The following is a 72,089-nucleotide window of genomic DNA, read 5'->3' as shown; positions in this document are numbered from 1 at the left end:
TGACAGTTGTAAAATATTCCATTAAGTCACTTTTTTCCAAATATGTTTTTATGTACTTTTTTTTTCTAGCTCTATTAAATTTGTCATGTTACATATATCCTCAATGTCTGGTACATAGTTATATCCAATTGTGTGTTATCCAATAGTGTGTTATCCAATAGCATTGCCCTTTACAGTATTGGGTCATCTGCAAATTGAATTATCACAGTCTTAATGTTCTTTTCCAAATCATTCAATAATGATAACAAGAAAAACATTTATATAAATATTTAAAAGGAACTTCAACATATCTTGATAACAATCTTTTCCTTTAGTGTTAATGTTCCTATTTAGTAATTATGGATGGGTCATTTTGAATAATGTTTTAATAACTACCATTGTTATTAGAAACATTTCAAATGAGTTTCCTAACATTTATAGATAAAAATGTATTTCCAATAGACATCTTTAGTGGTGACAATTGTTTATGTGACTGGTTTTCTTTTTCCATTTGCCTCTTCAGCTATCAGCTTTAAAAGATACTTATGTAATCACACACACACACACACACACACACGCACAAACACCAGCTTTGCCACTTAGAAATTTTAGTCATAGATGCCTCAGTATAATTCTACACATGGAAAAAAACAACAAAAATAAAACAATTCAGAGCTGGAAACATTAAAATTGTCAATTGTTGCTGGAAGAAGCACACAGAATTCTTTCACTTTAGAAATGATTGCCTGTTCATGATACCCACTTTAGTTTTTGACCTGTGGTCTTTAGGACTAATTTATGTGAGTTCTTTAAAAATCATTTATTTATTGGTTTGGCACTAAAAATAAATAATACATCAGCATTTCATTTTTATTCTTATACCATGTGGCATACTAAGTGGTGAAACTATGGAGCAGGTTTTGGCTAACTGTTCCATAAACAATAAATAAAAGTATATATAACTGATTGTATATGTACTTTCTATATGACATTAATTTTCCACAAAACTATTCCAAGTGACTTTTAAATTGTTTTTCATTTCAAGGAAATCACTTCCTATCTAGCTTCATTTTTTTTTGCCCAAATACCATGTCTAAACAAGTCTAGAAACATAAATATATACTTTAGCTGGATGAATTAATTTGTCTGTAAGTTCATGGTAGGATAAAAGACAAGTTTTAGAAAAGAATGAGAAGATCTTGTGTATATATTTATGATTTTCTAAGTATAAAGATATATAGTTAAAAGGGTTTATGAAAAACAAACATTACACAGTACATCAGCTTGATCCACTTTTAACTACAGCTTTTCTCTCTCTTTTTTCAAAATAACATCACATCCACCCTTTTTTTTAAATAATGCTGTTTCCACCCTTCTTTCCATACCTGAGTTAATCACCCACTATTTGATTTTTTTTTGGTAACTCATTGGTCTGTGTCTTGCTATCTGTTAGTGAGAGTTAGACAATCTGATAACTAATTTTCAGAGTTATTAAACAGTCCATCACAGGTAGTTGTGTGCATTAACAGGTGCTTTCTGGAGACATTAGCCAAATCTAAAGATATAATTCTAATGATGACAATTTCAGATAGCAAAATAAACCTGAAAGCATGATTTATGATTTTTCATATAGGTAGCTACCTTCTGTATTTGGGCAGAGCAGAGACCCATCTTGTTCTGTTGTTTCCAAGGCCTTTTAAAGACATTTGCCATCTTCAATCATCCATTTAGACTGCAAACAATGATTGGCATAAAACTACCTTTGTCTTCAAAGAAGTGGTTATCCTATGAGTAGGGATAAAAGTGCAAGAACTTTTGTTTAAAAACACTTTAGCAGCAATTAAGTAATAACATGGTTTCCCTTTTTATGGCAGTAGTCTTCAGATTTATCTTTGGTGTAAACAACCAGATACATAAAGATTTTTTTTCAGTTTATAAAGCCAGTTAAGTAATATTCTTACTTTCTAAGTAATATTTCTGGCTAGATTTCAAAAATATTCAATTTTAGGAGAAGTTAATAACTTAATTATATTAGTACACATCAAGATAATTATTTTTGGAGAAAATTATTTATTTATACTAACAAAAACTTTTGTTTATCAGTTATGTATGCTTAAATAGTGTGTTCAAGACAAGATGGGATAAATGCATAGTGATTATAAACATATCTTTTGAGAGTTTTGCTAGAAAAAGGAATAGAGAAATAGAGGGATTTTCAGAGTGGGATAAAAAATAAGTCCATTTTTTTCCAAAATAGAAGATATTACAAGATGCATTAACTTTTTTTTTTAAAGATTTTATTTCTTTATTTGACAGAGATAGAGACAGCCAGCGAGAGAGGGAACACAAGCAGGGGGAGTGGGAGAGGAAGAAGCAGGCTCCTAGCGGAGGAGCCTGATGTGGGGCTCGATACCATAACACCGGGATCACGCCCTGAGCCGAAGGCAGACGCTTAACCGCTTTGCCACCCAGGCGCCCCAAGATGCATTAACTTTTAAGGCACCTTGATATATATAACGTCTTAGCATATCTGGTAAGAATGCTTTTATCACTTACCTAATCTATCACTTCTAGGATACTTTGATGAACTGATTATATTACTGAATAAATATCTAAGTCAAGGAAACCCAAAGAGTTTCAAATAAGTTGAACCCAAAGAGAACCACACTGAGACACATTATAAGTAAAATGTCAAAATTTAAAGACAAAGAATCTTAAAAGTAGCAAGAAAAATAACTTGTTTACAAGGGAAGTTCCATAAGGCTATCAGTAGATTTCTCAGAGAAAAAAAAATGTAGGCTGGAAAGGAGTGACATGACATATCCAAAATGCTGAAAAGAAAACCTTCCAACCAAAAATATTCTACCCATTAAGGTTATCATTCAGAATTGAAAGATTGATAAAGTGTTTTCCAGATAAGCAAAAACTAATGGAGTTAATCACCACTAAACCAGGCTTCTAGGAAGTATTAAAGAGACTTCTTAAAGCTGAAAAAAAAATGGCACAAGTTAATATTTAGAAAATATACAAAAGTGCAAATCACACTAGAAAGAGTAAACATATAGTAAATATAGAAAATAAATCACTTATAAAGCTAGCATGAAGGTGAAAAGACAGAAGTAGTAAAATTAACTAAAACTACAATAATTAATTAAAGGATACATAAAATAAAAGGAGGTAAAATATGACATTAAAAACATTAAATGTGGGAAGGGAGGCAAAAATGTGGAGTTTTAGAATGTGTACAAATTTAATTTGCTATCAACCTAAAAAAGACTATTACACACAGAATGTTATATGTGTATGTCATGGTAACCACAAAGCAAATCTTATAGTAAATACACAAAAGAAAATGAGAAAAGAACCTAAACCTAACACTAAAGAAAGACATCATACAAAAAGGGAAATATGAGAGAGAAAAAGGAACTGAGGGAAACTACAAAAACAGGCAGAAAGCAATCAACAAAATTGTGATAAGTATATACATGTCAGTAGTTATTTTAAATGTAAATTGACCAAATTCTCCAATAAAAATACATAGAGTGATTGAATGTATTAAAAAGAAAAAAGATCTAGATAACTGCATACAAGAGACTAATTTCAAAAAAAAAGGACATACACAGAATGAAATTGAAGGGATGAAAAAGATATTCCATGCAAATTGAAATAAAAAGAAAGCTGGTGTAACTATACTCATATCAGACTAAATAGATTTTAAAACATAAAAAACACTAGAGCATTATATAATGATAAAGAGGTCAATCCAGCGAAAAGATATAACGTATATAAATATATATGCACCAGCATAAGAACACAAAAAATATATAAAGTAAATATTAACAAAACTAAAGGGGAAAATTGACAGCAATGGAATTACAGTAGGGAACTTTAACACCCCACTTACATCAATGGGAAGATCAGACAGAAAGTCAATAACAAAACATTGACACTGAATGATATATTAGTCTGAGAGTCTTAATAAATAGATATATACAAAACAGTCCCTCCAGAAACTTCAGAATAAACATTTTTCTCTAGTACACATGGAACATTCTCTGGCACATATCAAATGTTAGGGCAAAAAATAGTCTACTAAATTCAAGGAAATTGAAATATTATCTAGCTTCTTTTTTTTTTACCATAATGATATAAAACTAGAAGTCAATTACAATAAGAAAACTGGAACAAACACAAATACATGGAGATTAATCACATCCTGCTATCAACTACTGGGTCCTCAAAGAAATCAAAGGGGGAAATAAAAGAATACCTAGAGACAAATGAAAACAGAAAATTGACACAACAAAATCTGTGGTACACAGGAAAAAATGATTCTAAGAAGGAAGTTCAGAGCAATACAAGCCTACCTCAAGAAACAAAAGCATGAAATAGATAATACAACTTTAGACCTAAATGAACTATAAAAACAAATAACAAATGAAGCCCAAAATTATTAGAAAGATGGGAAGCAGATCAGAGTGGAAATAAGTGAAATAGACATTAAAATACAGTAGAAAAGATCAGTGAAACTAAGAATGGATTCTTTGTAAAGATAAACAAAAATGACAAACTTTTAGCTAAACTTGCCAAGAAAAACAAGAGAGGGTGCAAATAACTAATAAAAGAAATGAAAGAAAAGTTATGATCAATACCACAGAAGTACACAGGGCTATAAGAGACTTGTAAAGTATACACCAACAAATAGGACAACACAGAAAAAAATAAGATGAATTCCTAGAAACATACAATCTTCAAAGACTGAATAAAGAAGAAAGAAAATCTGAATAGACTGATTACTATTAAGGAGATTCACTCAATAATCTAAAACCTCACACAAACAAAACTCCATGATGAGATGGCTTCCCTGGTGAATTTTACCAAACATCCAAAAAGGTTTAATATCCATTTTTATTGAATTTTTCTAAAAAAAACTGAAGAAGAGGGAGTGTTCCCAAACTCATTTTTGAAGCAAGCATTACCCTGATACCAAATCCAGAAAAGGATACCACAAAAAAAAAATTACAGGCCAATGTCCCTGATAAACATAGATGTAAAAATTCTCAGCAAAATATGATAAAACTGAATTTAACAATACATTAAGGGATCATAAACAATGACAAAATGGAATTTATTCTAGGAATGTAAGGTTGGTTCAACATCTGCAAATCAATGTGATACACTACATTAACAAAAAGAAGGATAAAAATCATTATATCAATGATGCAGGAAAATTATTTGACAAAATTTAACATTTTTTAATGATAAAAACTCTGGACAAAATGGGTGTGGAGGGAACATGCCTTAACATAATAAAGACCATATATGACAAACCCTCAGTTAATATAATACTCAATGGTGAAAAACTGAAAGCTTTTCCTTAAGATAAAGAACAAGACAAAGATGCTCACTCTCTTTTATTCAACATAGTATTTGAAGTCCTGGCCACAGAAATGAGATAAGGAAAAGGAATAGAAGGCATCCATATGATCACTATTTGCAGATGACATGATTACATATATATATATATATATATATATATATATATATATATATATCTCCAGCCAAAAAATTGCTATAGCTAATAAGTGAGTTCAGTAATTTTGCCAGATGTGTTTCTACACATTAATAAAAATAACAGAAAAGGAACTCAAGGAAAAAAATCCTATTTACAGTTGCATCAAAAAAGAATAAAATACCTAGGAATGAATTTAACCAATGTGTTCAAAGACCTGTAAAATGAAAAGTATAAGACATTGATAAAAGAAATTGATGAAAACACAAATAAACACAAAAATACTCCATTCTCATGGATTAGAAAAATTGATATGGGAAAATGTCCATACTACTCAACCAAATCTACACACATAATGCAATTCCTGTCAAAATTCTCATGGAATTTTCCACAGAACTAGAACAAATAACTCTAAAATTTTTATGGAACCACAAAAGATCCTGAATAGCCAAAGAAACGTTTATGAAGAAGAACAAAGTTGGAGGTATCACATTCATAGATTTCAAACTATACTACAAACTTATAGTAATCAAAATGTTTTTTTATTATCATGAAAACAGACACATAGATCAGTGGAACAAAATAGAGATCCCAGGAATAAATCCAAGCTTATATGTTCAATTAATTTATGAAAAAGTGGGTAAAATATACAATGGGGAAATGATGTTCTCTTCAATGGTATTGGGGAAACTGGACCACTATCTTACACTATATACAAAAATTAACTCAAAATGAATTAAGGGTTTAAATGTAGGACCAGAAACCATAAAATTTCTAGAAGAAAACATAGGCAATAAACTCCTTGACATCTGTCTTAGCAATGTTTTTTTGGCTCTGACTCCATAGACAAGGTTAACAAAAACAAAAATAAACTATTGGGACTACATCAAACTAAAAAGCTTCTTCATAAAGAAGGAAATGATCAACAAAATGAATATGTCATATGACTCATTATTTTAAAGAATCTAATTTAAAAATGGGCAAAGGATCTGAATAGATACTTTTTTCAAGGAAGCCATACAGATGGCCAAAAGGCACCTGAAAGTATGCTCAATATCATTAATCATCAGGGAAATGCAAATTAAGACCACAATGAGATATCACCTTACATCTATCAGAATGGCTCTTATCAAAAAGATAGAAAGCAAGTATTGGTGGGGAACACAAAAAATAGAATCCAATGTCTAATGTATGCGATTCTCAGTGCTATGTAGTGATTGATAGAGGGGTAAGCTATGACTTCTGCTGTTGTGATTGTTAATTTTGAATCAACTTGACATGTCTTGGGAGCCCAGATTAAACATTATTTTTGTGTGTGTCTGTACGGGTTTTACTGGATGAGACGAACATTTGATTTGATAGACTCAGTAAAGAAGATTGCACTTCACAATGCGGGAGGGCATCATCAATCCACTGAAAGCCTGAATAGGGCAAAAATCAAGGGAAGGAGGAATTTGTCCCTTTTTTCTTACCTCACTAGTTGAGCTGGGGCATCTCATCATGTCTACTCCTGCTCTTGGACTGTGCTTTTGGTTCTTCAGGCTTTTGGCCTCAGGCTCAATCAAACCATTGGTGTTCCTGGGTCTTCAGCTCGCAGATGGCAGATAGATCATGAGACATCTCAGTTCCCTTAATCATGTGAATGAATTCTCTAATAAATCTTTGTTTATCTATATATCTATACCTACATCTATTTCCCTATAATTTTTTTTTGGTTCTTAATCTCTGGAGAACCCTAATACAGACTTTGGTACCAACTATGGCCCTAGAGAAACAGAATTTTAAGGATAAGTTTTCTAAATTGGTCTTAGGATTTCTGAAATTGTCTCTTTAATATAATTTTTTTTGAAAATGCTAATATCTCTATTTCCAGTAGTAAAGAGAGTGTTAAAAACCCATAGTGTGAACTCTTTATGGAGACATGCAAAATGTCTTCACTGGATACAACTAACCAACCATCTGTAAGAATTAAAGAGCAAGGTGATTCTGTATCTACTTTTGAACATTTATTTTGAACACTAGCATATATAATAACATTGGTGGTTTTCTCCTAATTTCCCTTGACAAAGTGGTGAAGGTAAAAGATGAGCTCAGGGTTTCAAATCCCCAGCTCAGATACCACATAAATGTCCTAAGAGCTTCTCAGCGTACCCTGAAGGAGACTTTTATCTCTTGTAGCTGCAGGCCTGAAATTGCTGAAAATCAAACATAGAATCTCATACTGCAACTAACTGAATTACATTGCAGTTTGAACTTCCAGTCTCATACAGTGTCTACTGTTAAATTGAGGGCATTGATTAGAAAAGAGTGGGATCTAAGTTGGGATAATGACAAGTGGGCAGATCTATTGAAGTTGAGACATTAAGCTCCTAAACTCTGATGATACTTTTTTACCTGTAGAAGAGTTCTTTCCAATGTCAGTGAGATTGGTCATCTTAACTCAAGCAGAAATGACTTCCCCACTCCCACTGGCAGCAGTATCCCCATCCCAAGGGATATAAGCCTCTTTACCCAAAGTGATATCAACCTTTTCATCTCAAAATGATTAGATTAATGTGGCATTGCATGAAGAAATTGTAATGGCTTTACCTGAGGGAGTTGTCATGCAAGATAATGCTGATTCTCCTTAGGACCCACCTCCACCATCCCTCTTGGTTTCTACAACTATAACTAGACTCAAGTCCCATCAGGCACCTAAAGATAAGATTTCAGCAAGCCCTTCATGTGTGACCCATGAGGAAGTGTGCTACACCCCAAAAGAACTACTTGCAGGTTCTAATGTACAGACAGAAATCTGGGGAACGTGTTTGAGAATAGATACTAAGAATGTAGAATAATGATGAAAAAAAACATAAAGTTGGATCAGGTAGAATTCTTGACATGAGCTTACTAACAAAAGGGTATGCATTTAATTTTGAATCTTGTATAGTTAGATAGGACCCTGATGGAAGCCCACCATGAGCAAACTGGAAATGATAGATATGCTTTGTTTTAATAGAGTAGTTGAGATTCAAAGGCTTTAGGGGATTGGGATGTGGGAAAGGATTTGTCAACTAAGGGTTACTCACCCACACTGGGAGGATCCAGAATACATACCTTTTACCAATACTATGAGAAATAAATTTGTGATCAGAAACATAGGCATCCCTGAAGAGCTCTGGGATCATTTTTTCTAAGGTAGGACAGACTGCACAGTGGGAACTGCAATCACTGAATTGGGAAACCAGAATGCAATGGGAGAGTTCTTGGAGTGACTTCAGCAAAATGGTGCTGTAAGAATTTCTATCCCTTGCCTTTCTCCCCAAAACATTAATTTGAGCAACTGTGTGCATGTAAAAATACATTCACAAGAGTGAAGGTGTAAACTTGAGGGATAAAAACAACTGGATGAAGATGAGAAATAAGAAAAATACACATTGAGGATGTTAAGAAAGATAGAACTCCTATTACTCCTCCCCCAAACCTGGCCAGCCCAGCATAGAGACACATCCCTCATGAGAGAAGGAGAATAAAATGACCACCTGACTTCACTGGGGATTAAAGAGACTGCCCAACCCAAAACTAGGTCAAATCTTGCAGTCCTAGGTGGCTCCTTGTGGGCTCCCACAAACCCAGGGCCCAGGCCCACACTAGCCCCTGCTTGCTCTGGTGGCCCCAAGGGGATCCTTGGCTCCTTTCAGACTCCTATGAACCCAGACCCTGGTTCACATTGGTGCCTGCCTACTTCAGCAGCCTAGAAAGCTTCTATGGCCCCAGGCAGCTTCCATGGCAGGGCTCCTCATGGGTTGTAAGGCCCCAGGCTCACCCTCACATTTGCTGGCTCAAGAAACCTGAGGCATATCCCATAACAATAGGTTCCCTTCAGGATCCTGGGAATTCAGGCCCCCATCTCACCCAGTCACCAGCTGGCTTAATATAAGACATAATGTAAGACTATATGTGAAATCCAAAACTGTAAAACTACTAGAAGATATCATAGGGAATCAGTTATATAACATTGGACTTGGGAATGATTTGTTAGATATGACACCAAAATCACATGCAACAAAAATATAAACAATTGGGGCTATATCAAATTAAAAAGATTTTGCACAGAGAAATAATCAGAAAAATAAAAAGGCATTCTACAGAATGGGAGAAAATTTTTGCAAATCATATATCTTATGAGGGGTTAATATCCAAAATCTATAGGGAACTCATACAACTCAATAGCAAAATAACAAGCAAACCAATTTTAAAAAATGGGCAAAGGATTTGAATATACATTTTTCCAAAGAAGACATACAAATGGCCAATGGGTACATGAAAAAATGCTCAACAATGCTATTTATCAGCATTATTCTAACCCATTTACTGATTGACCTGAAAAGATGCTAGTTTTGAGTAAGGCCCAGAAGAGAAGGCTCTGCAACTAGTCTAGGCTGCTGCTGCTGTGCAAGCTGCTCTGCCACTTGAAAAATATGATACCACAGGTCAAATTGTGCTTGAGGTTTCAGTTGCAGGTAGGGATGCTTTTTGGCGGGCCCTTATAGGTGAACCACAGTGCAAGCCTGTAGGATTTTGGAAAAAGGCCTTGCCATCATCTGCAGATAACTGCTTCCTTTATTATAAACAGTTCTTGGCAAATTACTGGGCCATAGTAGATACTGAATGCTTAACCATGGGACACCTGAATTGCCCATCATGAACTGGGTAAGCCACCTAGCCATAAAATTGGGCTTGCACAGCAGCACTTTTCATCAAATGGAGATAGCACACACATTATCAGGCCCAAGCAGTCTCTAAAGGCAAATTAAGTTATGTGAAGAAGTATCCAGAATGCCCATGGTCCTCATTCCTGCTACACTGTCTTATCTCTCCCAGCTTGAACCTATGGTCTCATGGCAAGTTCTCTAAAATGAGTTGACAGAGAAAGAGAGAAAACTCAAGCCTAGTTTACAGATCGTTCTGCACAACATCGAAATACCTCCTGAAAGTGGACAGCTGCAGCACTGTAGTCCTTCTCTGGGACATCCTGAAAGATAACAGTAAAGAGAAATCCTCTCAGCTGGCAGAATTTTGAGCAGTATATCTGGTTGTTCACTTTGCTTAGAAGCAGAAATGGAGAGACATACATTCATGAGCCATGTCCAGTTATTTGGCTATATGGTTAGGGCTTTGGAAGGAACATGATTGGAAAATGGGGGGCAAGGAAATTTTGGGAAGAGGTGTATGGTTAGACATCGCTGAATAAGCAATAAATGTGAAAATATTTGTGTCTCATGGGAATGTTCACTAAAGGGTGATCTCGGCCAAGGAAGATTTTAATAAACAAGTGGATAAGATGACCCATTATTTGGATACAAATCTGCTTCTTTCCCCGGCCACCCATATCATTACCTGGCTGGTGAACAAATTGACCATAGTGACAGTTATGGAAGTTATTCATGGGCTTAAAAACATAGACTTCTATTAACCAACTTGCCTATGGCTACTGTTGAGTGCCCAATATGCTGGCAACAGAAACATACTGATTTTCCAGTATGGCTCCATTCCCTAGGATATCAGCCAGTACCTGCTAGGGTATTAATCACATTGGATTCCTTTCATCATGGATAAGACAGCATTTTTTTCCTTAATGGAATAGATATTTACTGTGAATATGGATCTGCCTTCCATGCATACATTGATTTTGTCAAAACTATTAGCAATGGGCTTACAGAATGCCTTGTTCACTATCATGTTTCTGAACTCACTTTATAGTAAAATAAGTACAACAATGGGTCCATGCTCATAAAACTCACTGATTTTTACATGTTCTCCACCATCCTGAAACAGCTGGCTTGACAGAATGGTGGAATGGCCTTTTGAAGACTCAGTGTCAGTGCTAGCTTGGTGGCAATACCTTGCAGAGTTAGGGAATGGTTCTCCATAGGCTGTTTGTTCTCTGAATCAATGTCCAATATATTTGCTACCAATTTACTACCATTTATTTAATAGTCAGAGTTCATAGATCCAGAAATCAAGGGCTAGAAATGGGTGTGACTCCACTCACTATTATTCCTAGTGATGCACTAGCAAAATATTTGCTTCCTGTTTCCATAACTTTATGCTCAGTTAGCCTAGAGATCTTAGTTCCAGAAAGATAGATGCTTCCACCAGGAGACAGAGCAAAGATTCCATTGAACTGGAAGTTAAGACTGCCATTCAGCACCTCTGGAATCCTCATGCCTCTGAATCAAGAGGTAAAGAAAGAAAGGTGTTACAGTGTTGGCTGGGGTCATTGACCCTATCAAGGGGAAATTGGATTACTATTCCACAATGAAGGCAATAAAGAGTATGTCAGGAATAAGGGAGATCCATTAGGGTGTCTTAATATTACTGTAATCTGTGATTAAGGATAATAGGAAACTACAACAATCCAATCTAGGCAGGTCTAGTTATGGTTCAGACCCTTCAAGAATTAGTTTGAGTCGTCCTACCAGATAAAGCACCACAACCAGTTGAAGTAAGGTGCTTGCTGAAGGCAAAGGGGATGCAGAATGGGTAGTGGAAGAAGGTATTTATAAACATCAGCTACAACCACATAACCAGTTACAGAAAATAGTATTGCAATCATCATAGGTATTCTCTCCTTATTTTGTTATGGATGCATTTGCATGTGTGTGTGTATGTGTGCATGCACACAGTGTTTATTTATTTCCTTACTCACCATATATATCTGTTTTCTTTTACCTCTTATTCCATTATTATGTAATATAAGATGTATTGATGGTTTATATCATAGTATTTAAGTTATGAGATATCAAGAACAATAAACAATACTCAAGGACTTTACCTCCTTCTCTGGGGAAGGGGTTAGTGCATGTTCAGTTGTATGCAGTATAGTTGTATCATGTTAGGTGGTATTTGACAATTCTTGTCTTTATTGGGGGACTAAGTATGGTTTAAAGAGATATATATGGGTGCCAGAATAACTAGAGGTGGACTTGTAATGGTGACCTTTATGTGTCAACTTGACTGGCCATCAGGTGCCCAGATTAAACATCATTTATGTTTTTCTTTTTCCTTCTGGGTGTTTATAGATGAAATTAGCACTTTATTTGGTGGACTCAGTAGAGTAGATTACTCTTTCCAATGTGGGTGGGCATCACCAACCCACTGAAGTCCTGAATAGAAAAAAAGACAGAGGAAGGAAGAATTTGCTATTTTCTCACTGTTGAGCTTGGACATCTCATCTCATCTGTCAAAATTGGGATTTACATCATCAGCTCCCCTGGCTCATGCCCTCAGATTCAGACTGAATTACACTCTACTGGCTTTCCTGAGTCTCCAGCTTGTGGATGGCATTTCATGGGACTTCTCAGCTTCCATAACTATGTGAGCCAACTTCTCATGGAGAACCCTGACTAATACTGTTCTTAAATAACTTTCAATTCAAGGTATAGAAAAAGACATATGCTGCCTGGGATGGAAAGTTTTTTCCTCATTCTTGGCTTCTTCCATATATACTAATGATTCCACCATTATCATAACACTCCAAGACATTCACTTTTTCCTCTGCAGTGAAGGAACTAGTATGGAAATGAACGAAGTATTGGCTAAAAATAAACTGGGCATGCTTGATTCAATTCCTTTTTTCCCTTTTCACTCTGGTCCTTCTAAACTCCACACCCACTTTGGAATCAGATTTTCCACAGGGGTCATTTGCTCTGCTTTCTTCCTACATGGCTTAATTTTTATGGGATTGGACTATACTAATGAAAAAAATGGGTTTGGGGGGCAAATATAGTGAAATAAGCAAAAAACTTGAAAAATGTACAAAAAGTAGAATTTTGATACAAATACGTAGGTCAAGTTAGAGAACATTTATGTTAGCTGTGGTTGAATGATGAGTCCACTGGCACATCACTGGGTTTCCAAAGACAGTAGAGTGGGTAGTGGGAGTGAACGTCCAGTGGAAATTGTTCTATTAACAGAATCCTAAGCAGATTTTTCCTTTGATACTATCTTGGGTATGACTTGGTTTCCTTGGTTTTCCAAGTTCATTTATGAACTATCTTTCCAATCAATTAAATTTAGATTTAAGTTAGTCAAAAATGGTTTCTGTTTGGGACACCTGGGTGGCTCAGTCTGTTAAGCATCTGACTCTTGATTTTGCTCAGGTCATGACCTCAGGGTAGTGAGATCAAGCCCCATGTGGGGCTCCACGTGGAGCTCTACACTGAGTGTGAAGCCTGCTTAAGATTCTCTGTCTCCCTCTGCCCTTCCCCCCACTTGCACATGCACGTGTGCACACTCTCTAAAAAAAAGTGGTTTCTGTTTTTTGCAACGAAGAACCAAGTACATACAGTCACTTGTAAGATAAGGATACTACTAGTAGACATCTTGCAGAATTGTTACTAGGATTTCATGAGAACCCTTATAAAAAGTTTTTAGCACAGTGTGTGACATCTAATAAATGTTCTATAAGTGTAATTTTAGACATGTATTATTTTGACAGATTTCAACAAAATTGTAAAATGAGAACAGACCCTAATCAGGGCAGTAAACATTATTCAAATGAATTATGTCATTTAGCACAGCCTGGCAAAACAGGGTAAATATATCAATATGTTAATTCCTGTTGTACAATGGCTGGCTAACATATTGGTTTTAAAGTCACATTAAAACACAACAGACAATAAAATTATAGTTAATGATCAAATGGGTTAATTAAAATATGATATGATAGACCAATTTGAAACTATTATGAAAAATAAAAATGTTCCAGTTTAAGTACCTAAAGTAGTTGTTATAATAAAATATTGAATAAGCCTAGGTTAATGCTTCAAAGACAAAATCTATATTTCCTATATACTTAGGAAATTCATTTTATGAAACAAAAATAATATTTGAAATAAATGAACTTTAAAAATTTAAGCAAGTTTATTCAAAGAGAAAACTACAGTTGATAAGAGAAATATACTGATGCCCAGGATTAATTATATAAATTTTTGTTATTTAATTAAGAGCTATTATTTTTCATTTTACTCAATAACAAAGAATTTTATTGTTTCAGTAAAATCTAAATGTAGAAATCTAGGCTCAGGGCTACACATTATACATTAAAGAGTAGAGCTGTAAACTGTTTTGCAAATTAAAATTACACAGAACTTACATCTTATGTTCCATAAATGAGTGAAACCATGTGATAATTATCTTTCTCTGCTTGACTTATTTAGCTTAGAAGCAGGAAGATCAGTAGGAGAAGAAAGGGAAGAAGAAGGGGGGTAAATAGAAGGGGGAAGGAAGCATGAGAGACTGTGGACTCTGGGAAACAAACTGAGGGCTTCAGAGGGGAGGGGGTGGGGGAATGGGATAGGCTGGAGATGGGTATTAAGGAGGTCATGTATTGCATGGTGCACTGGGTGTTATACACAAGTAATGAATCATGGAACTTTACATCAAAAAAAAAACAAATAAAAATAAATAAAATAAAATAAAATAAAATTACACAGAACCAAAAAAGGACAATTTTTAAAAAATTTATTATGTTAGTCACCATACAGTACATCATTAGTTTTTGATGTAGTGTTCCATGATTCACTGTTTGCTTATAACACCCAGTGCTCCATGCAATACGTGCCCTCCTTAATACCCATCACCGGGCTAACTCATCCCCCCACTCCCCTCCCCTTTGAAACCCTCAGTTTGTTGCCTGGAGTTCATAGGCTCTCATGGTTTGTCTCCACCTCTAATTCCCCTCCCCTTCATTTTCCCTTCCTTCTCCTAATGTCCCCCATGCTTGATTTTAAAAATTATACCTTATTTTGGGCTCTGAAATATCAAGCTGATCCATCTACATGGATCATGTTAATACAATTATCACCACCTTTCTTTTCATTTCATGCCAAGTAAACAATGTTTTTTTTGTGTTTCTCGACTATTAAAGAACAGTGAAAACTGAGCTCACATTTCAGACATTGTGGTGCCACTGCATTTTTTATTGCATAGTAAAACACATTTATTTGAAGCACTTTGATAGTTTTCATAGATCATATCCCTCATATACTGTACTTTACAGATTAAGTAGTAATTCACAAAAATTCTAGGAGGAAAAAAGTGAGGAAGCTACTGTGAGAGTAAATCTATGGTCTATAACTAATAGTAGTTAGGAATCTTTGACTATTTAAACATAGCAAGAGGTGAAATTATTTGGTAGAAGTCTGCAGTACCCCAAATCTCCAATTTGTCAAAATTTTGTCTATGATTGATAATTAACATATGTAACAAAGTCTGACTTTAATAGTTGAACAGTTAGAGGCTCTCATTTTGTCACTTTTTTTCTTTTAGTGTAAACACTTATCATGTGATTGATGTTCTTCACAAATTTTTTTCTTCACAATTTTTAAGGGGATGACAATTTCCCATTTCTCCCATGCCCCAGCCCCTGACAGTCAACATTCTATCATTATTTCTGATTTTGAATGTTTTAGATACCTCCTATAAATGGAATCATGTGGTATTTGATTTTGTGACTGGCTTATTTCACTTAGCATGTCTTCCAAGTTCGTGTACGTTGTTGCATATGGAATAATTTCCTTATTTTTTAATGTAGAATAATATTCAGTTGTGTGTACACAGCACATTTCCTTTATCCATTCATCTGTCCTGGTCTTGGCCATTGTGAATAATGTCACATTGAACAGATAATTTTTGGAGATCCTGATTTTAATGCTGGATATATACCTAGAAATGGAATAACCAGATGATTTGATAGTTCAATTTTTAATTTTTTGAGTAACTGTGTTCCATTGTGGCTGCAAAATTTGACATTCCCACTAAAAATTAACAGTGTGCAAGGCTTCCAATTCCTCCGAATCCTCACCAACACATATTATTCTATCATGTGTTATTGTAAATAATGTGATAATAGCTATCCAAACAGATTTGAGATGATATCTAATTTTGGTTTTAATATGCATTCTGCTGATAATTAGTGATGTTGAACATTTTTCACATATCTGTTAAATATTTACATATCTTTTTTGGAAAAATATCTATTCAGATACTTCCCCATTTTTTAATTGGGTTATTTGCTTTTTTATATATATATTATGTTAGTCACCATACAGTACATCCCGAGTTTTTGATTTACAGTTCCCTGATTCATTACTTGTGTATAACACCCAGTGCACCATGTAATACGTGCCCTCCTTAATACCCATCATCAGCCTATCCCATTCCCGTCCCCCTTGAAGCCTTCAGTTTGTTTCCCAGTGTCCACAGTCTCTTGTGGTTCATCCTCACTTCTATTTAACCCCCCTTTCTTCTTCCATTTCTTCTCCTACCATACTTCCTACTTCTTATGTTCCATAAATGAGTGAAACCATATGATAATTGTCTTTCTCTGCTTGACTTATGTCGCTTAGCATTATCTCCTCCAGTCCCATCCACGTTGCAGCAAATGTTGAGAATTCATTCTTTCTGATGGCTGAGGAATATTCCATTGCATATATAGACCACATCTTCATAATCCAATTATCTGTTGAAGGGCATCTTGGCTCCTTCCACGATTTAGCTATTGTGGACAATGCTACTATGAACATTGGGGTGCATAAGGCCCTTCTCTTCACTACATCTGTATCTTTGGGGTAAATACCCAGAAGTGCAATTGCTGGATCATAGGGTAGCCCAATTTTTAACTTTTTAAGGGAACTCCAAACTGTTTTCCAGAGTGGCTGTACCAATTTGCATTCCTACCAACAATGTAAGAGGGATCCCCTTTCTCCACATCCACTCCAACAATTGTTGTTTCCTGCCATGTCAATTTTTGCCAGTCTAACTGGCATAAGGTGCTATCTCAGTGTGGTTCTGATTTGAATTTCCCTGATGGCTAATGATTTTGAACATTTTTTCATGTGTCTGTTAGCCATTCGTATGTCTTCATTGGAAAAGTGTCTGTTCATATCTTCTGAACATTTTATGATTTGTTTATACGTTTCTTGTGTATTGAGTTTGAGAACGTCTTTGTAGATCTTGGATACCAGTCTTTTATCTGTAGTGCCAAATGCAAATATCTTCTCCCATTCCGTGGGCTGCCTCTTAAACTTTTTGACTGTTCTCTTGGCTGTGCAGAAGATTTTTATCTTGATGAAGTCCCAGAAGTTCATTTTTTCTTTTGTTTCTCTTGCCTTTGAGGATATGTCATGAAAAAAGTTGCTGTGGCCAGTGTCAAAGAGGTTGCAGCCTATAGTCTCCTCTAGGATTTTGATGGATTCCTGTCTCACATCGAGGTCTTTCATCCATTTGGAGTTGATCTTTGTGTATGGTGTGAGAGAGTGGTCAAGTTTCATTCTTTTGCATGTAGCTGTCCAATTTTCCCAGCACCATTTATTGAAGAGGCTGTCTTTTTCCACTGGATGTTTTCTCCTGCTTTGTCAAAGATTAGTTGCCCAAAGAGCTGAGGGTCCATTTCTGGGTTCTCTATTCTGTTCCATTGGTCTATGTGTCTGTTTTTGTGCCAGTACCATGCTGTCTTTGTAGTATAGCTTGAAATCTGGCAACGTGAACCCCCCAGCTTTGTTTTCCTTTTCAACAATTCCTTGGTGATTCAGGGGCCTTTTCTGGTTCCACACAAATTGAAGGGCTGTTTGTTCCAGTTCTTTGAAAAATGTCATTGGTAGTTTGATAGGGATGGCATGGAAAGTGTGGATTGCTCTGAGTAGCATATAGATTTTAACGATATTAATTCTTCTGATCCATGAGCATGGAGTATTTTTCCATCTTCTTGTGATTTCTTCAATGTCTTTTAAGGGTGATTTGTAGTTTCTAGAATATAGATCCTTTACATCTCTGGTTAAGTTAATTCCAAGATAACCTATGATTTTTGGTGCTATTGTAACTAGAATGGATTCCCTAATTTCTCTTTCTTCAGTCTCATTGTTCCTGTCTAGAAATGCACCTGATTTCTGAGCATTGATTTTGTATCCCACCACATTACTGAATTGTTCTATAATTTCTCATAGTTTGGGAGTGGATTCTTTTGGGTTTTCCATATAGAGTACCATGTCATCTGCGAAGAGAGACAGTTTGACTTCTTCTTTGCCAATTTGCGTGCATTTTATTCCTTTGTGTTTTCTGACTGCTGTTGCAAGGACTTCTAGTACTTTGTTGAATAATAATGGTGAGAGTGGGCATCCTTGTCGTGCTCCTGATCTTCAGGGAAAGGCTTCCAGCTTTTCCCCATTGAGAATGATATTTGCTATAGGCTTTTCATTGATGGATTTTATGAAATTGAAAAATGTGCCCTCTATCCCTACACTCTGAAGGGTTTTAATCAAGAAACGATGCTGTATTTTGTCAGATGTTTTTTCTGCATCTATTGAGAGGATCATATGGTTCTTGACTCTTCTTGTAATATGATGTATCACACTGATAGACTTGTGAATGTTGAACCAACCTTGCAACCCAGGGATGAATCCCGCTTGGTCATGATGGATAATCCTTTTCATGTACTGTTTGATCCTATTAGCTAGGATCTTGTTGAGAATTTTGGCGTCCATATTCATCAGGGCTATTGGTCTGTAATTCTCCTTTTCAATGGGGTCTTTGCATGGTTTGGGGATCAAGGTAATTTTGGCCTCATAGAATGAGTTTGGTAGTTTTCCTTCTGTTTTATTTTTTGAAACAACTTCAGAAGAATAGGTGTTAGTTCTTCTTTGAATGTTTGGTAGGATTCCCCGGGGAATCCATCAGGCCCTAGAGTCTTGTTTTTCGCGTGGTTTTTGTTAAGTGCTTCAATCTCTTCATAATTATTCGATCTGTTTAAAAAATCAGCTTCCTCCTGTTTCAGTCTTGGTAGTTTATAGGTTTCCAGGAAGGCACCCATTTCTTCCTTGTTGTTTAATTTATTGGCATAGGGCTGTTGATAAAATTTCTAATGATCCTTCCTAATTCATTGGTGTTGGTTGTGACCTCTCCCTTTTCATTCATAATTTTATTAATTTGGGTCCTTTCTCTATTCTTTCAAATAAGTCTTGCCAGTGGCTTATCGATCTTACTTATTCTTTCAAAGAACTAGCTTCTGGTTCTGTTGATCTGTTCTACAGTGCTCCTGGTTTCTAATTCATTGATCTGTGCTCTAATCTTGAGCAATTGCTTTCTCGTGCCTGGATTAGGCCTATTCTTCTCTTCCAGCTCCAGCTTCTTGATGTGAGAATATAAAAAGTTCATTTTAGATTTTTCAGTTCTTCTGAATGAGGCTTGGATGGCTCTGTATTTTCCCCTTAGGACCACCTTTGCAGTGTCCCATAGGTTTTGGACCATTGTTTTTTCATTCTCCTTGGTGTCCATAAATTGTTTAAATTGATTTTTGATTTCTGCATTTATTGAATCATTCTTGAGCAGGATGGTACTTAGTTTCCAATTATTTGAGTTTCTTCCAAGTTTTTCCTTGTGATTGAGTTCCAATTTCAATGCATTGTGGTCTGAGAATATGCAGGGAATAATTTCAATCTTTTGGTATCGGTTGAGACCTGTTTTGTGACCCAGTGTATGGTCTATTCTGGAGAACGTTCCATGTGCATTCGAATAGAATGAGTATTCTTTTGTTCTGGGTTGTAGTGTTCTATATGTATCTATGAGATCCATCTGGTCTAGTATGGCATCCAAAGCTCTTGTTTCTTTGTTGATTTTCTGCTTAGGTGATCTGTCTATTGCTGAGAGTGGAGTGTTGAGGTCCCCTACTATTAATGTATTTTTATCTATATGTCTCTTTATTCTGGTTAAGAGTTGGATTGTGTATTTTGCTGCTCTCCTGTTGGGGGCATAGATATTTATAATTGCCATATCCACTTATTGGTTACATCCTTTAAGAATAATATAGTGTCCTTCTGTATCTCTAACTATAGTCTTTAGTTTAAAATCCAATCTGTATGATATGAGAATTGCTACCCCAGCTTTCTTTTGAGGTCCATTGGCATGAAAAATGGTTTTCCATCCTTTCACTTTCAGTCTGTATGTATCTTTAGGTTCAAGATGAGCCTCCTATAGACAGCAAATCAATGGGTCATGACTTTTTATCCAATCTGCAACTCTGTGGCAGTTTATGGGAGCATTTAGGCCCTTCACATTGAGAGTGATTATTGAGAAATATGATTTTAATGATGTCATGTTGCCCATAAGTCTTTGTTTCTACAGATTGTAAGTTTCTGTTCTGTATCACTCTTGATGCATTTTTACTTTTATAGAACCCCCCCTTAATATATCCTGAGGGCTGGTTTCGTGGTTACAAAATTGGTCAGTGACTGGCGATTCTGAAATTTCCGTAATATTTCATCAATTCTGAATGACAGCCTTGCTTGATAAAGGATCCTTGGCTGCATGTTTTTCTCTGAAAGAGCTTTAAAAATTCCCCCACAACCCTTTCTCCCATTCCAGGTCTGTGTAGACAGGTCTGACATAATCCTAATATTTTTGCCTTTGTATGTGAGAAGTTTCCTTGCCTTGACTGCTTTCAATACTGTATCCTTGGATCTAACATTTGCGAATTGCACTATGATGTGATGTGGCGTAGGTTTGTCGTGGTTGAATTTGGGAGGGGTCCTCTCAGCCTCTTGGACACAAATGCTTGTTTCCTTTGCTAGATTGGGGAAGTTTTCAGCTACAATTTTTGAAATATCTCTTCTAAACCTCTCTCTTTCTCCACCCCCTCAGGGATGCCGATGATTCTGACATTGGAATGTTTCATTGAGTCAGTAATCTCCCTTAACCTTCATTCCTGAGATTGGATTTTTTTGAGCCAAGTTTCTCTTTTAGCTTTCTCTTCTACCATCCCATCCTCCAATTCACTAATTCATTCTTCTGCCTCATTTACCCTGGCCGTCAGAGCATCTAGTTTTGACTGCATTTGATTCATAGCATTTTTAATTTCTGCCAGATTCACTCTCACTTCTGCCCTTTAGAGATTCTATATTCTCATTAATATTTTTGTTACTATTTTTTTCAAGTCTATATATCAGCTTGACCATTGTTACTCTGAACTCCATTTCTGATAATTTGGTTATATCCATATCAATCAGTTCTGTAGCAGAGGCCACAGACTCATTATTTTTTCTTTGCTGGAGGGTATTTCTCCTTCTCATCATTCTGATAAGGAGAGTTTGCAGGGTTGCCCAGAGCCCAAATTATTGACCAGGACCCAGGCAGTGTGCTCTTGTTTTATATGGACCTTAGGGATGTGGGTTTCTTAATTTTTCAGCCTGCTTTCTGGGTAGAGACCTGTCGCACTGATATTCAGGAACCCCTGTTTGGGTAGAGTCTCCATGTCCCCTGTGAGGGGGGAGGGGGATTGGCACAATGTTAGCTGGTACTCCCGGGCTTTTGTTCTCTGGTGGCTTTCCTTGGCCATTTTCTGTGACTCTTCTGAGAGTCAGAGCAACAGTGGTCATATCCTAGCCTCTGTCTCAGATCAGAGAGATCACAATCCGCTCTCCACTGAGCTCTTCTGGCTTCTTTAAGTCTGTTTCTGGCATTTCTGCTAAAAATCCTGCAGCCGGCATCCCAGCCCTCACTTCCAGGGCCTGCACCTCTCTGTCTTTTGTGTTTTTAATACTGCCAGCTGCCAGCCCCTCCCCCCTCCACACACACTCCCAAGCTCCCTGTTTCAGTGAGGTTCACACACACTCCGGAGCGCAGGTTTTCAGTTTGTATGTGAATGCATTCCCGGGATCACGGTCTCAGTCTGCTATCTCTCAGGTGCCCGTCCGCAAGTCCGGCTCCCCAGTGCATGTGGCTACTGCATCCCGGTGCCCGAGCATGGAGGCTCCCTCTCCCTTCTGTTTATCTTCTTATATCTGTGCTTGCATTCACGGCTCCCCATTTCCTACCTCAATACTCAGCACTGGAGATGTTTATTTGTAGAGATCCAGATGTATCTTCCTGCGTCTCAGGCTGATTCAGTGGGTTTTCATAATGGTCTGGTACCTATCCAGTTCGGCTCAGGGGACCAGCTGAAAAGGGGGACCCTTACTTCTCCACCATTTTAACTCTGGGTTATTTGCTTTTTTGAAATTAAGTTATTTTGTATTTCAAGCACTTAGCAGATAGAGTCTTTGTAAATATTTTCTATCATTCTATATATTGCTTTTAGATCCTATTGATTGTTTTTGTGTACAGAAACTTTGGTTTTATATCGTTCCATATGTTTATTTGTGCTTTTGTGTTTTTGTTGCCTATGGTTTTAACATCATATCCCAGAAATCATGCCCAGACAACATTACATTTTTGCTTGTATTGTAAGATAGGGGTCTAGTTTTATTTTCTTACATATGGAAATCCAGATTTCATAGCACAATTTGTTGATGAGACTATGCTTTCCTCATTGTGCATTTTTGACACATTTGTTAAAAAATTAGTTAACTGTATATGCCTGGATTTATTTCTGGGCTCTTTATTCTATTTGGTTTATATGTCAATTTTTATGCCAGTGCCATACTATTTTAACTACTGTAATTTTGTATATTACTTTGAAATCAGGAAGCATTATGGCTCCAACTTTGTTCTTTTTAATTGAGATTGTTTTGTCTATTCATGGTTTTTGTGCTTCCTTGTGAATTTTAGGATACTTTTTTTTCTATTTCTGTGAAAAATGCCTTGGAATTTTTATAGGTATTGCATTGAATCTGAAGATTGCTTTGGATAGTATTGACATTTTAACAATATTAAGTCTTCCAAGTTATGAACAGAAAATTATTTGTGTTTATTTATGTCTTCTTTAATTTCTTTCACCAGTGTTGTCATTTTCAGTGTACAAAATTTCAGCTCCCTTGGTTAAGTTCATTTCTAAGTATTTTATATTTTTGATCCTTATGTAAGTGGAATAGTTTTATTTCTTTTTTGGACACTTCATTAGTAGCATATAGAAACAGAACTTATTTCTGCATTTTGATTTTACATTGTGAAAATTTCCTGAATTTATTAGTTTCAACATTTAAAAAATTGGATGGAATTTAAATAGAAACTATATATATATATATATATNCTTTCTACACGTAAGATTATGCCATATGAAAACAGAAATAATTGTACTTCATATTTTTCAATTATAATGTCATGCCCTTTCTTTCATTTTCTTGTCTAATTATTCTACCTAGGACATCCAATATCAGGTTAAGTAGAAGTAGTGATAGTATATCCTTGTCTTTTTCCTGATATTGGAGAAAAGGCTTTCAGTTTTTCATTAGCTGAGGAATTTTCATTTATCATGTTGAGGTAAATTCTTTCTATAACTATTTTTTTAGAGTTTTTACCATGGAAAGTTGTTGAATTTTGTCTAAGATTTTCTTGCATCTACTGAGATAATCATGATTTTTATCCTTCTTTCTATTAATGTGGTGTATCACATTAATTGATTTGTATATGTTGAATCACCCTTGCACCTCAGACATAAATCCCACTTGGTTTATGGTATATGAATTTTCAAGGTCCGTTGGATTTGGTTTGTTATTAAATAAAAGAGAGCAATGGAGGCTGTACTTGTAGGAGACAAAAGTTTTAAGTCAAAAACTGTCACGAGAGACGAAAAGGGACATTCTACAATGATAAGAGAATCAATTCACCAAGGAGATATAATAATTATAAATATATATGCACCCAACATCAGAATACCTAAATATATTTAACATTTATCAAACTAAAGGGAGAAATACATAACAATGTAATAAAAGCAGAGAAATTCAATGCCACAATTTCAATAATGGGTGAAACATCCACACAGAAAATTCATAACAAAAGAGTAGGCTTGAAAGATCCTAAAGACCAAATTAACCTAACAGACATACAGTAATTCTACCCAATGGCAGCAGAATATACGTTTTCCTCAAACACACATGGAATATTCTCCAGGGTAGATTTCAAGCTAGGTCACAAAACAAGTATTAACAAATTTAGTAAGATAATATCCTACCAAGTATCTATTCTTATCACAATGTAATGGAACTCAACTTTCATTCTTGTTATTGGTTAAGATGATTTCCTGTTTCTTGGATTCAAGATTCATGATTCAATCATAATGACTTATGCATTTTTAGGAATTGTCTGTGTTTTTCTAAGTTATCTGATTTGTTAGTATATAATTTTTTATAGTAATCTGTTATCACACTATGTATTTCTGTGGATATATTGTATTATTTTCTCTTCCATTTCTCATTTTTGTTTTGGGGCCTTTTCTTTCTTAATATGGTTAAAACATTAGTAATTTTTAATTTTTTTAAAAAAACTCATCATTACTTTCAATGTTACATTATTCTTTATTTTGCTCTCTATTTATTTCTGATTTTTCTTTGTTATTTTCTTCCTCTACTAAATTTTTTCTACGTTTCTTCTTTTTCTAGTTCCTTGTGGCTTAATGTTGTTTATTTGAACTTTTTTTCTTAATACAACCATTTATAGCATAAATTTCACTGTAACATCTGCTTTTGCTTCATCCCCTAGGTTTTGGGATATAGTGTTTTCTTTTTCTTTTGTTTTGAGACATATTTTGATTTGCTTTTTGATTTCTTACTTGGCTCATTAGTTGTGCAGTAGTGTATCATGTATTATTCACATATTAAATTTAATATTTATATTGTAGATTGTAGACTTTCCAGCTTTGTTTTATTGTTTATCTTCAGTTTTGTACCATTGCAGCTGGAATATATACCTGGTATGATTTCAGGCTTCTTAAATTTGTAATATTTGTTATGCCTCCTTTTATGTGATTCAACCAGGGAATTCTGTGTGTACTTGAAGAAAATGTGTATTCTGTTTTTCTTGGATGGTAATTTTTTAAAGATTTAAAAGATTTTATTTATTTATTTGAGCGAGAAAGAGCATGAACAGGATAGCATCATTGGGGAGAGGGGCAGAGGGAGAAGGAGAAGCAGACTCCCTGCTGAGCATGGAGCCTGATGAGGGGCTCAATCCCACCTCAGCACCCTAAGATCATGACCTGAGCTCAAGTCAGTTGCTTAACTGACTGAGCCACCCAGGTATTCATATATATATATATATAAGTGCCTTTTAGAAAAATGTATTCTAAAGCATACTTCAAGTAAAAATGTTCTTGTTGAAATAAAAAACTTTAACTGCAGGTATTCACTTAAAATAAAACATATCAAAAATAAATAAATAAATACATAAATACATAAATAAGTAAATAAATAAAATAAAATAAAGTATATCAGAGGGGTGGGTGGGGAAGAAAGGGTGAAGGGGCTTAAAAGCACACTTAAGATGAGCACTGAGTAATGATGTATAGAAGTGTTGAATCACTATATTGTACAGCTGAAACTAATATAACACTGTATGCTAACTACACTGGAATTAAAATTAACAACTTAATTAAAAAATCCATAACAAAAGGAAAACTTGAAGATACACAAATAATTGTAATAAAACAGTATATTCTTTTTTTTTTTAAAGATTTTATTTTATTTATTCGACAGAGATAGAGACAGCCAGCGAGAGAGGGAACACAAGCAGGGGGAGTGGGAGAGGAAGAAGCAGGCTCATAGCAGAGGAGCCTGATGTGGGGCTCGATCCCATAACGCCGGGATCACGCCCTGAGCCGAAGGCAGACTCTTAACCGCTGTGCCACCCAGGCGCCCCTAAAACAGTATATTCTTGAGTAGTAAGCATATTAAAGAAGAAAGGGAAATTAGAAGTTAGAAAATATATTGAGACAAAGGAAAAGGAAAATAACTTACCAAAACATATGAGAAGCAGAGAAATTAGTACTAAGAGGGAACATTTTATTTTTTATTTTTTTTTTTAGAATATTTTATTTATTTATTTAACAGAGAGAGAGAGAGGGAGAGAGGGAACAAAAGCAGGGGGAGTGGGAGAGGGAGAAGCAGGCTTCCTGATGAGCGGGGAGCAATGTGGGGCTCAATCCCAGAATGCCAGGATCATAACCTGAGCCAAAGGCAGATGCTTAACGACTGAGCCACCCAGGGCACCCCTAAGAAGGAACATTTTAGTGACAAATTCCCATATTAAAAAGAAGAAAGATCTCAAATAAACTATGTAACTTTATACCTGAGCCATAAAGAAATATAAAATATGAATAGATCTATAACTAACAGGAGAGTAAATCAATAATCAAAAACCTCCCAATAAAGAAAAGCCCAGGACCACATTATTTTAAGGGTGAATTCTACCAATATTAATGCCATTTCTTTTTCAAACTCTTTCAAAGAATTGAAAACACTACCAAACTTATTTTATGAGGCCAGAATTACCCTGACCAAAGTTGAAGAAACTATAGGAAAAGGATAATTATAGGCCAATATCCTTGATAAACATAGAGGGGAAAAAAACCTCAAAAACTGCTAGCCTCCAACTTTATCTTAACACAAAATATAAGGGCTTGGCACTATAACCAAACAATCTGTTGAACAATTTCATACATTTCTAATTTCAAGTTCCAAGATTTAGCTCACCCAGTACACAATTTTATTTTATTTATTTTTTTAAAAGATTTTATTTATTTATTTGACAGAGACAGCCAGCGAGAGAGGGAACACAAGCAGGGGGGAGTGGGAGAGGAAGAAGCAGGCTCCTAGCAGAGGAGCCTGATGCGGGGCTCGATCCCAGAACGCCGGGATCACGCCCTGAGCCGAAGGCAGACGCTTAACCGCTGTGCCACCCAGGCACCCCAGTACACAATTTTAGAATACCCTCTTGCTCCCTGGTAATTTAATTCCATGACTTTTCTCAACCAGTATTGGAAACTTCTGAGCATCACCACTTCCAAAAGAGTTGACAAACCTCAACTTATTCCATCTTAGTTCTAGTCTTTTCATCACTTGAGTACATTATTTATACTAAATATACATTTTACTATATAATCATTGTTCACATAGTATTCTTCTATCTGTATTGTAATCTGTTCCTGGTTATCAGTCAGGTTTTTCCCTCTCAGAGACACATAATCAAGTAAGTATATATCATACTAATTACATAAGTGTCTATGAAGGACTAACTGTACAGTTGAACTGAAATACACAACTATAATGTTTAGCTTACTGAAGTAAACTCAGAAATCTCGTGGGCTATTCTTCTTTCCCCAGTAACTTAATAGTAATATGTAAATGGTTGATATTCAGCTGCACCATTAAATTAAAAAAAAATGTGCCCCTATTTCCTATTCTAGAATTCTGAGTGATAGTTTGGTCTTCAAAGAAAAGTGATAAAAGAGAGCATTTTTTTCATATAATTTTTAAAGCAATGAAAGCAAAATGGTGCCTTCAAAGAGCATTCACAATTTGATGTAGCTATTTTATGGAAAGAAAGCATTATTATTACAGAATGACCGAGGTGTTTGAAAAAATTCACAATGATAAAAATTTTCAGTGAGTCTTTGGATTCTTATTTTATATACACATTACCCTAGCTAATATTTCTGGTTGTTGGCTATATAGTGGCTGACAAGGCCTTCAGAAAGCAACCAGGATACAGAGGTATTTATCATTTAGGTTGATAATTCAAAATTCTTTAGATATTTTCAAGTGTTAGCTTCGTGGCTGAGCCTTCTACGGCTAAGGAGGAAATATTGTTACTGTGGAAATCTATTATAGAATCACATCAGTTTGAACACATTTATACATTATATCTATTGAAGTTTTTAAAGGGAATTAGTAATTAGTGTAACAATAAACAACAACATATTGTCTTCATACATTGAAGTGATAGAACCACTTTATTTTGTATAGTATTCAATGATCTTTATATTTTGAAGGAAGAAACCATGTCCTATATTCTCAAACAAAATTTTATTAGGTTTAAGAATTAAGTCAAGTAGAAAATTGAAATTTTCAAGCAATAACAGCTTATTTTTATTACTGAAACAAGAATACTAAGGGTAAAGGAAGAAATCTACTTTGTAAAATATCACTGAATGTAACTTCTATATATGACTCAATTTAAAAAGTAGAGTCTGTAACTTTTGGATAAGTCAGAAACATCAATTAAACATTAAGGAGTGGGTTGTTCTCACCCCCTCAATTCACATGTTGAAGACCTAACATCCAATACCTCAGAATGAGACTGTATTTGGAGATAGGGCCTTTACAGAGGTAATTGAGGTTAAATGATATAATAGTTATATATACTCAACATCAGAGCACCTAAATATATAAAACAAATATTGACATATACGAATGGAGAAATAGGTAGCAATAAAATAATAATAGGAAACCTCCATACCTAATTTTCAGTGATGGATAGAATAACCAGACAGAAGATAAATAGACTAAAGACTTTAATAACACTGTAGACCAAAGAGACTCGACAGATATACAGAATACCCAAAAACAGCAGATATACATTCTCCTTAAGTACACATGCAACATTCTCCAGGATAGACATGTTAGGCCCCAAAAGCCTAATTTTTTTTAATAAAAGAAAAAGTATACAAAAATCTTTTTCTGATCACAATGGAAATAAACTGGTAAGCAATATGAGAAGGGAAATTGGAAAATACCAAAATATGTAAAGAATAAACAAACACTGAAACAACCAATGGGTCAAGTAAGTCATGAGGGAAATTAGAAAATACTCTGAGACAAATGAAAACTTAAACACAACATACCAAAACTTATAGGATACATTGAAAGTAGTCCTAAGAGTGACATTTGTATCTGTAAATTCATTAAAGAAAAGAAACCACAACCTACTTTACACTTCCAGAAACTAGTAAAAGAACCAACTACACTCAGGGCTAATAAAAGGAAGGAAATAATAAAGGTTAGAGCAGAAATAAAATAGAGATTAGAAAACAATAGAAAAATTGAATGAAGCTAACAGTTAATTTTTTTGAAAAGATCAATAAAGTTGACATCTTTAAAGTAGATTAACTGATAAGAAGGAAAAAAATTCAAATAAGTAAAATCAGAAGTGAAAGTGGGGAAATTACAACTGATGACACAGAAATAAAAAGGATTATAAGAGAATACAATAAAACATTTTATGCCAACAAATTAGCTAACTTAGAAAAAATGGATGAATTCCTAGCAACATTCAGTCTACCAACACAGAATTATGAAGAAGTAGAAAAACCAAACAGATTAATTATGAGTAAGGGGATTGGATCAGAAATTTTTAAAAAATCCTCCCAATAGCAAAAATTGCAGGACCATATAACTTTACTGGAGAATTCTATCATATATTTAAAGAAGAAATAATATAAATATTTCTGAAACTCTTTAAATAATTAAAAAATAAGGGCACTACTAAGCTCATTCTATATAACCAGAATTATTCTGATGCCAAAGCCAGACAAAGACTACAAGAAAACTATAGACCAATATCCATGACAACAACTGATGCAAAAATTGCCGACAGAATCCTGGCAAATTGAATTCAACACCACATTAAAGGGATCATGTACTATTAAAGAATGGGAGATGTTCCTGGAATGCAAGGATGGTTATACATATGAAAATCAATCAATGAAATACACCATCTTAACAGAATGAAGGACAAAAATAACATCATTATCTCAATTGATGCAGAAAAATGTATTTGACAAAATTAAATACCCTTTTATGATAAGAACACTCAACAAACTAGGAATAAAAGGAAAGTACCTCAACATAATAAAGACTGTACAGTTACCATCATACTCAATAGTGAAAGACTGAAATATTTCCTCTAAGATCAGAACAAGGCAAGGATACCTGGTCTCACCAATTCTATTCAACATCATAATAGAATTCCTAGTAAGAACAATTAAGGAACAAAGAAAAATAAAAGGCATCAAAATTGGAAAGGAAGAGGTAAATTTATCTTTTTTTCATTGCATGTAAAATGAAAACTCTATACAGTCCACAATAACCTGTTTACAACTAATAAAGTAGCTCATCAAAGTTGTAGTATACAAATCAACACACAAAAATCATACTTCTATGCACTTATAATGAATAATTGACAGAGTAAATAAAGAAAAATTCCATTTATAAAAGCAGCAAAATTAATAAAATGCTTAGGAATAAAACTTATCAAGGAGTTGGAAGATTTGTACACTGAAAACTACAAATTATTGCTGAAAGAAATTAAACAAGACACAAAATGAAAGTCATCCATGTTCATGGGTTAAAAGATTTAATATTGTTAATAGGTTTGTTCTACCTAAAGCAATCTACAGATTCAAGACAATCCCTATCAGTATCCAATGACTTTTTTTGAAAAATATTTTAAAAAACCATTCTAAAACTCACACAGACTATTAAGAGATCCTGAACATCCAAAACAATTTTTAAAAATAAGAACAATGTTGAAAACATCACACTGCCTGGTTTCAAAAAATTACAATGCCACGGTAATTTTAAAAAAAAGTGTAGTATGTGCATAAATTCAGACATGTAGACCAATGGAATAGAGTAGAGATTCCTGAAATAAACTCGTGTATTTTGTCAATTGACCTCAAGGGTGCCAAGACTATTTAATGGGGAAAGGACCACCTCTCCAACAAATAGTGTTGGGGAAACTAGACAATTTCTACAACTAAAAATAACAACAACAAAACAATTTAAAAATTGGCAAAGGAGTTGAATAAACATTTCTCAAAAGATGATATGTAAATGGGCAACAAGCCTAGGAAATTATGTTCAACATCAATCATCAGAGAAATGAAAATCAAAGTGACAATGAGTTGTTGTAACACCACTATTATGATGACTACTATCAACACTAAAACAAAATAGGAGAGTTCTAGGAAAACAGCAGAGTAGAAAGATCCTGAGCCCACCTCATTTCATGAACACACTAAGATAACTGCCATATCTGTGTAACTAACTTTGAACACGATGTGAAAACTGGCAGAACAGACTTTCCACAGTTAATCATAAAGAGGAGGCCACATCAAAAAGGGTAGGAGGGGTAGAGATGTGTTTGGGAACCAAATTCCCAGAAAGACTAACCAAAAATAGAAGAGGCACCATAACCACAGAAAAGCAAGAGGATCATACCCTACATCAAGCACCCCTGACTCAGGTCGCACACTGGGAAGATGAATCCCCATAACATTTGACTTACAGAACCACTGAGGCTTAACTTCTCAAGTTTTTATGATCAGCCGGTCTTAACTCCTGACACTTTAAAAATTAATTGGTTTAGGAGAACTAGAAGGCTATTAGGCAACTCTATCCCTACCCTTAAAGAGGCAGCATAACAAACAACTTCTCTGAGATATAGCATGGGAGAAGTTTGAAAAACACCTGGGGTATATTGAAGGAAATCTATTTACTAATTGCAGAATGTCCGCTGGAGGGACAGGGGTCTTTAGGAGACTTATCCAAGACCAAAAGTGCTGGCAGGGCACATGCCATTTCTCTCCCTCCCCACTGGCCTAGATAGTCAGACACTTGCAGGAACCAGCACAAACACTCTCCACCTATCTTGCCAGAATCGCACATCACCCACAACAGAAGGGCACACCCCCCAAAACCTAGAAGACACTCCTAGAATGCCTGGTTTTGGTGAATGGGGGTCATTGTGCTACAGGTTACCACAGGACCTCCTCATAATGCCCCTACTTTCAAGATAAGGAGACATAGCTAACTTTCTTAATACATAGAAACAAACAGAGAGTTAGACAAAACAAGACAGAGGAATGCATCCCAAATGAAAGAACAAGACAAAAACACAGCAAAACAGCTAACTCATATGGAGATAATCAATATTCCTGACAAATAATTCAAAGTAATGGTCATAAAAATACTCACTGAACTTGAGAATAGAATGGAGGATCTCAGTGAGACATTCAACAAATAAAACATATTAAAAAAGACCCAGAGATTAAAAATCAATAACTGAAATAAAAAATACAGTGGAGGGAATTAATAGGAGAGTAGAGGAGGCAAAAGAGTGTATCAGCTATATGGAAGACAGGTAAATGGAAAGCAACCAAGTTAAACAACAAAAAGGAAAAAAAAGAATAATAAAAAAATGATAATGGTTTAAGGGAACTCATCATCACCAAATGTAATAACATCAAATGTAATGACATCAAATGTAATAACATCAAATGTAATAACATTCACATTATATGATACCAGAAAGAAAAGAGAGAGAGAGGAGACAGAAAATTTATTTGAAGAAAAAAACAGCTGAAAACTTTCCTAGTCTGAGGAAGAAACAGATGTTCAGAACCAGGAGGCACAGAGAAACTCCCAACAAAATTAACCCATGAAGGTCCACCTCAAGTCACATAATAATTAAAATGGCAAAAAATTAGTGATAAAGACTTGCATTTCCCTGATGAGAAGTGATGTTGAGCATCTTTTCATGTGTCTGTTGGCTATCTGTATGTCTTCTTTGGAAATGTGTTTATTCAGGTCCTCTGCACATTTTCTTTTTGAGAGGGAGAGAGAGGTGGAGGGGCAAAGGGAGAGGGAGGAGAGAATCTTAAGTCACATGGGGCTCGATCTCACCACCCCAAGATCATGACCTGAGCCAAAATCAAGAGTCAGATGCTTAACCAACTGAGCCCCCCAGGTACTCCTCCTCTGCCCATTTTTAAATAAGACTCTGTTTTGGGGGGGTGGTTGAGTTGTACAAGTTACTTATAAATTTTGGGCATTAACCCATTATCAGATATATCACTTGCAAATATCTTCTATTCAGCAGTTGCCTTTTTATTTTGTTGATGGTTTCCTTTGGTGTACAAAACCTTTTTATTTTGATGTAGTCCCAATAGTTTATTTTGCTTTTCTTTCCTTTGCCTTGGGAGATAATTTAGAAAAATGTTGCTATGGCCAATGTCAGAGAAATTACTGCCTGTGTTCTCTTATAAGATTTTTAAATTTCAGGTCTCACATTTAGGTTTTAAATCAATTTTAAGTTTATTCCTGTGTATGGTGTTAGAATCTTGTCCATTTTTTTAAAGATTTTATTCATTTATTCGACAGAGATAGAGACAGACAGCTATAGAGGGAACACAAGCAGAGGGAGTGGGAGAGGAAGAAGCAGGCTCATAGCGGAGGAGCCTGATGTGGGGCTCGATCCCATAACGCTGGAATCACGCCCTGAGCCGAAGGCAGACGCTTAACCGCTGTGCCACCCAGGCGCCCCAAATCTTGTCCATTTTTATTCTTTTACATGCAGCTGCCTCGTATGCCCAGTGCCATTTATTGAAGAGACTGTCTTTTCCCCATTGTATATTCTTCCCTCTTTTATCATACATTAATTGACCATAGAAACATGGTTTGTTTATGGAATCTCTATTCTGTTCTATTGACCTATGTGTCTATTTTTGTGCCTGCAACATTCTGCTTTGATTACTATAGCTTGTTGGTGGGAATGTAAATTGGTACAGACACTATGGAAAACTGTGTGAGGTTCCTCAAAAATATTAAAAATAGAATTACCGTGTGATACAACTATTCTAATACTGGGTATTTGCTGAAAGAAAACAAAAACACTAATTGAAAAAATATATGCACCCTCATGTTTAATGCAGCATTATTTCCATTAGCTAAAATATGGAAGCAATAGACTAATGGATAAAAAAGATGTGCTACATATATAGCAATGGTATATTACACAGCCATAGAAAAGGATGAGATTGTGCCATGTCAGACAACACAGAAGGACCTAGAGGATATTTTTCTAGCAAATTAAGTCAAATTGAGAAAGAAAAATACTGTATAATTTGATTCATATAAAATGAATAAACAAAAAAGCAGACTCAGACCTGTAAATACAGAGAACAAATTGATAGCTTCCAGAGGGAAGGGGAGTTGGGCGTTGGACAAAATGTGGAGGGGAGTGGGAGATACAGGTTTCTAACCATGTCTTCACCTCTCCTACACTTTTTTGATGTGGCCTCCTCTGTATAATTAACTGTGGAATGTCTGTTTTGCTGGTCTTCACATCAGTTTCAGAGTTAGTTTTAAAGATGTAAGTGCTATCTCATTGTGTCTGTGAGATGAGGTAAGCTCAGGATCGCCCTACTTCACCATCTCCTTAGAAGTGCTTTTTTTATTCCCATTTTCAAGTGTACAGTTCTGTCACACTAAATACTTTCACATTGTTGTGTAATTATCACCAGCACCCTTCTCCAGAACTAACTGATCTTTCCCAACTGAAATTCTGTAAGCCTTATACACTACTTCCCCTCTACCCAGGCCTCTGACAACTACCATTATACTTTCTGTCTTTATGAATTTAACTCTTTTAGGTTCTTCATATAAGCAGAATCATTCAACATTGCACTTTGTGACTAGTTTATTTTAATTAGTGTCTTTAAAGTTTATCCAGGTTGTAACATGTGTCAGAATATCCTTTCTTTTCAAGCTCAATAATCCATTTTAGGTGTGTACTATATTTTGGTTATCCATTTATCTGTCAATGAACATTCAGATTTCTGGGTTGCTTTCTTTCACCTTTTTGCTATTGTGAATAATGCTGCTATGAATATGTATATACAAATATCTGTTTGAGTTGAGTCTCTGATTTCTTGGTACCTTATTAAAAATCAGTTGACTGTGTGAAGATTTATTTCTTGACTTTTTAATATACTCTATTGTTGTGTATGTCTGTCCTTATAAAAACACCATGCTGTTTTAATTACCATAGCTTTGTAGTAAATGTCAAAATCAGGAAGTGTCAGTCCTCTAACATTATTTTTCCTTGCCAATATTGTTTTGGCTACTTTGGACTTCTTTCAGTTTCACATATATTTGAGGATCTGATTTTCCATTTCTGTGAAAAATGCTGTTGCAATTTTGATAGGGACTTTGTTGAGTATGTACACTGGGGGTGTAGTATTGACATCTTAACAATGTTAACTCTTCTTATCCATGAACATGGGACAGGTTTTCATGTATTTAGATCTCATTTATTTTAGCACCATTTTATAGTTTTAATGTACAAGTCTTTCACCATTTTGATTGTTCGTTTTTATATATATTTATTCTTTTCATTGTAAATGAAATTATTTTCTCAACTTTCTTTTCACATTGTTCATTGTTAGCATAGAGAAATAAATTTGGTGTGTGTGTGTGTGTGTGTGATGCAACTTTGCTAAATTTTTTTATTAGTTCAGATAGCCTTCTTATATCCAGAGACATAACTGACAAGTTGATTGACAAAGAAGAGTAGCCAGAAAAGAGACAAAGAATAAATATTAAAATCCTATAATGCCTCTGTGAGCGTAAAGACATGTATGGGCTCCAAATGAGGAGGAAATATTAAATTGGGTGAATGATAAAGCAAATAATTTCTCTTTTTTTATAGGGGACAACAGAAATTTGAACAATTTTGTGGTGTTATTGTTTTATACTTATGTAGCATAAATTTTTGTCTGCAAAATTTTATTCTTGTTTTAACTAGGATTTTTTGCCAAATTTCTTTTATTGTGAGGTTTAATGCTCATCTCCATTGAGAAATGTTCTTTGTTTTTGACCTTTGACTGTCACATGCAGATTACTATTTTATGACTATGTCAGGACTTGTGTGTATAGTTTGGATTACACAGGCATTCACTTGCTTGAGGTAAATGGATGAATAACAGCCTGGTTATTTTTTGGTACCATGGGTTCCAAATGATCACACCACTCAAGGGGGACTGCCTGTCTTCTTTTGCCTTCTCCAACTTTTATTTTTCACATACCCTTTTTCCCAAGGCTTAGGGGAGTGGGAATTTGGGACATAATATCAAAGGGAAAAAACACCACAGTTCTGTTCTAACACTATTATTTTAGTCTCAGGTTAACATTAGATTTCTTTTCCTTTCATTAAGAAAGCTTCTTGAGAGCAAGGTTGCTATCTAAAACTTCTTTAATAGCTCTTATATTACCGGATATAATCTATTGAACCAAAACCAGATATTTGGGAAATAGCCATTGAATGAAAAAATGAATGAATGATTGTTTAGTCATTAATACCAGATAGCTAATGTGCCATGTAGACACAATTCTAGTGCTTATTAGGGTGTGTGGAAAAAATATTCCCTTCTCCAAGTATTTTATTGAAATATTATTTCAAAGCTAATGTTGGTACTATGGACTATGAGAAACAAACTGAGGGCCTCAGAGGGGAGGGGGGTGGGGGAACGGGATAGACCAGTGACGGGTAGTAAGGAGAGCACGTATTGCATGGTGCACTGGGTGTTATACGCAACTAATGAATCATCGAACTTTACATCGGAAATCAGGGATGTACTGTATGGTGACTAACATAATAAAAAATCATTAAAAAAGCATAAATGTAACATGTTTTTATGTTTCTTACCGTTTCATCACAACCTTCATATAAAGCAGAGCTTATTAAAGAGGGTAAGAAGAGAATCATATAATTTACATTGTCAAGGAGAAATACCAAATTTAAAAAGACATATTTTAATATATTATTTAAATGGCCTGAACATCAAGGTATTAAACAAATTGATCTCAAAAAATGAAGGATAAAGTGAATTTTAAAAAATAGGTTATTACAATGCTCTTTTATCATAAATTATGTGTTACAGCCTAAACTATGTCCCCTTAAAATTTATATGTTGAAGTCTTAGCCCAGTACCCCAGAATGTGACTGTAGTTGAAGACAGGACCTTTAAAGTGGTAATTAGAATAAAATGATATCATATGAGTGGAACCTAGACCAATATGACTTGTATTCTTACAAGAAGAAATTGGACACAGACATATATAGAGGGAAAAAAAGGTGAAGACATAGAGAGAAGATGGCTATTGGTAAGTAAAGGAAAGATGCCTTAAAAGAAACCAACCTATCTAAACATAGATCCTGGACTTCTAGCCTCCAGAAGTGAGAGAAAATAGATTCTTTTTAAGTAATCCAGTCTGTGATTTTTTTAATGGCAGTCCTAGAAAACAATACACTATGCTTATTTACTTTCTCACAGTGTCAATACATACAGAGGTACTTATACTTCTTATGAAGGAGTTAGAACAATATAGTGGACAGCACTACAAATTAGATAAATTAATTAATTAGAGCTACCCATTCGTTCATTATTTAAATGAATAAACAAAAAGTATCCTGCCCTAAGAGAGGAAATACTAAATTGGAATCTCTAAATATAGTAATAAGACATTTTTCAAAACTAGTCAGGTGATTCCATGGATTTTGGTGAAAGACTTTAATTCTTCTTTCCTTCAATTTACCTCTCAATATATTGGTGTTAGAATCCTTATCAGAATTTTTTACAGAGATTTTATAATATATCAACATGAAAAATTTGACAAACTTTGAGATATTAGAGAAATATTTGTCTTTCTCATATATATGTATATATATATATAGAATTTCTATATTTGAATTTTAACTATTCAAAAATATATTTTGATTAAAAATATGAAGTTTTAGATATTTTAAATAGAATATATTTTGGAAATACAATTTTAGTTGAAAATGTAGTTAATAAAAGATCCACTCTTTCAACAAATTATAATTCTTCTGCAAGCTCCATAATTTTTAAAAATATTTTATTTATTTATTTATTTGAAATAGAGATAGTGAGAGAGTGAGCAGGGGAGGGGCAGAGAGAGGGAGAGAGAGGATCTCAAGAAGATTCCATGCTGAGTGTAGAGCCAACTGGAGGCTCAATCTCACCACCCTGAGATCATGACCTGAGCCAGAGCTAAGAGTCAGATGCTCAACCGACTGAACCACCCATTTGCCCCTGCATGCCGCATACTTTAAAAAATTAAGTGTGTATTTACTTTCTTGCTGTGGCTAAACAGAGTTCTAAGACTGTATACTTTACATACAAAGAGAATACATAGAGCTTAGATCAAGATCTGCTGCACCAAGAGCATACATAAATGTCTGAAATTTCCCTGCAATTGCAACATTTCTTTTTTTTTTTAAGATTTTATTTATTTATTTGACAGAGATAGAGACAGCCAGCGAGAGAGGGTACACGAGCAGGGGGAGTGGGAGAGGAAGAAGCAGGCTCATAGCAGAGGAGCCTGATGTGGGGCTCGATCCCATAACGCCGGGATCACGCCCTGAGCCAAAGGCAGACGCTTAACCGCTGTGCCACCCAGGCGCCCCTGCAACATTTCTTAATCATTGCATATAAAATTATGATTCACCCCAAATTTAATGGTTTAAATTAACAATTGGGATAGTAACTCTATTGTGAAAGGATTGGTTTCAAAAAAAATATTAAACTTTGCTCTTAATAGTTATTAAAATCCCAAATATCAAGGTTACAATAAGACAAAATCATTTGTTTTAACCAAAGCATTTTTTTTGCAAAATATAAACACGACACTATAGTACAAAATTTTTCTCTAATAAATACTAAATCATAGAGTGTGTGCTATTTTTAAGCCAAATTGTATAACTAGAGACAATATTAAAAAAAATACGTGAACAAAATGAGATATTTAACAAAGAGATACAAATCACAAAAAAACCAGATATTCTTTAGCTGAATAATTCAATGACTGAAATTTTAAAAAGATAATAAAGAGCACAAACAACAGCATAGAATAAACAGATGGTAGAATCAGTGAGTTAGAGAATAGGAATTTTGAAAAAACCCAGTCAGAGAACAAAGAAAAAAGAATGAAAAAGAACTGAGGAAACAGTACATAATCCATGGGACACCATACGAAAAATGAGTATCAGAATCATTGGCCTTCCAGAAGGAGAAGGGGGGGTGGATAAAATTTATTTAAAGAAATAACAGATGAGAACTTCCAAAGTCTGGGGAGAGACTTGGATGTCCAAGTTCATGTAGCTAATATATTACTTCATTATTTCAATTAAAAATGGTCTTCTCTAAGACACATTGTACTGAAACCATCAAAAATCAAAGACAGAGATTCCTATCAACAACAAGAGAAAAAACATACTGTAAACTGGAAAGGAAACTTGATTAGGCTATCAGTGGATTTCTCAGCAGAAACCTTACAAGGAAAGGAGAGAATGGAATGGTGGATTCAGTGTTTAAATATATATATTTAAATATTATATATATATTATATATATATAAATTATATATAATTTAAACACTTTATATATATGTATATATATATATATATATATATATCAACTAAGAATACTCTATCCATCAACATTATCTTATAGAAATTAAGGAAAGATAAAGACATTTCCAGACAAACAAAAGCTGATTAAATTCATCATCCCTAGACCTGCTTTACAAGAAATGCAGAAACGAGTGTTTAAAGCTGAAATGCAAAGACACTAATTAGTAACATGAAAGCATACCAAGATATACAATACATTGGTAAAAATAAATATAAAGTCATATTTAGAAAATTCCAATTCTATAAGATGATGTGTTAAACACTTAGCTGTAGTAATAAGGTTAAAGGAAACAAGTGTTTAAAGTAACTATAGCTCCTATAATTTGGTAACAAATACACAATATAGAAGAAATAAAGTGTGACATGAAAAAGATAACAGGGGGGAAGGGTAGAGTTTTTGTATGCACTCAAACTTAAGCTGATATCAGCTTAAAAGGGGCTGTTGTATTCTACAACTGTTCTGTAAGTTCTACATCTGTACTTCCTCAGGCCCATTTTCTGTTGATTTATTTTGTTCACTTGAATGGGTCATAATTTCCTGTTTTATTATATACCTGTGATTTGTTGTTGTTGGAAACTGGACATTTTAATCTTATAATGTTGTGACACTGAAAATGAGATTCTATCCCCTCTCCAGGGTTTGTTGTCTTTTTACAATTATTTTTGTCTATGTGACAGGGAGGAAACTAATGTGAAAGCTGAAGTTTTTCAAAAGTCTTTCCAGAGCCTATGTCTTTCCCTGGTTTTGCATGGTGGATTTTTTGAAAGATTTTATTTATTTATTTGTCACAGAGAGAGAAAGTGCACAAGCAGGGAGAACAGCAGAGGGAGAGGTAGAAGCAGGATCCCCTGCTGTGCAAGGAGCCAGATATGGGACTCAATCACAGGACCCTGGAATCATGACCTGAGCCGAAGACAGATACTTAACTGACTGAGACACTCAGGAGTCCCTGAATGGTGGATTTTTTAATTTCTCCATATATGCAGTTTTTTAATGTTCAAAAAATAAGTTTTGTGCCTTTAAATCTCTTGGAAGTTTCTTCAGCTAGTGGGGGTTAAAACAATGGGATCTCACTTCTGTGCCTATATGTTTTTAATAACAAACAGCAATCTACAATCAAAACACAGTATCCCAATATTTGGAAGGATGAGATTCTTATTGCCCACTCTGGCTTCAGCAAGCTGTACCAGAAACAAACTGCCACTCTTAAGACGACCAGACATGGGGCTGGGATGGTGGGTGATGGGTACCCACTTCCATGCTAAAGGGTGGAATCTACCAGCATTAATTAAATTTCCCAACCTATCCTTCTCCTAAAGCTACAAATGTTTCAAATTAACTCCACAATTCCAAAATAGTCATTGTAGATCATTTCTGCCAGTGTAGTTGTTCAGGTGGAGAGATGGATCCCTGGCACTTTTGATCCCACCATTGTACCTGACATAACTATCATAGTCTATTTTTAACCATTTAATATCTATGATGTCTGTAGTTATAAAACTCTTTTATTCCTGATACAGGTGTTTTGGATACTTTCTCTTTTTGTCTTGATCCTTTTATAAGTGTTTATTGATCTTGTTGATTTTTATCATTATTTTTGGCTTTGATAATTTTCTCTGTTTTTGCCTGATCTCAGTTTTTAAAATTTTAACTTTGATCTTTATTATTTCCTTCTTTCTTCTTACTTCAACTTATTTTGTTTTCCTCCATTTTATGTCTTCTTGAAGTGCACTATTAGTCCACTTGTTTTATTTCTATTTATATCAGATATATAGGTTATATTTGTTAGATACAAACTATATTTGTAACTTGATATTTCTTATTTTCTAATATACACTTTTAAAGCTATAAATCTTCCTCTTCTTTACTGGTTAAGAAGCATCTCATAATTTTTGATATACTGCTTTTTCTGTATCAATCACTTCAAAATACTTTCTACTTTTCTTTAACCTGTGGATTATTTAGAAGTGTGATGATTAGTTTCTAAATATCTGAGGTTTCTCTTGATGTATTATTTTTTGTTAATTTCTAATGTGGGTCTGTATTTAATCCCTTTAAGTTTATTGAGATTAATTTTATGACCCAGCATAAAATCTATCTTGGTGAACTTACTATGTGCACTTGCTAGGAACGTGTACTTTTTAGTTATTGGTTGGCGTGTCAACTAAGTTAAAGTCACTGACAGCATTGTTCAGGTTATCTGTCTTTACTGACTTTTAGGCTAGTTGTTCCATCAATTGCTGAAAGAATAGTCTAAAATCTCCTTTAATTTTCTGAATTTCAACCTTACATAATTTGAAAATCTGTTGATAGATACATAGATGTTTATTACTGTGATATCTTCCTGATAATTTGTCCCTTTACTTTATTATGAACTGTTAACTCTTTAACTCAAGTCATACATGTTTCATGCTCCATTTGTCTGATAACATAGCCACTTCCACCTTATTATGATATTTTTTGTGTGGTATAACTTTATTTACCATTTATCTTTAACATCCCTGTAACTTTACACTGAAAGCGCTGTTCTTATAGAGATCATATCCTTGGGTATTTTTTAAATCTACTTTGACATTCTGTGTCTTGAATTAGAGTGTTTAGCTATTTACCATTTAATTTAATTATTGGAATGGTTGAATTTAGGTCTAACATTTTATTATGTATTTCCCTCTCTGTTATGTTTTTCTTCTATCTTTCTGGCCTTCTACTGTATTACTAGAATAACTTTAAATTGTTTTAAAATATCTATTTAGGGAGGGGAAAAAGATGGTAGAGGAGTAGAGGACCCTTTATTCAGCTGGTCCCCTGAATCAAGCTGGATATCTACCAGACCATCCTGAACACCCACAGTATCAGCCTGAGAGGCAGGAAGATACATCTGGATCTCTACAAACAAACAAATCCAGGGCTGAGTATTGAGGTACAAAGCGGGGACCCATGAATACATGCACAAATATTAGAAGATAAACAGGAGGGGGAGAGAGCCACTGAGCTCGGGCACCAGGAAGCAGTAGCCACCTGCACTAGGGAGCGGGCTGGACTTGGGGGCCAGCACCCATGAGAAGCAGACTGAAACCATGAGCCCAGGAATGCGCACACAATCAGACTGATAACCGGAGCTCTGGAATGAACACTCCAACTAAACTGAAACCGGGAGCTCGGGAGCATGTGCCCAACCAGATGGAAAACTGGTGCTCTGGAGAGCACGCAAACCACACTGAAACAGGGAGCTTGGGAGCACGTGTGAGAACCGGGGCAGCTGGCAGTGCTAGAAGCACAGAGGAGAGAGACGTGCCAGCCCTGGAAGCGAGAGCTGGGAGAGTGGCTGTGGGGCACACAACATGGGATGCTGTGGGGTTTTTAGCAACACTGATGAAAACAGAGTTAAAGTGGCCAGGAGAGCTCAGTGGAGAGTAGACTGTGAGCTCTCTTCTGAGACAGAGGCTAGGATATGGCCACTGCCGCTCTGACTCTCAGAAGAAGCACAGAAAACTGCCAGGGAAAGCCACCAGAAAACAAAAGCCCCGAAATACTGGTTCATATTGTGCCCAACCCCAGCCCCTATCGCAGGGGACAGGGCAACTCTACCCAAACAGGGTTGCCTGAGTATCAGTGTGGTAGGCCCCTCCCCCAGACAGCAGGCTGAAAAATCAACAAGCCCACATCCCTAAGATCCCTATAAAACAAGTGCACACTGCCTGGGTCCTGGTCAATAATTTGGGCTCTGGGCATCCCCCACAACCTCTCCTCATCAGAATGAGGAGGAGGAGAGACCTTCAGCAAAGAAAGGACATAGAGACTGTGGTGGATGGATATGGATATAACCATATCAGAGTAACAATGGTCAAGATGATGTGTAGGCTTGAAAAAAATATTAATGGAAATATTAACGAGAATATAGAATCTCTAAAGGCAGAAATGACAGTGAATCTGGCAGAAATAAAAAATGCTATGAATCAAATACAGTCAAAACTAGATGCTCTGATGGCCAGTGTAAATGAGGCAGAAGAACGAATTAGTGAATTGGAGGATGGGATGGTAGAAAAGAAAGTTAAAACAGAAACTTGCCTCAAAAAATCCAATCACAAGAATGTAGATTATGGGAGAGTACTGACTCAATGTCAGAATCATTGGCATCCCTGAGGGGGTGGAGAAAGAGAGAGGTCTAGAAGAGATACATGAACAAATTGTAGCTGAGAACTTCCCTAATCTGGCAAAGGAAAAAAGCATTTGTGTCCAAGAGGCAGAGAGGACCCCTCCCAAGATTAATTAGAACAGACCTACACCACATCACATCATAATGCAATTCACAAATATTAGATCCAAGGAAAGCAGTCTTGAAAGTGCCCAGAGGGAACACATTCCTTACGTACAGAGGGAAGAATAACAGAATAATGTCAGACCTGCCTACAGAGAGCTGGCAGGCCAGTAAGCATTGGCACAGTATTTACAAAGCTCTAACTGAGAAGAACATGCAATCAAGGATCTTTTGTCCAGCAAGGCTGTCATTCACAATGGATGGAGAGATAAGGAACTTCCAAGACTGGCAGAAACTGAAGGAATTTGTGACCACCAAGCCCTACATGAGATATTAAGGGGGGTTCTATAAAAGTAAAAAGGCCCCAAGAGAGATACAGAACAGAAATTTACAATCTATGGAAACAAAGACTTCACAGGAAACATGACATCATTAAAAACATATCTCTCAATAATACTCTCAACGTGAATGGCCTAAATGCTCCCGTAAAATGCTGCAGGGTTGCAGATTACATAAAAAGACATGACCCATCCATTTGCTGTCTACAAAAGACTCAGCTTGAATGGAAATATACATCCAGACTGAAAGTGAAGGGATGGAAAACCATTTTCATGCCAATGGACCTCAAAAGAAAGCTGGGGTAGCAATTCTCATATCAGACAGATTAGATTTTAAACTAAAGACTGTAGTTAGAGATACAGAAGGGCACTATATTATTCTTAAAGGATGTATCCAACAAGTGGATATGACAATTATAAATATCTATGCCCCCAACAGGGGAGCAGCTAGACACACAAGCCAACTCTTAACCAGAATAAAGAGACATACAGATAATAATACGTCAATAGTAGGGGACCTTGACACTCCACTCTCAGCAATACACAAATCACCTAAGCAGAAAATCAACAAAGAAACAAGAGCTTTGAATGACATACTGGACCAGATGGACCTCATAGATATATACAGAACACTACACCCCAGAACAACAGAATACTCATTCTTTTCGAATACACATGAACTTTCTCCAGAATAGACCATACACTGGATCACAAAACAGGTCTCAACTGATACCAAAAGACTGAGATTATTCCTTGCATATTCTCAGACCACAATGCTTTGAAACTTGAACTCAATCGCAATGAAAAATTTGGAAGAAACTCAAACACTTGGAGACTAAGAACCATCCTTCTCAAGAATGATTGGAAAAACCAGGAGATTAAAAACCAGTTTAAAGAATTTATGGAGACCAAGGAGAATGAAAACACAATGGGACACTGCAAAGGCCATCCTAAGGGGAAAATACATAGCCATCCAAGCCTCACTCAAAAGAATAGAAAAATCTAAAATGAAGTTTCTGTATTCTCACCTCAAGAAGCTGGAGCTGTAACAGAAGAACAAGCCTAATCCATGCACAAGAAGGCAGGTGATCAAGATTAGAGCAGAGATCAATGAATTAGAAACCAGTAGCACAGTAGAGGAGACCACCAGGCCTAGAAACGAATTCTTTGAAAGAATAAATAAGATCGATAAGCCACTGGCAAGACTTATTCAAAAGAATAGAGAAAGGACACAAATTAACAAAATTATGAATGAAAACAGAGAGGTCACAACCAACACCAGTGAAATAGGAAGGATCATTAGAAAATTTTATCAACAGCTCTATGCCAATAAATTAAACAACCTGAAAGAAATGGGTGCCTTCCTGGAAACCTATAAACTACCAAGACTGAAACAGGAAGAAATTGTTTATTTAAACAGCCCAATTAATTATGAAGAGATTGAAGCAGTGATCAAAAACCTCCCCAAAAACAAGAGTCCACAGCCTGACGGATTCCCTGGGGAATTCTACAAAACATTCAAAGAAGATATAATAACTGTTCTCCTGAAGCTGTTTCAAAAAATAGAAACAGAAGGACAACTGCCAAACTGATTCTATGAGGCCAGTATTACCTTGATCCCCAAACCAGAAATCGACCCCATCAAAAAAGAGAACTACAGATTGATATCCCTGATGAATATGGATGCCAAAATTCTCAACAACATCCTAGCAAATAGGATCCAACTGTGCATTAAAAGGATTACCCATCATGACCAAGTGATATTCATCCCTGGGATGCAAGGGTGGTTCAACATTCACAAATAGATCAGTGTGATAGATCATATCAACAAGAAAAGAGTCAAGAACCATATGATCCTCTCAATTGATGCAGAAAAAGCATTTGAAAAAATATAGCATCCTTTCCTGATTAAAACCCTTCAGAGTGTAGGGATAGATGGGATATTACTCAATTTCATAAAAATCATCTATGAAAAGCCTACATTGAATATCGTTCTCAATGGGGAAAAGCTGAGAACATTTCTCTTAATATCAGGAACAAGGATGGCCATTCTCGCCATTATTATTCAACATGGTCCTAAAAGTCCTTGCAACAGCAGACAGCAAAAAGAGATAAAAGGTATCCAAATCAGCAAAGAAGTGAAACACTCTCCCTTCGTAGATGACATGATACTCTCTATGGAAAACCCAAAAGAATCCACCCCCAAACTACTAGAAGTTATATAGCAATTCAGTAATGTGGCAGGATACAAAATCAATGTTCAGAAATCAGTTGCATTTCTATACACAAACAGTGAGACTGAAGAAAGAGAAATTAGGGAATCCATTCCACTTGCAATAGCACCAAAAATCATACGTTATCTCCGATGTAACTTAACCAGAGACATAAATGATCCATATTCTAGAAACTACAAATAACTCTTGAAAGACGTTGAAGAAGACACAAAAAAGATGGAAAAATAATCCATGCTCATGGTTCGGAAGAATAAACATAGTTAAAATGTCTATTCTCCCCAGAGCAATCTACACTTTCCATGCCATCCCAATCAAAATTCCAATGACATTTTTCAAAGAACTGGAACAAACAGCCCTTAAATTTGTGTGGAACCAGAATAGGCCCCAAGTCCCCAAGGAATTGTGGAAAAGGTCAAACGAAGCTGGGGGCATCACGTTGCTTGATTTTCAAGCTATACTACAAATCTGTGATCACCAAGACAGCATGGTACTGGCACAAAAACAGACACATAGACCAATGGAACAGAATAGAGAACCCAGAAATGGACCCTCAGCTCTTTGGGCAACTAATCTTTGACAAAGCAGGAGAAAACATCCAGTGGAAAAAGACAGCCTCTTCAATAAATGGTGCTGGGAAAATTGGACAGCTACATGCAAAAGAATGAAACTTGACCACTCTCTCACACCATACACAAAGATCAACTCCAAATGGATGAAAGACCTCGATGTGAGACAGGAATCCATCAAAATCCTAGAGGAGAACATAGGCTGCAACCTCTTTGACATCAGCCACAGCAACTTTTTTCATGACACATCCCCAAAGGCAAGAGAAAAAAAAAGAAAAAATGAACTTGTGGGACTTCATCAAGATAAAAATCTTCTGCACAGCCAAGGAGACAGTCAAAAAATACAAGAGGCAGCCCATGGAATGCGAGAAGATATTTGCAAATGACACTACAGATAAAAGACTGGTATCCAAGATCTACAAAGAACTCAAACTCAATACACGAGAAACAAATAAACCAAAAAATGTGCAGAAGATATGAACAGAAAGTTTTCTGATGAAGACATACAAATGGCTAACAGACACATGAAATATGTTCAAAATTGTTAGCCATCAGGGAAATTCAAATAAAAACCACACTGAGATACCACTTTACGCCAGTTAGAATGGCAAAATTTTACAAGGCAAGAAAAAAACATTTGCTGGAGATGATGTGGAGAAAGGGTATCCCTCCTACATTGTTGGTGGGAATGCAAGTTGGTACAGCCACTCTGGAAAAACATTGTGGCGGTCCCTTAAAAAGTTAAAAATTGAGCTACCCTATGATCCAGCAATTGCAGTACTGGGTATTTACCCCAAAGATACAGACATAGTGAAGAGAACGGCCATTTGCACCCCAATGTTCATAGCAGCACTGTCCACAATAGCTAAATTGTGGAAGGAGCCGAGATGCCCTTCCACAGATGACTGGATTAAGAAGTGTGGTCCACAGATACAATTGAATATTACTCAGCTATCAAAAATAACGATTTCTCAACATTTGCTGCAACATGGACGACACTGGAGGAGATAATGCTAAGTGAAATAAGTCAAGCAGAGAAAGACATTTACCACATGGTTTCACTCATTTAAGGAATATAAGAAGTAGGAAGACCCGTAGGAGAATAAAGGGATAAAGAAAGGGGGGTAATCAGAAGGGGGAATGCAGCAGGAGAGACTATGGACTCTGAGAAACAAACTGAGGGCTTCAGAGCAGGGGGAATGTTATAGGCTGTTTATGGGTAGTATGGAGGGCACGTATTGCATGGTGCACTGGGTGTTATATGCAACTAATGAATCATGGAACTTTATATCAAAAGTAGGGATGTACTGTATGGTGGCTAACATAATATAATAAGAAATATTATTATTAAAAAATGAACTAAAAGCTATAAGCCTGATGAAAAAGCAAGCAAGAAAGCAGGCCTGGTCCTATTTCCACTATAACTCAAGCTGATGCTTTGGTGCACTTATGTTCATTAGACTTGGAGCATGCTGGAGTACTGTGTTGGTCCTCTGAAGTAGGGGTCCACTGAGCTGGCTCACAGTCAGACCTGCTTTAGTTAAGATGCCCCTGCCTGTGGTCAAGGGTGGGGTTTGGTGTAAGCAGCTCCTGTCCCTACTGAGGGTCCTGTATTGCCCACTGAAGTCTCACATGCTGGTGGGCGGGGGTGAGGGGTGGAAGATGGTGTCACCCCACCCTCTCATCCAGGGAAAGAGAACTCACACCCACTAGTGTTAAGGAAGCCCACAGAGAAGAGTGAACAATCCCCCCTTCTGTGCCCCAGCCTTCCATGAGATACCTGCCCTCAACCTGTCTGTGTCCAGGCCTAAGGCATGCCCCTCACCACAGTTTGTGTTTTATCTCTGGTGCACAGCTGGGATTCAAATCTCCAGATCTTAAAAGACCCTGCAAGGCAAAGACCTGCTCCCCTCTCCCAGAGGAGAGCCTGTTAGTGCTGCATCCAGTGCCATTCTGTCCCAGAAAAGCTGTAGCAGTGCTGCACAGGTACCTGGAGTCTATGGCAAAGCACAGCAAAATGCTGCAACCAGGTTATCTACCCTCTGGGTGTCCCTGCTTTTGAATGGCCACTCAGTGGTGCCCTCCATGTCACTTGTCCTTGGAGAGGCAATATACCCTCTTCCAAATATACTGCAGGAAGGGGATTGTTCTCTCCCAGTGCAACCCAGGAGATCCCCACACCATTCTCTCCACTGTCTGCTTCCAGGCATCTGCCCTCTCTCTTCCCAGGAGTATCACTGCCCTTCAGGTGTGACCCTGGGAAATGGTATGGACTTCTAAAACCTCACAATTTGAGCTTCATTGTTTACAAAATAATTGCCATATTCAGTTCATCTCTATTCCCCGGAAAATGGTCTTGGGGGACAGTTTTTCTTACGTGAACCTAATACACTGCTCTATCTCTCCCCCCCTCCTCCTCTCCCTGTCTTCTCTCTGCAAATATGGTTCCCTCTTCTCTGTGGCCCGGTAGATTTCTCTCCCCCAATTCACATCTCCAAACCTCTCACCTGCCATGTTCTCTTCTTCTAATTGTGCAGATTGTTTTCTTGATCCTCAGATCAATTTCCTCATTGTTCAAAATGATTTGATGTTGATTTAGCTGTGTTCAAGGGATAAGGCAAGCCCAGGGCCCCCTACTACTCTGCCATCTTAACTCCTCTCTAGCTAGAATGATATATAGTATGTAGCCTTTTCAGATTGGTTCCTTTCACTTAGTAGAGTGTATTTAAGTTTCCTCCATGTCTTATCATGACTTAATAGATCAGTTATTTTCAATGTTGAATAATATTTCATTGTTCAAATGTACCACACAGTATTTGTCCACTCACCAAATATCTTGGGTGCTTCCAAGTTTTGATAATTATAAATATTTGTTTACAGTAATAAACATCCATACACAGGTTTTTGTATGGACATAAGTTTTCATATCATTTGGATAAACACCAAGAAGTGAGATTGCTGGGTTGTATGGTAAGAGTATGTTTAGTATTGTACACATTTATTTTTTAATGATATTTGCACTGGATACAGAATACCAGGAAGAAGGTATTTTTCCTGAATCTTAAAGATTATTTCCCCCTCTCTTCTGGTCCACCTTGTTTCTAAATATCAGTGGTCATTAGAATCATTGTTTCCTTGAATTTGCTGTGCCATTTTTCTATGCTTTCAAGATTTTCTTTTTTCTTTAGCTACTTGACTATGATGTCTCAGACATAGTTTTCATTGTATCTATCTACATTATTTCTTCAAGCAATTATTTTTTTTCCTATCTATCTTTCCTCTCATTCTGGAATGCCAATTACAAGTTTGTTAGATATTTTGTCATTGTCTTACAGTTTCCAGAGGCTCTGATTATTTTTTCCATCGGCTTTTTTTTTCCATTTAAGGCTGCATTAATTCCATTTACTAATTTTCAAATTTATAGGCTCTTTCCTCTGTCAATATTATCCATCTAAATTCATCTACTAATTATTATTTATTTTATTTTAATTACAGTATAGTTAACATACAGTGTTATATTAGTTTCAGTTGTCCAATATAGTGATTCAACAGATCCATACATCAGCCATCATTCATAACCACAAGTGCACTTTTTAATCCCTATTACCTATTTCACCGCACCCCCACCACTGACTTCCCCTCTGGTAACCATCAGTTTGTTCTCTATAGTTAAGAGTCTGTCTCTTGGTTTGCCTCTCTTTCCTCCTTTGCTAATTTGTTTTGTTTCTTAAATTCCACATATTAATGAAATCATATGGTATTTGTCTTCCTCTGACTGACTTACTTCACTTACCATTACACTCTCTAGCTCCTCCATGTCATTGCAAATGGTATGATTTCATTCTTCTGTATGTCTGAAGAACATTCCACTCACTTATCAATGGACATTTGGGCTGCTTCCATAATTTGGCTACTGTAAATAATGCTGCTATAAACATTGGGGTGCATATATCCCTTTGAATTAGTCTTTGGATAAATACCCAGTAGTGTGAATGCTGGATCTGAGAGTAGTTCTAATTTTAACTTTTGGAGGAACCTCCATACTGTATTCCACAGTGGCCATACAACCTTGCATTCCCAACAACACTGCAAGAGGGTTCCTCTTTCTCAGGGCACCTGGGTGGCTTAGTTGGATAAGCATCAAACTCTTGGTTTCAACTCAGGTCATGATCTCATGGGTTATGAAATTGAGCCCCACATTGGTCTCTGTGCTCAGTGGGGAGTCTGCTTGAAGATTCTCTCCCTCTTCCCCTCCCCTCACTCTCATGTACTATCTCTCTCTCCCTCTCTCTTTCTAAAATAGATAAATAAATAAATAAATAAATAAATAAATGTTTAAAAAAGGAGGCTTCATCTTTCTCCAAGTCCTCATCAACACATGTTGTAGCTTGCTTTTGATTCTGGCCATTCTGACAAGTGTCAGTTTTGTTTTGCATTTCCCTGATGGTTAGTCGTGTTGAACATCTTTTCATGTGTCTGATGGCCATCTAGAAGTCTTCTTTGGAGAAATATCTGTTCATGTCTTTTGGGATATGTTCCTTCTAAGCCTATTTGTTATGGGTTTTTATCATGAGTGGATGTTGTACTTTGTCAAATGCTTTTTCTGCACCTATTGAAATTATCATATGGTTTTTATCCTTTCTCTTATTGATGAGATATATCACATTGATTGATTCATGGATATTAAACCACCTTGAATCCCAGGAATAAATGCCACTTGATCCTGGTGAATGATTTTTTAAATGTGTTGTTGGATTCAGTTTGGTAGTATGCTGTTGAAGATTTTTTGCATGTTTGCTCATCAGAGATATTTGCCTATAGTTCTCTTTTTTGGTGGTGTCTTTATGTGTTGTTGGTATTAGGTTGATACGATCCTCACAGAATGAATTTAGGTTTTCCTTTCTCTTCTATTTTTTGAAACAGTTTGAACAGAATAGGTACTAACACTTCTTTAAATGTATGGTAGGGAAAATATAAAACATATTTTGTAGAATTTGCCTCTAATACCATTCAGTCCTGGACTTTTGTTTCTTGGTAGTTTTCTGACTTCGGATTCAATATCCTTACTGGTAGTTGCTCTGTTCAAATTTTCTATTTCTTCCTCCTTCAAATTTGGTAGGTTATATGTTTCTAGGAATTTATCTGTAGCTTCCAGGCTGTCTAAGTTGTTGGAATAAAATTTTTCATAAGATTTTTTTACAATTTCTCTGGTGTGAGTTGTTATTTTTCCTCTTTCATTTGTGATTTTATTTGAGTCCTCTCTCACTCTCTCTCTCTTTCTTTTGATTATTCTGGTTAGAGGTTTCTCAATTTTGTTGATATTTTCAATGAACCACCTCCTGGTTTCATTAATCTGTTCTATCGGGGTTTTGTTTGTTTTTTTGTTTCTTTAGTGTATATATCATTTATTTATGCTCTAGTCTTTATTATTTCCTTCCTTCTGCTTGTTTTTTGGTTTTGCTTACTATTTTTCTTTAGGTGTGAAGTTAGGTTGTTTGCTTGAGATATGTCATGCTTGTTAAGGTAAGCCTGTTTTCATACAAACTTCCCTCTTAGAACTGCTTCTGCTGCACTCAAAGTTTTTCAGTCATTGTGTTTTCCTTTTGTTTGTCTCCATGTATTTTTTATTTCTTCATGATTTCTTGGTTGACCCATTCATTGTTTAGTAGCATGTTATTTAACCTCCATGCATTTGTAGTATTTTCAAATGTTTTCTTGTGGTTGATTTCTAGTTTCATAGAGTTGTCGTCAGACAAAATGCATGGCATGTCTTCAATCTTTTTGAATTTTGGGAAGCTTGTTTCGAGGCCTGATATGTGATCTATTCTGGAGAATGTTTCATGTGCACTTGAAGAAAACATGTATTCTGCCATTTAGGATGGAATATTTTGAATAAATCTGTGAAATCCATCTAATCCAGTGTGTCATTCAAAGCTACTGTTTCCTTGTTGATGTTCTGTTTGAATGATCTGTTGATCAATGTAAGTGGAGTCTTCTACTATTAACATATTACTATCAATTAGTTTCTTTACGTCTGTTATTTGCTGTTTTATGTATTTGGGTGCTCCCATGTTGGGTGCATAAATATTTACAATTGTTAGATCTTGTTGGATTGTCCCCTTTATGATTATATAGTGTACTTCTTTGTCTCTTGTTACAGTCTGTTTTAAAGTCCAATTTGTCTGATATAAGTATTGCTACTCCATCTTTCTTTCAACATCCATTGGCATAACAAATATTTCTCCATCCTCTCACTTTCAAACTGCAGGTGACTTTAGGCCTGCAGTGAGTCTCTTATAGACAGTATATAGATGTGTTTTTTTTTTCTCCTTTGTTACCCTATGGCTTTTCATTTCATCATTTAGCCCATTTATATTTGAAGTAATTATTGATAGATACATATTTATTGTCATTTTGTTACTTGTTTTTGTAGTTTTTCCTCGATCCTTTTTTTTCTCTTTCTGTCTTTTATAGTGTGGTAGCCTATACTGATATAATTGGATTCCTTACCCTTTATTCTCTGCATATCTATTACTGTTTTTTGATTTGTGGTTACCATTTGGTTTATGTATAACATCTTCAGCATATAGCAGCTTATATTAAGCTGATGGTGACTTAGTTTTGAACACATTCTTTACTCCTCTACCCTCCACATTTCAGGTATTTGGTATCATATTTTACATCATTTTATTTTGTGCTTTTCTTGACTGGTTTTTATAAGTACACTTAATTATTTTTTTTTGCTTTTGTGCTACCTATTTTTTTTTACTCTTACTTATTTTTGTTTGTTTTCCACTCACAGAGTCCCCCCCCCCAACATTTCTTGTCAGGGTGATTTACTTGTCATGAATTTTTTTAACTCTTGTGTTCTGTAAGACTCTTTATCTCTCCTTCTTACTCTGAATTATAGCCTTGCTGGAATAAGTATTCTTGGACATGGATTTTTAACTTCCAGCACTATGAATATATCATGCCACTTTCTTCTGGTCTGCAAAATTTCTGTTGAAAAATCAGCTGATAGCATCATGGGGTTTCCCTTTGTATGTAACTGTCTTCTTTTTTCTTGCAACCTTTAAAATTCTTCCTTTATCACTATCTCTTGTCATTTTAATTACTGTGTGTCTTGGTGTGGACATCCTGGGGTGAATTTGTTTGGGGATTTGTGTGCCTCCTGAATCTGGATCTCTGTTTCCGTCCCCAGATTTGGGAAAATTTCAGCCATTATTTCTTTAAATGCGTTTTCTGCCTCCCTTTGTCTTCTTCTGGGAAATATATAATGTGAATGTTATTACACTTGTTAGAGTCATTGAGTTCTCAAAGTTTATTCTCACTATGCAGTATGTTTGTCTCTTATCTGTTCAGCTTGATTGCTTTCCATTACTCTATTCTCCAGGTCACTGATAACATTCCTCTACTTCCTATAGCCCACTATTTATTCAATCTATTGTATTTTTAATTTCATTTATTGAGTTAATCTCTGATATGTTATTTTTTTATCTCTTTGTCAAGGGTCTCACTGACATCCTCCCCCTTTTCTGAAGTCCAGTGAATATCTTTATGATCATTTAAATTCTATATCAGGCATATTACTTATTTCTGTTTTAGTTAGATCTCCTGCTGTAATTTTGTCCTGTTCTTTTATTTGGGATATATTCCTATGTCTCCTCATTTTTTTCTACCTATCTGTGTCTGTTTCTATATACTAGAACCTGGCACTTCAGGGTAGTCTCCTATGTGTGTTGCTTGTACCCTGCTATTGTGTTTGAGTCACTTTTTCTTTCAGTCTAGATGTTGTCACTGACTCTCTGCCTATTGTGGGCTGTGCTTGTTTTCTGTGGTGTCAGTGAGACTCAGGCAGGCTGGCTTTGAGGGGACATGGACACAGGAGGGACACAGGGGAGGGGGCTATGGTGTTAGCAAAATTTTCTATGAGCCCTAGTTCTAGGCTGGATCCTGTAAGTGCACAATAGTGGTGGCAACAAGGTCATGAGGCACAGAAGTGCTGGCAGAGGGTAGGGGTGCCTGGTATCTCTGTATGTGATGGCCTGGCAGGTCACAAGCATGGCTTTAGCAAAAGTGCTGAGCTGCTAGCCTAGGCCAGATCCTGCAAGTGTGGTGTCCACCAAAGACATAGCACAGTGGTGGCTAGGGGCATGATATGCTTTAATGGCAGTAGTGGCCAGGAGTGCAGTACATGGAGATGGTGTTGGCCTCGGGCATGCAGCAGCTACATGATGGGTGTGGTGTCTGCGTGCAGGGTAGCTGCATCTGGAGACAGTGGTGGTGGTCCAGAATGCAGGGTGTCTGTGTGTGGGGCAGCTGGGTGTGGTGCACATGGAGTTAGCAAAATTTGTGTTGAGCTGCTAGTTCTAGGCTGGATCCTCTGAAGCTTGGTGGCCACTAGAGGTGAGACTTGTGGCAGTGGCAGCAACTGGTGGTGTGGTGTGTAGCATCCAGTGGTACTTGTCAGCTGGGATGGTCGCATGTGGCTTTAACAAAATTTGTGTTGAGCCCAGGGCCAAGGCCTACCGACTTGGAGTGGGCAGGTGTTCACAAGAACTCAGCTGGGGGACACTGCTAGCAAGTTAGGTAGCAAGTGCAGCACCACCTCCCACAGGTATCTCTGTGTTTATGCTGGGGGCGGCGGAAGAGGAAAATGTTGCTTGTCAGATCATTTGTTCCCAGAAAAGTCCCCCAACATGCTCCAAAATCCATTTAAGAAGATATAGCTCCTGTTCATCCCATGCTTTGTGCAAACTGTGGCTTCTATGTTGCCTCTCCATGGGCTGTTTTCTCTTTAAGGGCAGGGTCCCAGCTATCACTAGTCCTGCTAGCTTGATCAGTGCTGAGGCAGCTGACTTTTAATGCTCCAGGCTCCAAGTCCTGTTGGTTATACAAAATCATGGATTTCAGCTGCTCTGGTTTTGAAGGCAGATGTTATGGGGATTCATCTTAACTGTGTGGGCTCCCTGGTGCTTTCCCCTCTCTGTTCTTGCAGCTCCCTCCCTCCTGTGACCAGCTCCAGACCACAGTTTTTGCCCTTCCTAAACTCCCAAATGTGGCTTCTTCTCTAAATTTAGTTGTAGAGTTTGTTCTGCTCGTCTTCAGATCACTCTCCAGTTCATTTACTCTGATGTGAGTGACATCAAGTTATAAATATGGCTCAGGGTGAACTTGGGGTTCTCCTATTCCACCATCTTCCCCAAAACTCCCCATCTAGTAATTTATATTTTATTTTTATACTTCTAAAATTTTCCTTTTCTTTTCCTTTCTAATGATTACCTCTGTTATTCATTTCTTTAATTCCAGTATAATTAACATACAGTGTTATATTCATTTCATTTCAGGTATAAAATATAATGATTGAGGGGCGCCTGGGTGGTGCAGTTGTTAAGCGTCTGCCTTGGGCTCAGGGCGTGATCCCAGCGTTCTGGGATCGAGCCCCGCATCAGGCTCCTCCACTGGGAGCCTGCTTCTTCCTCTCCCACTCCCCCTGCTTGTGTTCTCTCTTGTGCTGGCTGTCTGTCTCTGTCAAATAAATAAATACAATCTTAAAAAATATATAATGATTGAATAATTGTATACATTAGTCAGTGCTCACCATGATAAAAGTACTCTTACTCACCTTCATCTGTTTCACCTATACCCCCCCGTTTCCCCTCTAGCAACCACCAGTTTGTTCTTTATATTTAAGTGTCTGACTTTGTTTACCTCTTTTTTCTTTGTTCTTTTGTTTCTAAAATGCCACATGACTGCAATCATATAGTATTTGCCTTTCTCTGATTGGCTTATTTCACTTGGCATTATATCTCCTAGATCCATCTGTGTCATTGCAAAAGGCAAAATTTCATTCCTTTATGCCTGAGTAGCATTCCATTATATATATATATATATATATATATTCTTTATAATACATATATAGATATATTGATTATTTTATATTAATATTGTAATTCTATTTTTAATTTCCTGAAGAACCTTCATATTATTTTCCATAGTGGTGGCACAAACTTGCATTCCCACCAACAATGTACAAGGGTTCCTTTTTCTCCACATCCTAAACAACACTTCTTTCTTTTTTTTTTTTTTAACTATTCTGACAAGTGTCAGGTGGTATCTCATTGTGGTTTTGATTTGCATTTCCCTGATGATTACTGACATTAAGCATCTTTTCATATGTCTGTTGGCCATCTCTATATCTTCTTTAGAAAAATGTCTATCCATGCCCTCTGCCCTTTTTTAATTGCATTATTAGGTTTTTGAGTGTTGAGTTGTATATATTCTTTATATATTTTGGATATTAACTCCTTATCAAATGTATCATTTTAAATATATTTTCCCATTAAGTAAGTTATTTTTATGTTTTATTTGTGGGTTTTTCCACTGAGCAAAAGCTTTTTATTTTGGTTAGTTCCAATAGTTTAATTTTGCTTTTGTTTCCTGTGCCAAGGAGATACAAAAAATTGTAGAAAAATGTTTCTATGACTGATGTCAAAGTGATTACTGTCCAAGTTTTCTTCATGGGTTTTTTTTTATTTCCAGTCTTATATTTAGTTCTTTAATCAATTTTGATTTTATTTTTGTATGTGGTGTAAGAAAGTGATCCCATTCCATTCTTTTACATGTAGCCATTCCGTTTTCCCAGCACCGTTTGTTGAAGACACTTTCTTTTTCCCACTGTATATTCTCACTCATTTGTTGTAGATTAGTTGACTGTAAATGTGTGGGTGTATTTCAGGGCTCTCTGTTCTGGTCCATTGATCTATGTGTCTATTTTTTGTGCCACTGCAATACTGTTTTGATTAACAAAGGTTTGTAATATATGTTAAAATCTGGTATTGTGATTCCTCCACCTTTGTTTTTATTTCTCAAGATTGATTGGGCTATTTTGGGTCTTATTGTGGTTACATACAAATTTTAAGATTATTTGTTCTACTTCTGTGAAAAATGCTCTTGATATTTTAGTAGGGATTGCATTAAATCTGTTGATTGCTTTAAGTAGTATGGACATTTAAAAAAATATTGGTTCTTTGAATCTATGAGCATGCAATATCTTTCCATTTGTGTCATCTTCAATTTCTTTAATCAATGTTTTATGTTTTTCAGACTACTGGTCCTTCACCTTCTTGGTTAAGTTTTTTATTCTTTTTAGTGCAATTGTAAATGAGATTGTTTACTTAATTTCTCTTTCTGCTACTTCATTATTAGTGTATAGAAATTCAACAGATTTCCGTATATTAATTTGTATCCTGTGAATTTATTGAATTCATTTATCAGTTCTAGTAGTTTTTTGGTGGAGTCTTTATGGTTTTCTGTAAAAAGTGTCATGTCATCAACAAATAGTGAAAGTTTTGCTTCTTACCAATTTGGATGCCTTCTATTTCTTTTTATTTCCTGATTGCTGTGACTAGGACTTAAGTAATATGTTTAATAGAATTGGTGAGAGTGGACATTGTTCTTATTCCTGAATCATAGAGAAAATGCTATCAGCTTTTCACCATTAAGTATGATGTTAGCTGAATATATGGTCTTTGTTATGTTGAGGTATGGTCCCCCTAAACTTACTTTGTTGAATGTTTTTATCATGAATGAATGTTGTACTTTGTTAAATGCTTTTTCTGCATCTATTGAAGTGATCATATGGTTTTCATGTTTTCTTTTGTTAATGCAATGTTTCATGTTGATTTAATTGTGAATATTGGACCATGCTTGGTCCCTCAAATAAATGCTGCTTGATTGTGATGAATTTTTTAATGTATTGTTGGATTTGGTTTGTTAATATTTTATTGAAGATTTTTGTATCTATGCTCATCAGAGATATTGGACTATAGTTTTCTTTTTTTATTGTCTTTATTTGGTTTTGGTATCAGGGTAATACCTGTCTCATAGAATGTATTTGGAATTTTTTTCCTGTTTTTAAAACTTATTAGAATAGATTAAGAAAAAAAGTACTAACTCTTCTTTAAATGTTTGGTAGAGTTCACCTGTGAGGCTATCAGGTCCTTGACTTTTGTTGGTTTGTATTGGTTTTGGTTTTTTGGGTTTTTTTCCAGTTTTCTCAGTTTTTTTTCTAATATTTATTTCTATTTTTAAATTTAAATTTGATAAATTAACATGTAATGTATTATTAGTTTCAGAGGTAGAGTTCAGTGATTCATCAGTCTGATATAATACCCAGTGCTCAATACATCACATACCTCCTTAATGTCCATCACCCAGTTACCCCATCCCCCCACTCCCCTCCCCCTTCATCAACCCTCAGTTTGTTTCCTATGATTAAGAGTTTCTTATGGTTTGTATCCCTCTCTGATTTTGCCTTGTTGGAGTTTTTGGATTATTGATTCAATTTCATTGTTAGTAATTGGTCTCTTCAAATTTTCTATTTCTTCCTGATTTTGTTTTAAGAGGTTATGTTTCTATATTTGAGAGGTTATATTTCTTCTAGGCTGTTCAATTTTTGGCATGAGGTTTTTCATAATATTCTCTCATTGTCCTTTGCATTTATGTGATGTTGTTTGTTATTTCTCCTTTCATTTCTGAATTTATTTATTTGAATATTTGGTCTCTCTCTCTCTTACTCTCTCTCGTGGTCCCTTTCTCTCTTTTTGATAAGTCTGTCTAAAGTTTTATGAATTGTGTTGATCTCTCATAAGAACTAGCTCTTGGTTTATTGATCTGTTTTATTGACTTTTGTCTCTATTTCATTTTTTTCTACTCTAATATTTATTATTTCCTTCTTTCTACCAGCTTTGAGCTTTGTTTATTCTTCTTCATCTAGATCTTTTAGGTGTAAAATTAAGTTTTTATTTGAGTGGGTTTTTGTTTGTTTGTTTTTGCTTCTTGGAGTAGGTCTTTATTGCTATAATCTTCCCTGTTAGGATAGATTTTGCTGCATCCAAAAGATTTTTGACCACTGTGTTTTCATTTCCATTTATCTCCATGTGTTTTTTTTTACTTCCTCTTTGATTTCTTGGTTAACCCATTCATTTGTTAGTAGCATGTTATTTAGCTCCCGGGATTTGAATTCTTTTAAGAAATTTTCTTGTGATTGAGTTCTGGTTTCATACCATTGTGGCTGAAAAGATGTATGATACGATTTCAATTTTTTTCCTAAGATTTCAATTTTTTGAATTTGTTTTGACTTATTATGTGGCCTAACATGATCTATTCTAGAGAATGTTCCAGGTGCACTTGAAAAGAATGTGCATTCCACTGTTTTTGGATGGAATGCTCTGTATATATTTTAAATCCATCTGGCCTAATGTGTCATTCAATCCCAATGTTTCTTTGTTGATTTTATGTCTAGATGATCTATCCAGTGATGTAAGTGGGGTGTTAAAATCCCTTGTATTATTTTTTCATCAATTTCTTCCTTTATATCTCTTAATAGTTGTTTTATGTATTTTAAGGTTCTAATATTAAGTGCATATTTACAATTATTTTATCTTCTTGTTGGATTTTTCCTTTTATGATTATGTAGTGTCCTTCTTTGTTTCCTGTTACAGTCTGTGTTTTAACATCTATTTTGTCTGATATAAGTATTGCTACCACAACTTTCTTTTTGCTTCCACTTGAATGATAAATGTTTTTCCATCCTTTCACTTTCAGTCTTCATGTGTCTGAAATGAGTCTCTCATAGACAGTATATCAATGGGTCTTGCTTTTTAAAATCCATTGCATCACCCTATATGTTTTGATTGGAGCATTTAGTCCATTTACATTCAAAATTATTGATAAGTATATACCTATTGCCATTTTGTTACTTGCTTTATGATTGCTTTTACAGTTCTCTGTTCATTTTTTCCCTGTGGATTGATAGTTTTCTAAGTGATATGCTTGGATTCCTTTTTTCTTTATTTTTTGTGTATCTATTATAGCTTTCTGATTTGTGGTTACCATTATGTTTATATATAACATGTTATATTTATAACAGTCTATATCTGCATGATGATCACTTAAATTTGAACCAATACTAAAAGCAATAAATATTTACTCCCTCCTCCTTTAAAGTATATGATATCACACTGTACATCCTTTTATTTCATAAGTCTGATTGTTATAGAGACAATTTATTTAACTGCTTTTGTTCTTTTACCATTATACTGGTTTTATAAGTGATTAATCTACTACTTTTATTATGCTCGTGTGTACTTTTGATTTTTTTTTCTTTTCCTAATTTTGTTTTTCCTGACTATGACCTTCTCTTTCCACTCAAATAATTCCCTTTAACATTTCTTGTAGAGCTGGTTTAGTGCTGATAAATTTAACTTTTATTTGTTTAGGAAAATATTTCTCTCTCTTTCTTTTCTGTGTGTAGCCTTGTTGGATAGATATTCTTGGCTGTTTTTTTTTTTCTTCCCAGCACTTTGAGTATATCATGCTACTTTCTTCTGGCCTGCTAAGTTTCTATTGAAAAATAAGCTGTTAGTCTTCTGAGATTCCCCTTATATATCATTGTTTTCTTTTCTTTCACTGATTTTAAAATTTCCTCTTTGTCACCAGTTTTTGCCATTTAAATTTTTATGTGTTTTGATGTATACCTTTTTTCGTTCATTTTTTGGGGGCTCTCTGTGACTTATGGATCTGTATGTCTGCTTCCTTCCCCAGATTAGGGATGTTTTTATTTCTTCGGATAAGTTTTCTGTTCCCTTCTCTTTCTCTTTTGGGATCCCTATAATGCAAACGTTCTTACACTTCATGATGTCCCTGAGTTCACTTAAAGTAGTCTCTCTTTTTTAAGATTTGTTGTTGTTGTTGTTGTTCAGCTTGATTGCTTTCCATTACTCTTTCTTCCCAGTTTGTAGATTGATTTTGCTCCCTGTTGTATACTGTTTATTCTCTTTGGTGTATTTTTAATTTCAGTTGAACTCCTCCACCCTTTTTTCAAATCTAGTATCTTTGTGAACATTCTTTGGATTCTCTATCAAGCATATTGCTTATATTTTTTCCAGTTACATCTTTTGCTGTGATTTTGTCCTATTCTTTCATTTGGGACATATTCTTCTGTCTCATTTTGTCTGACTCTCTATGTTTGTTTCTTTGTATTAGGAATGTCAGCTATGCCTCCTGATCTTGAATGTAGTGACCTTATGAAGAGAAGGTTTTGTAGTACCTTGTAGTGCTATCTCTCTCTTCATTAGCTCCTGGTACTGTGGGGGTGCCTCCTTCATTTATTGCATGTGCCCTACTGTTGTGGTTGAGGTGTGTTTGCATTCAGTCCAGTTGGCTGTAATGGCCCTCTTAGCCCGTTTTGGGCAAGTTTCATCTCTGTGCTGTTAAGGGGCCAGTTTGGGGCTGCCTTGGTTTTATAGTATGGTCAAACCAGATGTCTTCCTTCAGTGCATTTGCTGGAACTGTGGTCACACCAAACTGCAGGGCGCTCTCCCTGCCTTGTCCCCTAAGAGCCTTTCATTTGTGTGCAGGGCCTGCAGTCAGACAAAATGTCTGCCCCCCAATCTGCTGGGTTTGCAGTGATCCCAACAATAGAACTCTCTCTTTGTGCTGCCTCCTGTGAGGTGGGTGGTGGGTGGGGCTGGTAGTCAGATTAGATATCTCCTCCTAGCTCACTGCTGGGGCTGCAGTGGAACTGGTGTGTGTGGTTATCTTTCTCTTTCTCTAGAACAAGAGTCACTTTATGGTGGTATTGGCCACTGTCAGGGCTTTTTGCAGAATGAAATGTGATAGGAGCCACCTTGGATGTAATCTTATCCAGTGGGGTGGGTTGGATGGGGCAGTCTGCAAAAGAACATGGGGGCAGGGCATGCAGTAATAACAAGCTAGGTGGTGAGTGTTCATGCTGATTCCTGCAGGTGTCCAGGTATCTAGGCTGGGTAGGGGGAGCGAAAGTGTGCCAGCCTGCTCTTTTTTTCTGGGGAAGTTTCCTAAAAGTCTCTGCCCCTCAAGCATATCTTATGAGATTAGTAAATTAATCTTCATGTATAACCCAGGAATTTTTCCAACTGCTGTTTTTATGCTGTTTTTTTTTTTTTTGCCAGTGTTGTTTGCTATGCTGTCTCTTTAAGGGTAAGGACCCAATTTTCTATTGCCCTCTAACTCTACCAAAGCTGAACCCAGTGATTTTTAAATTTACTAGTGTTAAGCCCTACTAATTGGAAAAACTTGCATAGTTAAACCCCTCCAGTATTCAAAGCCAAATACTGTGGATACTCACCTTCCCAGTGCAGGTCCCTCTTTTCTGGGGTGCCTACGGTGAAGTTTGCTCCTCTCCACACCTTTTTTTTTTCCTCGTGGTGCCCCTCCCATATATGGTTATTTGTGAGTTAGTTTGGTTCCATTTCAAGACACTACATTTCCTGCCATTTTTAATATATCCCCCTCTCTATGATTAACTGTGGAGAGTCTTTTTCTTCCAGTCTTCAGTTTGCTTTCTGGGTTACTTACATTAATGTGGCTTTTAATCTAGGCATATCCATGGGAGGAAGTGAACTTAGGATTCACCTATTGCACTGTCTTCCCAGGTTCCCCCTCTATTATCCACTTTTTACTTTTATAATATTTCAATCTCCAGAAAGGCAGTCTCCAAAAGTATCAACCATCTTTATAGTTCTTTTTGGAACAGGCTTCCCTGGATGCCACTATTAACTTGCCATTTATTCTCCTCATTATGCCTAGTTTACTTCTTACATATAAATGTTTTCACCTAGCCTTTATTATTTCAGGAACCTATCATTGACATTGCTATCATCGAGCTCCATTCTATAACAGTATCTCCTACCAGCAGCCATGACCTATGGAGGATATCTAAAAGACAGTCAACACAGATTTATTATTTTGAAAAATAAAGCCCTCCCAGAGAACATAGTTGGTTGGTAGACTTTTATCATCCGTGTATAGTATACATACTCTGGCAGACCTACTTTTCTAAAACTTTTGATCCATTCTACTGTGTTATATGGGAATTCATTTATTTCTTCATTATCTAGGATGGCCCATTACATTGCCTAAGCTTCAAGAGCCATATTTTTTTTTCCAAGAGCCATCTTAGAAGTGCATTAGCAACACCTTCCAGTGTTACTGTCATGTTATTACGACTGATATTAACAGATCCACTGCTTCCTTGTTCAAATTATGTTGTCATTTGACTACAGTTATTTGTCTTAGTGGCCAGAAACAATACTGTAGATAAAGCCTGAAGGAGGACACGTGATGTAATGAGCACTGTATTATATGAGACTGATGAATCACTGACCTCTACCTTTGAAACGAATAACACATAATATGTTGATTAATAGAATTTAAATAAAAATTCATTCATTCATTCATTAATAAAAAGGCCTGAAGGGACCTTTAAATGCAGAAGCCCCTGCATTATCTTATAGGAAGAAAGGTATCAGACTTTAACAGGGAACAGTGGACTACCTTTGAAGAATCATATGTTTTAGTGCAATATGGTGATTCAAGATTTTTAAGTATAATTTTTGGATGTCTCCATCTTATATTTCAGGGTCTCACTGCTTCCCAAATAGAGCCCTGACCTTAACATAGCAGCCTTGCAAAGGCTAAGAATTAAAACATATCTGGAACCTCACTACCTTTATAATTAAATTTGGAAACTGAGTCTCACTTATTTTTGCCCTCTGGATGTGAGAGATAAGAGTCTCTTTAGAAACTGTCAAAGAGGTTCTCACTTTTGCACTTTGCATTATATTGTTGATTAATTACCTTTCATTGTCTTTCTCCAATGTAATGATGTTATTCAGCAGGCACCATCAAATTCCATTGTCCTTGTAATTACCACTTTTCCCAAACTTCTCAGAATCCTGAGATACAGCACCCACCAGTGTAGCCATTGTATTCCTTCTCATTAGTATATCTGATTCCAGTCCATCACTGGTGAGATTTTTTTTTCTTTTAAAATTGCACTTCTAGGACATGATGGATACTATCTGTGGGGTCATTGCTTCCTGGCCAGTGAATTATTAAGATTCAAAATTCCACTTTAGATTCTGATTCCTCAAATTACTTCAGAGGCAAACCCTTTTATGTTATGTTTTCTGGATATGGGCATTAAGACTGATATTGGCATTCAGAGAGTATGTTGTTGAGTGCAATTGGCATGAATACATAGGAGGGAGTAAGCATAGCAAAACTGAGCCGTCATAAATTAAACTGTGGTTTATTTGCATAACAAGCTTCAGCTAATCCCATGGGGGTAACTGACCTGGGATGGGCCTTCACAGTTCATGCAATTTGGATCAAGGGGCTAGGACAATATCTCCTTCATTGACCAGTCATTGGATGTAGGCTGCTCCTGGGGAGGAAGCACAACCTTAGGCAATTCAGCTTCCATTAGCTGAGAAGAATATCTAGGAATATCCCTGGCTGTGAGTCATCAGCAGGCAACACTCCTGGCAACTGGGGGATAAATACATTGGTTCTGAATGGTGGGAACTAGGCAGTACAACATAGCATTTACTACTATATCACAAATAATCACAACACCTATCTGCTATGGTTTCTGTTTATGTTCTTTTCTCTTCCAATTGAAATCCTTCTATTTCTGCTTACAAATGCATTTTCAGACTGTTCATTGACATTGTATAAAATAAAAATTATACTGATTTTTATTTGAATATTGATTATATTGATTTTTTAAATTCCACAACCTTGCTGATATTTTTTGTTTGTTTGTTGATTCCTTAGGATTTTCTGTATGTAGGACTATGTTATCTGTAAATGCATATAGTTTTACATCTGCCCTTCCAATTTGGAGGCCTCTTAGTTTATTTTCTTGACTAATAGCCTAGTAAGAATGTTAAGTATAATATTGAATAAGAGTAGTGAGAATGAACATCTCATTATGTTCCTGATATAGGGGGAAAGCATTCAGTCCATCACTATTATGTATAATGCTAGCCATAGATTTTTTTCATAGATATCCTTTATGAATTGAGGAAGTTAAATTCTATTACTTACTTTTGAGTGTTTCTATTATGAAGGATGTTGGATTTGGGCAAATGCTTTTTCTCTACTGAGAAGATTATATGGTTTCTATCTTTTATTAATATGATATATTATATTGATTGATTTCCTGATTTGAACCAACCATGAATGGCTGGAATAAATTCCACTTGGTCATGGTATATTATTCTATTTATACATTACTGTATTCAGGATAGCCACATGCAAAAGAATGAAGTTGTACCTTTACCTCACACCATATACCAAATTAAATAAGTATGGATTAAGACTTAAATGTATGATTTGAAACTGTAAACCTCATAGAAGAAAAAATAGGGGTAACTCTTCACAAACTCAGATTTGGTAATAGATTCTTAGATATGACACAAATAACACTGGCAACAAAAAATAAAATAGATAAATTGTAGTTTATCAACAATACAAATGCCTGTGGGACGCCTGGGTGGCTCAGTCAGTTAAGCATCTGCCTTCAGCTCAGGTCATGATCTTGGTGTCCTGGGATTAAGCTCCACGTCAGGCTCGCTGCTCAGTGGGGAGTCTGCTTCTCTCTCTCCCTCTGCCCCTTCCCCCCCATTCCTGCTCTCCTCTCAAAGAAGAATAAAAATCTTTAAAAAAATACAAATGTTTGTGATTCAAAAGACACTGTCAAGAAGGTGAAAAGACACAGAACGAGAGAAATATTTGAATATCATATATCTGATAAGGTAGTTTTATCTAGCATATATAAAGAACTGTCAACTCAACAATAAAAAGAGAAACTTAATTTTCTATTTATTTTTATTAAGTTCAATTAGCTGACATATAATACATCACTAGTTTTTGATGTAGTGTTCAATGATTCATTAGTTGAATATAACACCCAGTGCTTATTACCACACATGCCCTCCTTAATACCCATCACCCAGTTACCCCATCCAACAGCCCCCCACCCTTCTGCAACCCTCACTTTGTTTTCTGAAATCCAGAGTCTCTCATGATTTGTCTCCCTCTCTGATTTCTTTCCATTCGGTTTTCCCTCCCTTCCCCTGTGGTCATCCATGCTACTCCTTATGTTCCAAATATGGGTGAAACCATATGATAATTGTCTTTCTCTTCTTGACTTATTTCGTTTAACATAATCCCCTCCAGTTCCACCCATGCTGATGGACATGGTAGGTATTCATCCTTTCTGATGGTTGTGTAATATTCCATCGTATATATGAACCACATCTTCTTTATCCATTCATCTGTTGAAAGGCATCTCAGCTCCTTCCACAGTCTGGCTATTGTGGACATTGCTACTATAAACATTGGGGTGCAGGTGCCCCTTCTTTTCACTACATCTGTATCTTTGGAGTAAATACCTAGTAGTGCAATTGCTGGGTTGTAGGATAGATCTATTTTTAATGTATTGAGAAAACTCCATACTGTTTTCCAAAGTAGCTGCACCAGTTTGCATTCCCAACAACAGTGTAGGAGGGTTTCCCTTTCTCCACATCCTCACCAACAATTGTTGTTTCCTGTTTTGTTAATTTTTGCTATTCTAACTGGTGTAAGGTGGTATCTCATTATGGTTTTGATTTGTATTTCCCTGATGGCTAGTGATGTTGAACATGTTTTCATGTGTCTGCTAGCCATTTGTATATCTTCTTTGAAGAAGTGTGTGTTCATATCTTCTGCCCATTTCATGACTGGATTATTTGTTTTTTGTGTGTTGAGTTTGAGAAGTTATTTATAAATCTTGGTTGCCTCTTAGTTTTGTTGACTGCTTCCTTTGCTGTGCAAAAATTTTTATCTTGATGAAGTCCTAAAAGTTCATTTTTGCTTTTGTTTCCCTTGCTTTTAGAGACATGTCTTGAAAGAAGTCACTGTGGTCAATGTTGAAGAGGTCATTGCCTATGTTCTCCTCTAGGATTTTGATGGATTCCTGTCTCACGCTGAGGTTTTTTATCCATTTTGAGTTTATAAACTTACTCTAAAAAGGACTGAACAACTGAATAGATATTTCTCCAAAGCAATAAACCAATGGCCAATAAACATATGAAAAAACACTTGACATCATTAGCTATCAAGGAAATAGAAATCAAAATCACAAATAAGTGAAACCATATGATAATTATCTTTCTCTGCTTGACTTAGTTCACTTAGCATAATCTCCTCCAGTTCCATCCATGTTGATGCAAACAATGAATCATGGAGCACTACATCAAAAATTAATGAGGTACTGTATCGTAACTAACATAATAATAATTTTAAAAAAAGAAATCAAAATCTAAATGAGATGCCATATCATAATATAATGCCTAGAATAAAAAAGTCAGATACTAATTAGTGTTGGTGAGCATGTGGAAAAGTAGGAACTCTCCTACGCTGCTAGTTTGAATGTAAAATGCATCAGACACTTCGGAAAACAGACTGAGAGTTCCTGAAATGATTAAACATGGTATTATCATATTTCTCAGCTTTTACATTTTTAGATATATAACCAAAGGAAATGAAAACCTAAGTCTTTCCAAAGAACATATTCAAGATTGTTTCTAGCAGTATATTTCTTAATAGTCAAAGATGGGAAAAATCCATATGCCTGTTAACTGATGAATGGATAAACACAATGTGCTATCTCTAAGCAATGTATGAACCTCAAAAACAATATATAAAGAAAATGAAATTGGTCACAAAAGTTAACATATTTTATGCTTCCATTCATAAGAAATATGCAAAAGTGGTAAATCCATAAAGACAAAAAATATATTAGTGGCTGCTTAAGGCTTGGGGGGAATTGGTCTGAAAATGTGCTGGTTAGAGGGTATGGGATTCTGTTTGAGCTAATGAAAATAATATAAATTGATATCTATGATGTTTGTACCTATCATTGAATATACTAAGAATCATTGTATTATATACTTTAAATTGGTAAATTGTATGGTATGCAAAATTTGTCTCAATAAAGTTGTTTAAAAATAACTGTAAGAAGGGGGAAAGACAAATGTTCTGAGTGGTGCTGGAACTGAGTTGCAGGAATCCCCACTCAGACCCAGACCTGTATCAGGTGCTTAGCTTTTCCCCTTAAAAAGGGAAGGGTATTTTCATCATTCCATAAATATCAGCTGAACAGAGCAGAAAAAAACAGTTCTCTGGGACAGGGACGTAGCTTGGTACCTTCACTTGGTACTTGGTCTCGGCTTCAAGTTCACAGGTTTATTAAAGCTGTTCATAGGTATGGTTTGCCTTCCTCTGCTTATGTCTTACCAAGAAGGAAGTGCACATGGCTCAGAAACCATACTCTTTAAAGTCTCTGATGTTCTCTGAGGACATCCACAGGTGCTTGTTGTCTTACAAAGTGATCAAGTTTCCTTTATTTTGTTGAAGTTTGAAAGAGCACACTGTAGAAGTGTTTAACACATATGTAGTAGATATTCCAGCTATAATTTTTGACAATGGACCAGGACTCTGCAAAGCAGCCATGTCTAGAGAGATTGGACCCATAATGTCATCAGTTTTGTCATGGGGTATCCAAAATTAAACATGCTTTTGTCAGGAGCCAATTAGAAAAAGTATTTTGTAGGTAAGAAATCCCATATAAGTATGAAGGCTTGCATTTGCACTTCCCCCATGAGTATGGACTGGTAATAGGATATGGTGACATGGAGAAACTCTGAAAGTATCTTTTTAAGTGGGAGCTGAAAGTAAAACCCTGTCACTGGGCTGTGCTCATAACTAAACCCTTCTTGGACCCAAGAGAGATTTGACAGAAAATAGCAGAAGTGATGTGCCTGCCTTCTACCTGTCTAACCATGCAGTGGTAGCACTCTATACAGTTCTACCTCTGTCATGGGACTAATGGGGATGGGGTTACTTGCACTGTCCCTATCTTTGAGGGTTATTCCCTACATAATGCTCTCATCAAGCTCTATATGACAAGGAAAGACGTCACATAGCATATCACCTGGTTCCTTCTCACTGGTGTGAGCACCTTCCTTTGTATATTTCACAAGGTCTTACTGAGTGATATCAAAGAGAAACTTTGTTATATGGCCTTGGAGCCAGAAAAGAACTATGTAAGAGGCCAGATGAGATCATGCAATACAAACTGTCAACTGAGAGAATATAAACAGCCAATTGAGAATGCCATCTACACTGAGAACCAGCTGTACCAGGTGCCTGAGATTCTTTTTGCACCTGACCAGCTGGGTATCCACAATCTGGGACTCTCAAAAATAGTCTCCAGCAGCATTATGAAGGGTGGCGCTAAAATTCAGAAGAATCTTTTTGTGAAAATTGTGCTGTCTAGGGGCATTACTTGCTTTTCTGGGCTTGAGGAAAGTCTTATGAAAGAACTGGAACAGCTGGCTTCCAAAGGGGCCCCCCATCAATGTCACAGCTTCTTTTGATAGGTGTTAATCTGTGTGGATTGGTGCACCCATTGAGATGTCTCTGAAGAATTGTAAACAGATGGGGATTATCTTTGAAAGTCTCAAGGAGTTTGGGAGATTTATCATTTAGAAAAGATGATTTTTAAAAACTTCACATGGTGGGGACAAGTCTAAATGTCAGATCATAGGAACGCCAGTGGGAGGTGATATTGTTCTTTAAGCAAGATGTTTAGTAAAAGTATTTTGCCATTTCGGGTTTCAGTTCATTCTTGGTGGCACATTGTAGTAACCATTGGTGTATAAATATCTGTGTCTCCATTTTCAATTCTTTCAGGTATATATTTAAGAGTGGAATTTGTGGGTCATATGTTAATTTTATGTTTAAATGTTTGAGGAACTATCAAAATGTTTAGTGAGCAGCTGCACCATTCATTTTACATTCCCAACCACAAAACATGAGGGTTCCTTTTCTTCACATACTTTCCTACACTTGTTATTTCCTGTTTTTGAATAATAGCCATTCTAAAGTATATGAACAGGTATATCATGTTTTGATTTGCATTTCCCTAATGATTAGTGATAGTATCTTTAAATATGTTTATTTTCCATTTGCATATTGTCTTTGGGGAGAAATCTATTCAAGTACTTGGCCCAATTTTTAATTGTGTTGTTTGTTATTTTTTGTTGTTGAGCTGTCAGAGTTGTTTATATACCCTGGCCATTAAACTATTATCATACGTGTGGGTTTTCTTTTCTCATTATTTTTTTGGATTGACCTTTCACTTTGAATAATGGCCTTTGATGCACAAGAGAATTTAATTTTAATGAAATACAATTTAACAATGTTTTCTTTTGTTACATGTGCTTTTGGTGTCATTTCTAAGAAACCATTGCCAAATTGAAGGTCATGAATATTTGCCCTTATGTTTTCTTCTAAGAGGTTTAGTGTCAGTTTTAAAGTTTGTCTTTAATCCATTTTGAGTTAATTTTTGTATATAAGTAATCTAACTTCATTCTTCTGCATGTAGAGATCTAGGTTTCCCAAGGCCATTTGTTAAGGAGACTCTTCTTTTCCAATTGTATACTCTTGGCAGCCTAGTAGAAACTTAATTGAATGTACATGTATGGACTTCTTACTATGTTTGTCTGTGTAAGAAACTTCCAGCTGCATTCCAAGGTGGCTGTACCAGTTTGCACTTCTATCAGCAGTGAATGAGAGTTCCTGTTGGTCTGTATCCTCATTAGCAATTGACATTGCTAGTTATTTGTACTTTTCTAATGGATGTATAGAGATAACTCATTGTTTTAATTCACAGTACCCTAATTACAAATGATGCTGACATCATATGATTATGATTATTCTCTATCTGAATAATTCTTTCATAAAGTGTTTGTTTATACTTTTGTGCATTGTGGGTTGTTTGTTCTGTTATTTTTGAGTTGCATATATTGGAAAGAAGGCCTTTATCGTGTAAGTGTTTTGCAAATATGTTCCCTCAGTTTGTGGCTTGTCTCTTCACTCTTAATTGTGTCTTCAAAAGAACAGATTGTTTTTTTAGTTTAAATAAAATTCAAATTATTTTGTTTTCTTTCACTAGTCTTGTTTTTGGTGTTGCACTAAAAACTCATTACTAAATCCAAGGTCACCAATATTTTTCCTGTGTTTCCTTCTATATTTTTTTTTATAGTTTCACATTTTTTTAATTTTTTATAATAATTTTTATTATGTTATGTTAGTCACCATACAGTATATCCTTAGTTTTTGATATAGTGTTCCATGATTCATTATTTCCCTACAACACCCAGTGCACCATGCAATATGCGCCTTCCTTAATACCCATCATGGGCCTATCCCATTCCCTCACCCCTTTCCCCTCTGAAGACC

At 35.9% G+C, this 72,089-nt stretch overlaps 1 pseudogene; it reads left to right on the top strand.

Moving 5' to 3' along the window:
* The first annotated feature begins 42,680 nt into the window (after positions 1 to 42,680).
* On the top strand, positions 42,681 to 70,334 carry LOC100472886 (annotated as a pseudogene).
* The last annotated feature ends 1,755 nt before the right edge of the window (positions 70,335 to 72,089 follow it).

Source organism: Ailuropoda melanoleuca, chromosome X, assembly GCF_002007445.2.
Source record: "Ailuropoda melanoleuca isolate Jingjing chromosome X, ASM200744v2, whole genome shotgun sequence".
NCBI lineage: Eukaryota > Metazoa > Chordata > Mammalia > Carnivora > Ursidae > Ailuropoda > Ailuropoda melanoleuca.
The sequence above is the reverse complement of the archived record's forward strand: the minus strand, read 5'-3'. Positions and strand labels throughout refer to the sequence as shown.